Source organism: Pelobates fuscus, chromosome 10 (assembly GCF_036172605.1).
Source record: "Pelobates fuscus isolate aPelFus1 chromosome 10, aPelFus1.pri, whole genome shotgun sequence".
NCBI lineage: Eukaryota > Metazoa > Chordata > Amphibia > Anura > Pelobatidae > Pelobates > Pelobates fuscus.
The window spans coordinates 141,312,680-141,384,768 of record NC_086326.1 but is presented as its reverse complement, the minus strand read 5'-3'; the positions used below and the strand labels follow the sequence as shown (position 1 = coordinate 141,384,768).

Here is a 72,089-nt window from a genome sequence, read left to right as displayed (position 1 = left end):
ATCTTTTAATATATATTTATCCACTTTTTACCTGGCATTTTCTTACTACATCGGACTCCAAGTAATCCTAGGTGGGGATTATACCACCAGCGCTATCAACAAGGAGCAGTTGATCTGCTCCCATCTTGTGAGTACCCATTTTAGTTTATTATTTTATTCAATAGTTTTTTACCCAGTGTACACTATTGGCTGTTTCTCTCTACCCGAGTGTTTATCATATTACGAACGGAGGAAACACACCACAGACGAAGGATATTTACCTCACATCCCATAAGCGGGGATCAAACCGCTGTACGCCTTTCACACCAGAGCGGGTTCTAGCTCTTTTAAATGTGAGTTTGCATTCAAGATTTCTACATTTTTATCTCACCTACTATCAAACATACTACACTATTTGGCTTCCTATGCATTTTTCTTGTCTTTTGCATATGAGCTGATTCATAAGGAAGAACACAATAAGGAAAATTGTTCCGGATTGAATACTGCCGTATTATACGACTCCAACAGACGTCTTTAGATAAGACTTTCTCTTTTTATACATTTATTTTATTTGGACTATTTATTTAGTTTTTATCAGGCGCAGCCCTTACCTTTTATTTCTTCTCAGAGGTGGAGTTAACCCTGCAAGGTAATCATTGCAGTTTATAAAAAACTGCAATAATTACACTTGCAGGATTAAAAGTAGTGGGAGTTGGCACCCAGACCACTCCAATGGGCAGAAGTGGTCTGGGTGCCTGGAGTGTCCCTTTAAGAGATAGTCCAGCTCTTTCCTCAGTTACAAAGAAACAGATACACCCTTTCAGTGCTGCATTGGATGAACTGCTCCAGCACTCAAAGAGTGAATTTACAGTATGATAACAGATTTTGGATTCCTGATGGCCCTTCCAGCCTGTTATACTGTTTAAAATATATGAAATATATAATTTTTGCAAGATTCTAGACTCTGTATCCACTCCTACTTTACCCTGAGCTCAATCATGATTGTAGCTACTAGGCCACAAGGTGGAACGCAATCAGCCCAGTTGGATTGTTACTAAGTAACCTGTAGCCCCGCCCCCTTCTCTGGGCCTTGCACACATGGCCACCACACTCAGAGATACATTACTCTCTAATGCAGGGCAAGCTGTCTCATGGCAAGGTGAGTACACAATTAAGGTAAATTATTTTGAGGGATTGGGGGTATATATTTCTTTGTGTCTGCACATGTAAGTTATGTTTTGTCCTGACGATTCAATTCATCTCAATGAGGAGATGCTGATTGGCCAGGGCTGTGTTTGAATCATGCTGGCTCTGCCCCTGATCTGCCTCTTTGTCAGTCTCAGCCAATCCTATGGAGAAGCATTGTGATTGGATCAGGCTACCACTTCTGATGATGTCAGCAGACTGTTTGTTTTTCTGAGTCTAACAGCATGCAGACTTACAGCTTCAGGCTTGAATACCGTATTTATCGGCGTATAACACGCACCGGCGTATAACACGCACCTCATTTTTAGAAAGAAATTCCAGGAAATTTCCCCCCCTCCCATAGTATTCCACCCTCCTCATCCCATAGTGTTCCCCCCCCTCCCATAGTATTCTCCCCTCCCCTCCCATAGTATTCTCCCCTCCCCTCCCCTCCCATAGTATTCTCCCCTCCCCTCCCCTCGTATTCTCCCCTCCCCTCCCCTCCCCTCGTATTCTCCCCTCCCCTCCCCTCCCATAGTATTCTCCCCTCCCCTCCCCTCCCATAGTATTCTCCCCTCCCCTCCCATAGTATTCTCCCCTCCCATAGTATTCTCCCCTCCCCTCCCCTCCCCTCCCATAGTATTCTCCCCTCCCATAGTATTCTCCCCTCCCCTCCCCTTCCCTCCCCTCCCCTCCCCTCCCATAGTATTCTCCCCTCCCCTCCCATAGTATTCTCCCCTCCCCTCCCCTCCCCTCCCATAGTATTCTCCCCTCCCCTCCCATAGTATTCTCCCCTCCCCTCCCCTCCCATAGTATTCTCCCCTCCCCTCCCCTCCCATAGTATTCTCCCCTCCCCTCCCCTCCCCTCCCCTAGTATTCTCCCCTCCCCTCCCCTCCCCTCCCCTAGTATTCTCCCCTCCCCTCCCCTCCCCTCCCCTAGTATTCTCCCCTCCCCTCCCCTCCCCTAGTATTCTCCCCTCCCCTCCCCTCCCCTCCCCTAGTATTCTCCCCTCCCCTCCCCTCCCCTAGTATTCTCCCCTCCCCTCCCATAGTATTCTCCCCTCCCCTCCCCTCCCATAGTATTCTCCCCTCCCCTCCCCTCGTATTCTCCCCTCCCCTCCCCTCCCATAGTATTCTCCCCTCCCCTCCCATAGTATTCTCCCCTCCCCTCCCCTCCCATAGTATTCTCCCCTCCCCTCCCATAGTATTCTCCCCTCCCATAGTATTCTCCCCTCCCATAGTATTCTCCCCTCCCCTCCCCTCCCCTCCCATAGTATTCTCCCCTCCCATAGTATTCTCCCCTCCCCTCCCCTTCCCTCCCCTCCCCTCCCCTCCCCTCCCATAGTATTCTCCCCTCCCCTCCCATAGTATTCTCCCCTCCCCTCCCATAGTATTCTCCCCTCCCCTCCCATAGTATTCTCCCCTCCCCTCCCCTCCCCTAGTATTCTCCCCTCCCCTCCCCTCCCCTCCCCTCCCCTCCCCTAGTATTCTCCCCTCCCCTCCCCTAGTATTCTCCCCTCCCCTCCCCTCCCCTCCCCTAGTATTCTCCCCTCCCCTCCCCTCCCATAGTATTCTCCCCCCTCCCCTCCCATAGTATTCTCCCCCCTCCCCTCCCATAGTATTCTCCCCCCCTCCCATTCTCCCCCCCCCTCCCCTCCCATAGTATTCTCCCCCCCCCCTCCCCTCCCATAGTATTCTCCCCCCCCTCCCCCTCCCATTCTCCCCCCCCTCCCCCTCCCATTCTCCCCCCCCCTCCCCCTCCCATTCTCCCCCCCCCTCCCCCTCCCATTCTCCCCCCCCTCCCCCTCCCATTCTCCCCCCCCCTCCCATAGTGTACTTCCCCTCCCATAATTACTTACCTGTCCTGAAGCGTGGGCCGGCTTCACAGCTTGCACCGCGGTACAGGAACTTTAATTTCATGTTCCGGTTTCCGGCGGGACTGAAAGGAAGTGTGCACACTATTGTGCACACTTCCTTTCAGTCCCGCCGGAAACCGGAACATGAAATTAAAGTTCCTGTACCGCGGTGCAAGCTGTGAAGCCGGCCCACGCTTCAGGACAGGTAAGTAATTATGGGATATCGGCGTATAACACGCACCCACGATTTTCCCCCTATTTTCAGGGGAAAAAAGTGCGTGTTATACGCCGATAAATACGGTACTTAAAGTAAGATTTTTACTATATTTATGGAGGCATTAGGAGCCCAGGGGGGCGAGTTGGTGGTGTTAACACTATAGGGTCAGGAATATATGTTTGTGTTCCTGACCCTATAGTGATCCTTTACGCTTTTACAAACAATACCAGACACTTTCTCCAACTACAGATAACTGTATCTATTCCACACACTGTTATGGGCAAATGCAAATATTACAAGTTATAGAATGAAATGTTGTATTTCTTAAACTGTGTACTTTGTCTATAAGAGATATTGCAAACTGACAAGGTGTTAGAAATGGAACATATTGTTTTTCATACAATTTTTCCTTAATAAATGACCTCTTACCCATATTCAGTGAATAAGATGTTCAGACTTTAGGAAGCCATCTTGTCCCAAGTTAGTGGAAATTCCCCAAATCCAGGAATTTCCCATGACATGTGCACTTACGTTTTAGTATAGACAATAGATAAGATGTTCAGACTTTAAGACGCCATCTTGTCTTAAGTCAGGGAATTTCCGATGACGTGTGCACTTACGTTTTAGTTATGGCCTTGTATCTTTGCAAGTTAAAGGACCACTATAGGCACCCAGACCACTTCAGCTCAATGAAGTGGTCTGGGTGCCAGGTCCCTCTAGGGTTAACCCTACCTGCTGTAAACATAGCAGTTTCAGAGAAACGGCTATGTTTACTTTAGGGTTAATCCAGCCTCTAGTGGTTGTCTCATTGACAGCCGCTATAGGCGCTTCCGCGCTTCTCACTGTGATTTTCACAGTGAGAAGACGATTGCGTCCATTTGGACTGACTGAATGCACGCGCGGCTCTTGCCGTGCATGCGCATTCTGCCGATGACTGTCAAAGGAGGAGGAGAGTCCCCAGCGCCGAGGGAGCCCGGAGCTGGAGAAAGGTAAGTGTTTAACCCCTTCCTCAAACTTCAGCCTGGCGGGAGGGGGCCATGAGGGTGGGGGCACCCTCAGGGCACTATAGTGGTCCTTTAAGGGAGGTCCTAACATGAACATCCAAGATATAAATATGTGTACCTTTTTAATGTTAAGGAATAGAGGAGAGATTTGGAGACAGATGCTGCTCCATCTTAAAATGACATGAGAGGCTGACATGATGACATGTTCAGGAGGGTATGTTTATCTATTAAGATATTGCAAGTGTAGCAGAGAGCTGATATTCCACAGGTTATCTCCACTCAAGATCCCAGTGAGGCTCAGGAACAAGTATTAAAAATCCATAAGGCAATAATTCCAGCAGGCAAGACAATCCAACAATATCCCAACATCAATCCCAATGACTGGACGACACACAGCATCAGGAGCAGAACTGAACTTTTAATCACACAACCTTCTTTTAAAGCTTTCTCCCATGCAAGGGAAGGATTTACAGTAATTACACAATACACCAATCATACACGAGTTGCCACCCACACATCCCCTCCCCTTAGTATGACACATAATCCCATTATACAGGACACAGTTCCCCTTGTAAAGCTGGATGTACCCCTAAACCTAGGAGTACCCCTTTAGATATTACATCCCGTGGTAGCCCTGATCTGGGTGGAACACATATCCAAAAATCCCCCAGATCGGACCAGGGGTTCGGGAAATTCCTGGAGGTACTAAAAAGACCGACCGCGAGTTAACAGCCAAAAAGGGTTCCATGCATTTTGGCCCTGCGGTCAGTCACAGAAAAGGGAATGAAACACACCAATGGCTTGGGTTATGGGAGGATTCGGGTAAATCCCCTTGTTCGTGGGGGTCTTTCTACCGAACGGGGAACCGTTCGGTAGTTTTTACACGAATTGGCGGCAGTGTGGAGGTCTCAGCGGTGTTTGCCTAAACGAGTGTCCGATTTGGGTTCCAGACACTCGACGGCAAAACACAGCTGTTCGGGAGTTTAAGATGGCCACGTGTTCGTCTCCCGAATGGCGGCCACCCAGAGGACAAAATACATACTGCACGAATTGCCAATTACCCGTCTGGGGTGGTCTGATTGTTCGGTAGTTTCACTCGCATAATAACTGGAGTGATTTTACCGAACAATCAGGCGAATGCTGCATACACTTGACATACACATGGTAAAATTAAACCGAAAACATACGAATAAACATAATTCTGAGGACAGCCCAATGCCATCCACTACACTGCTCCCCCTTGCCCACAAGCCAGCATACACAGTCTGATCCAGCACGGATCGGCTTGGGGATGTCCGGGGTGCTCACGGATCATTTTTCCATGTCTTCTTGTCTAGACAACCCGTCAGCGTTTCCATTTTGTTTGCCCAGGCGGTACTGAATGTTAAAGTCAAAGGGCTGCAGCGCCAAACTCCAGCACAGCAGCCTGGAATTGTCCCCAGCCACCTGGTTCAGCCATACCAACGGGTTGTGATCCGTGAGCAAGGAAAAGGGCTGTCCATACAAATACGTCTGCAACTTCTTTAGGGCCCACACCACAGCCAGGCATTCCTTCTCGATGGCGGCGTAGCTTACTTCTCGGGGTAACAACTTGCGACTGATGTAAGCCACAGGATGTTCTCCGCCATCGGCCCCGACTTGGCTCAGCACTGCCCCCAATCCAAACCTAGAAGTGTCTGTGTGAACAAGAAAACGTTTAGTTGCATTGGGAGCTGCCAAGACAATTGATAAGTGCATTTTTCAGATGTTGGAATGCCTGCTCACACTCTGGGGTCCAGGTTACTTGGCGGGGAAGGTTCTTATGGGTCAGGTCAGTAAAGGGGTTTGGCCAGGGCGCTATAATTGGGGACAAACTTCCTATAGTATCCTGCTGTCCCGAGAAATGCCAACACCTGAGTCCTAGTCCTAGGGGTGGGCCATTGGGCTACGGCCTCTACTTTGGCTGGTTCTGGTTTCTGTTTCCCACAGCCCACTCGATGGCCCAGGTGTTGTACCTCGGCCATCTCTATACTGCATTTGGCTGGTTTCAATGTCAAACCGGCCTCCCTAATCCTGTCTAGAACCGCTCCTATATGGGCCAAGTGCTCCTGCCAGGTATTGCTAAAAATGGCAATATCGTCCAGATATGCGCAGGTGTAGTCCTGGAACCCATCTAGGTCCGCTGGAAGGTAGCCGGAGCATTTTTCATCCCAAACGGCATGACTTTAAAGTGGTACAGGCCGAATAGGGGGACAAATACTGACTTGGGGATGGCGTCCGGAGACAAGGGAATCTGCCAATACCCCTTACACAGATCAATAGTAGTGAGGTATTGGCCTCTGGCCATCCGGTCTAGCAGTTCGTCTATCCTGGGCATAGGATAAGCGTCTGATACGGTCTTTTCGTTCAACCTCTGGTAGTCCACGCAGAAGCGGGTCGTACTGTCCCGCTTTGGTACGAGGACTACTGGAGAAGTCCAGGGGCTGTCCGAGGGTTCAATCAGCCCCAGTTGGAGCATCTCATCGATCTCCTTGCGCATATTCTCCCGCACCACTTTAGGGATGCGGTACGGGGTCTGGCGCATGGGCAGTTGGCCTGGGGTTTCTACCTGGTGAGTGGCTAGAGGAGTGTACCCAGGCACATTAGAGAAGGTATCCTGCTTCTCTCTTAGCAGCTGTTGTACCTCGGTACGTTCCTGTGGGCTCAGCCGGTCTCCCAGCACAACTTCTCCTAAATCCCCAGACAGCTGACCGTCTCCCAGTAGATCTGGGAGGGGAAGGCTGTCAAACTCGTCAGAGTTGGGTGCACAAATAGCGGTCACCTCTTCTGAGCATTCCTGGTAGGGCTTCATCATGTTCACATGGAGCATGCGTCGCCCTCCAGTCCTGGCGCAGGGGCCATTTATATAAGTGGTGTCACATCTTTGTTCCACCACTTTATAAGGGCCTTGTCAGGCTGCCTGTAGCTTATCATGTCGGACAGGTTTTAAAATTAAAACTTTCTGCCCAACCTGGAAGCTACCGTCCCTGGCGCCTCAATCATACCTGGTGCATTGGCGCATCTGAGCCACCTGAAGGTTTTCCTTTACCGTCCTAGTTAGCGCTTCTAGGCGGTCTCGGAGTGCCAACACATGTGGTACAATGGGGGTACCATCCGCGCTCCGGTCTCCCTCCCAATGTTCCCTAATTAGGTCTAGGGGCCCTCTTACTCTCCTCCCGAATAACAGTTCGAATGGGGAAAACCCGGTTGATTCCTGCAGCACCTCCCAGTAAGCGAAGAGGAGGTGGGGCAGGAATCGCTCCCAGTCCCAGTGGGTCTCAGCAAAGGTTCGGAGCATTTGTTTTAATGCGGATAAATTGATTACAGATACAAACTGTGAGCTCAGTGCAAATTAGTAAGGTACTCTAACACCCCGGTGGGGTCTGCTTAACCTTCACCAACAATAGAGCACGCAAACAAGAAAATAAGGTGGAGTATCTTACATGCACTTTTAAGATGATTCTTTACATAGGTACATTCCTATAATAAAGCAAGAGTGGAGCCACTATATACTGGGCTCAAATCTTATGCCTTGTATAGGGTCCCACTCCCTCCTCTGTATTCCAGGATCCTTATGAAGGGTGATCATAGATATGCAGATGAAGTATAGTAAAGTGCTTTATTCTTAAAGTGCACAATAGAAGGTAACACTAATAAAACAATAAAAGACCTTACAGTCTCTGCTGATAAGTCCTTAAAATATAGTCCTTGTAGCAAAACGCGTTTCGCCCCTTCAGGGGGCTTCCTCAGTTGCTGATCTTCTTACTAAACATCTGTTGGTCCTTTTAAATGCGTTCTCTTACCGCTTTTTTCCTTTATTTCCGGTCCCCATTACTTCCGGTTTCCGGTCTATGCGTTCCACCCTTGGAACGCATGAATGCCGTACATTTATTTCCTGTAAAAACTTACGTACTCATCTCTTCCGGTTTCATATCTGTGCGTTCCACCATTGGAACTCATCGATGTCTCGCGTTGATTCCTTCTTCATCTCTCGTTGGGACGTACTTTGTACTTCTCATGTGTAGCAGTTCCAATCTGTGTGCAGTCCCACTTATTTATATTGCGCATACAAGCGCTAATGTTGTCTTTGTTTCTAATTATAATTGCTCACACATCCGAAAAAAAGGGGGAAAAAAGGGGAGAAGGAGGAAAAAACTTATCAATATAAGAAGAGATACAATAAAAAATATTTAAAATATATTCTTAAATAATCTTAATCTCAGTATGAGAAGAGATACAATAAAAAAATATTCTTACATAAAAATATATTTAAAAATATATTAAAAATATATATTCTAATAGAAGACTGAAAAAAAAATATGTATTCTAATATAAGACTGAATTGGAGCTGCCTTTGGAACTCTGCTTGCTACGTTCCGTCTGTTGCATCCCTCTGTTCGTTATTCCAAAAATCACCCAGATGGAGGTACTAAAAAGACCGACCGCGCTGGAGTTAACAGCCGAAAAGGGTTCCATACATTTTGGCCCTGCGGTCGGTCACAGAAAAGGGAATAAAACACACAAATGGCTTAGGTTATGAGAGCTGGGGAGGATCGTGGGGGTTGTTCGTGGGGTTCTTTCTACCGAACGGGGAGCCGTTCTGTAGTTTTTACACGAATTGGCGGCAGTGTGGAGGTCTCAGCGGACCTTGTTGGGCATCGAAACCACAAACTTAACAACTAATCATTTACAGACACACAGTTAAACACTCCCATTCATTACTGTAAGATTCCTCCCCTCAGCTTGGGAGATAATGGAGTTAATTGCCAAGCGAAAAATATACCTTTTTACACAATTTTTATAACTCCAAAATTATACATTCAATCCCAATAAAAGTTAAATTTTGAGAACCAGCATACTTAGAGTGATTTGCGTGATTAGACAAACATATCAGAAAATCACGCAAATTGGTCCAGTGGTTCGGGAAGTCCCATTTTGACCGACTGCACGCACATTTTCATGCCCAAAACAGTTCCAGAGATTTGGGCTGTGCGGCCAGTCCATTCACAGTTCAAATATGGTTAAAATGCACGTATGGGTGCCGTTCGTGCAAATAGCAATGTTAACGTGGCATTCATATTGCCGAACGCCGTTCGACTCCATACGAAGTGTTGAAGTTCCAGTGAAGGTAGAAGTTCAGCGGTGTTCGTATTGTCGTGTATCCAATTTTAGTTCCATGAGCTCGACAACCAAACACCGCTGAACACGTTCCACTTAATTAAAATGGCCACCGCGATGTGTCAGTTTGTCGAATGGCGGCCACTTCGAATACTTCAGCTATATCCGAAGTGCCAGTTCAAAAGTGCAGCTCCTTTCCCATAGGATTTAAAGGGCCAGAAACAGCATCCAATCTGCACAAATGGAGGTTTTAAAAGGCCATAGTCACCGGGCAAACAGCGTCTAGGAGCGTGTACTTGGTTGAAATGAAACGTTAGCACAGAGATCCATAACCACTGTAGAAAGGAACAAAACAACCATAACTACTACAAAACGATGAGGGGTGTTGTTACATATATCACAAGAGGAGTCTGAAGCATTTCATGTGGAAATTCCATCTGTTTAATAATTTTGTTGAATAATCTGTAAAGTAAAGGTGAAATCAGAGGTCCAAGTTTTTATAATACAATGCTGTTTAGCCATCAGGACCTGGAGCTTTCCCAGATTTCACATTTTTAATATTGGGACGGGGCCGGACCGCCGAGATGAGCGGTCGCAGGCAAGCTCAGCTCCTGCAAACCACCCACAACTAACCATAAAAAAATATGGAAACCAACACAAAAGCAGACCGTCAGCGGGTGTTATCGGCGCCAGATCTAGGGTGAGGCTTGCTCATCGAGCCATGTAGGGGCCTAAGCCGGCGGTGAGAGGGGCGGACGGCCGCTGCCCCACTATCCTGCCTGAAGGTGCACGAACGGAGGCTGAGAACCAGGCGGACCCAGCCTTGTCCACCCCCCCCGATGGTCCTCACCCAGAGGCTATACAAAGTGAGCCCAAAGCTACTGTCACCCTGCGTGAGGGACCAAGCGCGACACCCAAGATGGCGGATGCCATGTATGCAGGTATCGGCAAGGGGGACTGCTCTCCCGCAGGGACTACAGCAACCAAGGGGGCACTCAGACGCCCTTCACCCGGCACAGCAGGCTCACAAAGGGTTACTTACCCCCACAGCGGAAAAAAATACTACCACGATGAGACCAGCTACATACTCACCCCAGGTACACCTTGCGGCAAGGCAACCCCCGAAGAAGGTCCGACGCAGCCACACAGCAGATGGCCACACCACGTGGCGCCCCAACACCCAGCCTGACACGATCAGATGCCCGGATGAAGCACGCTTGGCCGGAGGGAATAACAGCCATAACGACAACAACAAAGAGCACACAGACACATCCGGAGAGGAGCTGCCCGAACCTCTGCCTCAGCGGTCATATCTACAAGGCAGATTGGACGCTGCCTACACACGAGCCCGCCATCGCCCGCACATTTTGGGCCCGCAAAAATAACAGCCTTTAGAAGACGGCTCAACACACGGACTCTAGAAAAGGCAGGGAGATATCACACTCTTAGTACACAACTAAACACCAGTGAGATTATATACTAAGCACCTAGTGTAACGGATCACCTGGCACCCCGACTGGGTACCTCCGTTAATGGATGCTCCTAGCGCTTCCTGAGGACTCCAAGCACTCTGTCAGACACCACAATCACCGAACCGATGCAGCATATGAATCTTCTCAAGCATAGGAATGCTGTAGACCGTTGAATAGGAACCATACGAATAGGCTTACACTCCTAGCAGTCAACTGGAACAGCATGCAATAAATCCTTCCCCCCCAATAATGAGACGACACTTCACTTTGAGGGTAAAACAGGAACTCTGGACTGGCTCATCCAGCCTGGCTTTTATTACACTTGTACACTTACAGGCCACACCCAGGGGGAGGCATAAAGTAACCAATCAGATACATGGTACAACCCACACATCCCCTCCCCTCAGATAACCAGTTAACATAATTATACAGCCAGGAAAACTACAGTTTTTATACATGTGCTATAACTTTAAATCCATACATCCAATCTTCCCAAAAACCACATATTTGGAATCAGCACACTTTAAACATAAACCCTTCCAAAAATCAGACAAATCCATCCAGTGGATCAAAAGTTAGCTGGAGGTCCCTTTATGACCGACCGCAAGCACATTTTCCTGCCCAAAACAGTTCCATAGATTTGGGCTGTGCGGCCGGTCAATTTCATGCCGAAAAACGACTAAGTCCCATTTCGAACGGGACTTAGTCTCTGGAGCTGCAAGTTCAGTATGGAAGAAGGTAAGGGTCAGCGGTGTTCGGCAAAATGTGTAGCCGATTTTAGTTCCACAGAATCTTTAGCATATACCGCTGACCGCGTTCGACTGAACAAAGATGGCCGCCGCCACGTGCAATTAACCTGCAGTAACCTCACAGCCTGGGAGGTAAATTGCCTGCACACTTTAACTTCTGGGTGGTCCGCCTGTGTGGTACTTGGTTCAGTAAGCCCTATTTACTGAACCAAGAGGGAGAAAGCCTGGGGCAAGTTATTTTACAGGTCTGGGGACATAGTCTTAAAGGGGCATTGTTACCCGAAGTTACAAGATGTCCCCAGACGGTTCTTAAAGGGCCATACACACCCAATAAAAGTCCATTCCTTTTCAGGGGCCATAGTCTTAAAGGGTATTGTTACCCGAAGTCTCAATATGTCCCCAGACAGTTCTTAAAGGGCCAGCAGCAGTACAATAAAATACCATTCACTGTACTTAAAGGGCCAGCAGTCGCACAATAAAATACAATATGCCCCAAATAATCCAGGGGCCATAGTCAGCAGGTAGGAGGCGGGCAAACAGGCTTCTCCAGGGTCCAGTGGCGAGGTTGGTTTCGCCACACCTAGATAAAGCATATTGTACATTAGCTTGTTAATGTGTTTATATAGGCATACATTTAAACGAATGGCTTGCCTCACACGGTACGCTGCAACCTATTCTAGCTTGACAACCAGCTAATGTAATCACTGTAATGTCTCTGTCTGTGTGGCGAACTACACACAAGCCATATACTTGTACAGCTGAGTGCTGCTAGGTCTGTTCAACGTAAATTTAGCCTAGCATGTTACACCAGGAAAATGATGTTTACTAGCTTGCTATCTTTATATTATTACCATGCTTGCAAGTGTCAAGTTTTCAACCTTTGTCACTCTTCTGAATATTCCACCCTGACATATGCAACTTACTATACAATCGATTGTTTATACCTGTCAATAACATAAAATTGTGCTTGTTCATCTTGTGCCCGCATGTTGCACGTGGGAAATGTTGGAGGACTGCTCGTGGGGCAACTCTTGCCTGTACTACATATGCACAGCAAAGAAAAAGAATTACAATTTTTTTTTTTTTTAATATTCATTGAAATCTCCCTCAACTGTTCCCCTAATCTCTCAACTGTCACGGTTCACTCCTAAATTGATATGCCTTCGTGCAGTACCCATACTCACCGCTATCACTGTTTGGCACTGTTCCTCATTTTTCTTTAATTTTATCACTTCACCTGTCCCTTGTTTAGCACATTTATAGTTTGGCTTCTCCCTTCCCTCCTTGTCAGATCATTGTTTCCTGTGATTCTGACTCTGCACTCCTTGATCCTGTATCCTACGTTCCTTGGTCCTGTTTCCTGCGGTTCTTGGTCTTGTGTTCCCGTGTCCTCCTGGTCCTGCATTCCGGTTCTGTGTTCTTGTCCTCTGATTACCAGTGATCCTGACCCTGCAGCCTTGTTCGTATATCCTTCTTCTGGCCTTGCTTCTTGGTGTCATTGTATTTGTCTTGTGGCTCTGGACCTGCGTCCTACCGATTGCTCGTGGTGGCTGCACGATCCTGCCCAAGTATATGCCTTATACCAAAGGACTGTTTTGTATACTCTATTCGTGCTAATCCTGGTTTATTGTAAATATTGTTCTGTGGCATTTTATATATATATATATATATATATATAGTTAGTTTTTGTTATCCTTTTGTCTTTTGGTTCTCTTTATAATATATATCTTGATTTACTCTATTCATTGTGTCTTGGCATTTATTCTTTGCAAATTGGGTTCCCACATTTAAAGGGATAGTGCTGTCTCAGGGCAGCACATCAACTCCCTTTACTTACTCTTCCTATTTATAGAGAGATACCAAATTTAGAAATAAACAAACTCAGAAGGATGATTTACTGTGATGATTTTACCTCCATAAGAAGTCAGAATTTTGGTAGGGGAATCCCATTTATAGGGGGTGTCCTTGTTCCTTTAAGTAATGGCCAGGTCTCTATATCCTTTTGCGATTTTTCTTTGTGGGCAGCGACAGGACCGGGAAAATAGAGATATCATTATAGTTATCATCCTCAGGTCTATTACAATGTGATTTTCTAACCTGAGTCTTTAACGGCACGGTTTAGAAATTGTACGATCACGTCTCTTGGTTTGGTTGATTTTATATTAGCCGGTTTCCGATTTCTATATTTTGAAAGGAACTGGACCTATTTCTTGTTGATCTAAAAACTGCACCAAATAATCTTTTAAAACTTCATAAAGTTGATCTGATTTGATATCCTATGGGATTCCTTTAAATCTTAAATTGTTTCGCCGGGAACTAATGTCTGTGGTTCTGGATTTCAATAACTTTACTTGATTCTTCAGAAGAGAATTTGGGGTTTGCAAAAATTTTACTTCTTCACGCCTTCCATTACTTTCTGCTTCAATTCAAGTACCTCAGATTTTAACTCCGATATGTGTGTCTTGAAATCAGTTTGAATTTTCTCACACAGGTCATCAACAGCTGCAATCAGGCTTTCCTGAGAAACGGTTTTACTTTTGCTAGAGAAAGATTTTTTTTCAATTGAGAGGATACATTGGATGTTTCGTGTTGATCTGGGGGAGAGATAAATTTGCTTTTTATGAAAAGGTACTGGTGTTACTGGGTTTTGACTTCTCAGATTTTTCAGGTTTGTCCACCTCTTGAGCTTTCTTTTATAGGACCCATTTTCCTTTCTTGACTCTTCACTGACGGTTTCCTTATTTTTAAGACCGCGTTTCACCACCTCACATCTCTTCACCTGAGCAATGTCATACATCCTACATCATGTCAAACAGGAAAATAAACATATTAAAAAAGTGTTGATATGATCAAAAAAGTAAAAGTTTTTTTTTTTTTGTACTATAAAACTTTCAGGCTACCTCCATAATGATTGGTGGTATTGATGATAGTCCACAATGCGGCTGCGAAATTCTGTAACCTTTCCCTTGTGATGCGGTGTCTAAATGCTTTTGAAGAGTGAGAGTACATGGTTGAAATATCAAAATATTGTTTTCTTCCTACAGAGAAGAAGAGGGCACGGAGAGAGATCCATGCAGCCCAAAGACCACAGCATTGACTCTACCTAGGAATGGCAGCTTGAGCAGTTGCTATGGCTACAGCAAAAAATAAAATGTGTGTGGACATTTCAAGTGTGAAGAAAAAAATAAATCAATAAAGACCATTAGTCTCAATTTTTTTTATAGATAGCCTTTAATGTCTGACAAACAAATTGCTGTATTTTTCATGATTGATATACAAATCAAATAATTTGTATACAGAATTGTCCAAAGGATTCAAGGTTCAGCAGACACACATGGATTCCTGATGGATATGAACAGAAAAAAATATATGTATAAACGTACAACTTTATTAGGAAAAGGAGGACTTCCGATTACCAAAACAAAAATTAAGCATTTCTGTTCATATCCATCAGGGATCCTTTTGTGTCCGCTGGACCTCGAGTCCCTAATTTTGTATACAAATTGTGTGAAATGTAAGGGTTACCCCCTTATTGAGGATCCCTCAACACACCATACAGTCTCTCTTAAAGACTTTTTGCTTTTCTACAAATCAAATAAATACATTTATGTAGTGTTGAGTTAAAAATTACTGTTAATTAGGCAATCAAATGATTACAGACCATCTACTATTCTTTTGAAACCTGAGGTTCATTGATATGTATTTTGACAATAGCCATTACAGAGCAGTTAATTAATACAACACAATCAGTATTCTTTATAGTTCTTATTTAGCACCATTGGCCATCTCGTCTTATCTAGATTGCATCTGAGCTGCCCTAATTGCGCTCAGCCAGTGTCCTTCACTACTGCACTTTGCTTCGACAGAGAACTTTTGACTAGAGAAAAGGTTTTAGTAAATGCAGGAAGTGGTATCTGGTAGAAATCCAACTGCTATAAATCTATCCCCTGGCACTATAACCAGTACAGTATACTGTAGTAGTTATGGTGTTTGCAGTGTTACTTTAAGGTATTTGTCTGTTAAAACCCCAAATAAGTGCATTTAACATACTTCCTCTGTTCTATTGCATGTTTTGTAACACTAATTCCTTCCAATGTACAATGTGAACAACATGTAAATTAATGCCTGCATTCTTCATGACTCTAAAAGGGAATGGGCAAAATAATGGAAAACTAAACAAGGTCATAGGCACATTAAAAACTATGGCAATTTTTTGCTTTCAGAAAACACCTTCAGAAAGACTTTGTGAATTGCACAATTTTTCAAAAGAACAAACAGAAGGTATCCAGTTCATTAAGGGATGGTGAAAATGGAAAGAGCCATGTGACTTTTTTTTCTGTTGTTGTCATTATTAGTTACATTCTAAAACTTGTAATATTTGCATTTGCCCATAACTGTGTGTGGAATAGATACGGTTATCTGTAGTTGGAGAAAGTGTCTGGTATTGTTTGTAACAGATTAAAGGATCACTATAGGGTCAGAAACACAAACATGTATTCCTGACCCTATAGGGTTAAAACCATCTAGCCCCCCCTGGGCCCCTCATGCCTCCATAAATTTGGCAAAATCTTACTGTACTCAAGCCTGAAGCTGCTGGCTCTGCCCTATCTGCCTCAGAAAAAACAAACAGTCTGCTGACATCAGCAGAAGTGGTAGCCTGATCCAATCACAGTGCTTCCCCATAGGATTGGCTGAGACTGACAAAGAGGCAGATCGGGGCAGAGCCAGCATGATTCAAACACAGCCCTGGCCAATCAGCATCTCCTCATAGAGATGAAATGAATCAATGAATCTCTATGAGGAAAGTTCAGTGTCTGCATGCAGAGGGAGGAGACACTGAATGTTTGGATGCATTTTAGGCAGCCATGACCCAGGAAGGATCTCTAACAGCCATCTGAGGAGTGGCCAGTGAAGTTATCACTAGGCTGTAATGTAAACACTGCTTTTTCTCTGAAAATACAGTGTTTACAGCAAAAAGCCTGAAGAGAATGATTCTACTCCCCAGAACAAATTCAATAAGCTGTAGTTGTTCTGGTGACTATAGTGTCCCTTTACTGTTTTAAATTAATCTAGTTAAAGTTAGTTTTTTATGTCTGTTTTGTGCTACAGAATGTCAATATTAGCAACTAGCAGTTACTGGCTACTGTTAAATTGTAATGTCTTGCACAGAGTTATAGGGGATGGGAAATACAAATTATTAAGTAAAGTGAGAATTCCCAGGAATTCAAAGTGACCTTGAAATTTAACTCCAAACAAGCTGAACTGGAAGCAAATAGGGTGTAAGAAAACATTAAAGGACCACTCTAGTGCCAGGAAAGCATACTCGTTTTCCTGGCACTAGAGTGCCCTGAGGGTGCCCCCACCCTCAGGGACCCCCTCTCGCCCGGCTCTGGAAAGGGGAAAAGGGGTAAAACTTACCTTTTTCCAGCGCTGGGCGGGGAGCTCTCCTCCTCCTCTCCGCCTCCGTTCCTCCCCGTCGGCTGAATGCGCACGCGCAGCAAGAGCTGCGCGCGCATTCAGCCGGTCACATAGGAAAGCATTCATAATGCTTTCCTATGGACGCTTGCGTGCTCTCACTGTGATTTTCACAGTGAGAATCACGCAAGCGCCTCTAGCGGCTGTCAGTGAGACAGCCACTAGAGGAAATAGGGGAAGGCTTAACTAATTGATAAACATAGCAGTTTCTCTGAAACTGCTATGTTTATAAAACAATTAGTTAACCCTAGCTGGACCTGGCACCCAGACCACTTCATTAAGCTGAAGTGGTCTGGGTGCCTAGAGTGGTCCTTTAAGGGTTTTAATAACTGAATAGAAAATTCTAGTGAACTAAAAGCCAAATTACAAAATTTAGGCAAAAACAACACAGATGTAAGTCATCTTCTGTTTTTTTTAAATCAGTAGAATTTGCGGTTTAGTGATTAAACCCCAAATGGAAACTTGCTCAGTCAATGTGACGTGACAATGAGATGTGACGTGCACATGCACTGAGCAGACTGTGTATTACATCCTTGTGAAGCCGATTGCAGGTCTATTTTTCCTCAACTTTTAAAATGGTAAATGCAGCCTGGCTGTCAGTGTCAGCAAAGACAGATATGAGTTCTGTGCAGACATTAAAAGCAACACTACTTTAGAAATAAATACATTTATTTAGAACGCCGAGTTCTTCCATTGAGAATTTATAATTTAGGGCCTCCACTCCATGTTCATCTTTACTTTAAAAAAATAAAAAAAAAATACTCTCCATGATGTAGCTCAGCTGCACCCCTGGAGATCCTCACTGGCTGCACTAGGCCAACAGAATGCTTCTCATAGAAAAACTTTGAATCCAGTGATGCTCTTTGAGTGGCACTCACTTTCACTTTAAGTGCTCCCTCAAAGCATGTGAAGAAACAAAAAAAATTCCTTGTTGTCGGACAAACGAGAGGGTGTAACTTAGCTCACTTATAAAATGGATGATCTCTGGTGAAAATCAGCTATTTATAAAATAGAGAGACATGCACTTGACCCCTTTTTTTGAAGTGTCCCTATAAAAGAGGTAAGCTATTGAAGCCTGTTTATGTATACAAATTACAGACATCTACTGAGGGTTAGTACTAACAATGCTTAGGAGATCCTATTTACTTATAAGCATGGACGTGTGCCCATAGTGGGTTGAAGACAACCTTCAGTTTTATCCAAATATTAATCTGGTAAAATATGACTTATCAAACGATATTACTTTTTATTACCAAAAAGAAAACCCAAGCTTTGCGGTGGGTAGTGGATTCAAACTATAGCCCTGACATAAATCCCAGCTTTGTAAAGTTTACAAAAGATATTTTTTGTTTTCCAGTGATATTTCTGCTTAAAATATTTCTGAGATGTCCCCCCCCCCCCTCAATTTAAAAAAAAATTAAATATACGCTTCCACTTCCATTCCACTGCAGGGGTAAAGCTCTCCCCGATGCTCCTCAGTTGACGTCACTCCCCCTCTCCAGAAGGGAAGGAAGGTTAGCGAGGACGAACTGAAATTAGGACAGGGGCAGCATGGGGAGTGGGGCCATAGCACGCTATGCCTGCAGGTGTCTCACACCAATTTTGCACAGAATTGACATCAGCGAGCTTGTAACTTGATTCTAGCCTGGGTAATGACAGAGGTGGAGGAATTCACCTCTGTATTTATAGCATTTCAAAAGGTAAACACAGACTTTTCAGATACAATACAATGCTCACTTAAAATCAACTAAGTGGTCATGGTGCTTTGAGTAACCCTTGAAGTGAGGTTCAACACCTTTCTAAGAAATCTTGTCTAGCCTACATTGCAGTTATTGTTGAGACCATTCCCCTTGACACATTAAATAAATTTACTTTATGAGGCACACCGGTAAGTTGCCTTATGTGACTTTGACATTCACATATCAAATGGCTTATTGTCAAACCTGTTTTGTGGTTGACAGACCCCACCAGACACATTAGCAATCAACCCTGTGATTCAACTGTGCAACTGCATTTAGAGCCGTCATTGACTTCAAAGTAAAACTCATTTGCATTGTGTTTCCATAATTTTGTTGTCCCACAGTAGTCTCTCTCCCATATGGGTTTTCTGATGCTTTGTAAGACTTGACTTATGAGTAAAACATACGCCACACTCAGAACATGGGAATGGGTTCTCCCCTGTGTGAATCATCTCATGTTTAACAAGATCTGCTCGATTAGTAAAACATTTCCCGCATTCAGAGCAAGAAAACGGCTTCTCTCCTGTGTGAATACGTTGGTGTAATGTAAGACTTGACTTATGAGTAAAACATTTCCCACATACAGAACATGGGAATGGTTTTCTTTCTGTGTGAATCTTTTTATGTGTAAAAAGAGTTGATTTTTGAGCAAAGCTTTTCCCACATTGTGTACAAGAATACAGTTTCTTTCCTGTGTGGATAATCTGATGTATAACAAGACTTGCCTTGCAAGTAAAACATTTTCCACATTCAGAGCAAGAGTATGGTTTAATTCCTGCATGAATCTTCTCATGCGTTACAAGATTTGATTTAACAGCAAAACATTTCCCACATTCAGAACAAGAAAATGGTTTCTCTCCTGTGTGAGTTCTCTGATGCATAACAAGTTGTGAGGAACGTCTAAAACATTTTCCACATTCAGAGCAAGGAAATGGTTTCTCTCCTGTGTGAATCTTCTGATGTTTAGCAAGATAGGATGAACAAACAAAACTTTTCCCACATTCCAAACAGGAGAACGGTTTGTTTCCCATATGGATCCACTGATGTTTTACAAAGCTTGATTTATCTAGAAAACATTTGCCACATTGAGTGCAAGATAATGGTTTGTCTCCTGTATGAATCCTCTCATGCTTAACAAGATCCGAGGAACGAGTAAAGCATTTCTCACAATCAGAACATGGGAATAGTTTCTTTCCCATATGATGATTCCACTGGTGTTTGACAAAACTTGATTTATTATAGAAACATTGGTCACATTGAGAGCAAGAAAATTGTTTCTCTGTGTGAATCACTTGATGGTTGGTAAATTCCAAGTTGCTAGTAAAACATTTCTGACACACAGAGCAGGTATATAATTCCTTTCCAGAGTTGCTATTTTGTTGACAAACCGATACATCAGATTTTTCATATTGATTGTCCATCACTCTTGTGATGGGTTTAATGTTGGTCTTCATTGCAGCTTCTTCAGTATTAATCAATATATCCAATATTTGGATATGTTGTGTATTTGCATACATTTCAACATCTGTGACATTCCTTTCTTTACATGAAGCCAATTCCTCTTTTAGAATAGATGTATTTTCTGTTCGAGCAGGTTTTGTGGGTGTATAGAGGTCACTTATTACACCATCCCTTTCCTCCCATGAGATTAATTCCTCCTTAATATGAGCAGATGTACATTCAGACCATGAATGCTCTGTTGGTGGTGTACAAATTTCAGTATCCGTGAAATCTTCACTTGAGCTTGGTTCCTCCTTAATACAAGTAGATGTATTTTCTGTCTTTGTATGGTCTGTAGGCATATAAATGTCATTATCTAGAAGTTTTACTTGTTTAGTTGTTGCGGATTCCTCCCTAAGTTGAGTAAATGGACGATCTGTATTTGTATGCCGTGCTGGCGTATAAATGTCTGTGAGATTTTCTTCTTCACTTGATGTTGGTTCGTCCTTGATATAAATAGATGTCTGTATATGTTCTGAAGGTATAGAAATGTCTTTCATTTTTCCTTCGCCAGACAAGGATGAATCCACTTCCTCATTTTGTACAGAGTTGCTCTGTGTCTTCTGGATTTTATTTCTGTTAAGGTCACTTTTATATTCATTTGCATCATCTAATGTAGCAGTAGGGCTTTGAAATCCTTTATGAGTAGGTCTTCCCATTAACCCATCTACTAAAGAAAAAAAATAATTCATAAGACACAAACTAAAATGTCAGTCAACAACATCAATTAGCTTGGACTTAACTTTGATCTATTTAGTCATACAGTTACCTAATCAAAACACTATATTTATGATACATATATTTCTTAGCACAAGATGACATACATAGTTACACAATCATTAAAACCATCAAGTCCATGATTTCACACAACTGTTTGCATTGTTCATACATTTTTTTCTCTCGCAGATGTTTGACAGTATCCTCCTTTTGCTGTGATGTGCCATTGGGTAGAAACGTTGGTCACACTAACTTCTGAGACTATAAAAACTTTTAGCAGAGGATATAGATATAACTAAAGCTACCCTAAAACAAATAGTTTACCTGGCATACCTAAGCTCCCATTTTTTCAGTTATTTGACTCATCAATAATTACTGAATATATTTCCAATATGCTATATATCCACACATTTTGACTCGTATCCAATTTTTCATTCTGCGTTTCGTTTATTTGCTCTATGACACGTCCATTCACTCTACCAGGAAGGTATTTATTTCAGCAGAAATATGCTAAAAGGTTAAGGGAAATCCATTACTTCTCTGTAAATCACAGAATTTAATTATACAGAGAAAACAGAAATCTTTATATACTGTAAATTTCTTTCCTCAATATGTTGGCAGTACACAGTGGGGATGTACTTCGCCATGGGATAAGCGGTTTGCAAAAGATAAATTGAAACAAAAAGACCCCTCCCACTTACTGAATCAAATGAACTTCCCAGGCTATTCCCATTCAGTTCATAACAAAAATACTGCAATTTAAAAATTGCTTAGGAAGTTAGGAAGGGATAATTGTACTGCCACCATATTAAGGAAAAAAATAATTTACGGCCAGTAAAAATTTAAGCTTTTCTTGACATATGGTGGCAGTACATAGTAGGGATATAGCATGATCCCAAATATCAAGGTGGGCATTAAGCAACTACAGCTTGAAGCAACTTACACAGAGGATGAAAATAGGTCTTGTGAAACAGGTAACAGAAGACCACTGGCAGAATAAGTCAACTTTCCACAAGCCATCTGGAAAGCATTTTGTTAGAGGCTTCTTTTCCTCTAAATATTGCATAGAAATTGATGGTCCAAATCTAAAAAAATTTAAGAATTGGCTATGTATATCTGCAAAGCCTTTCTAACATCCAACATATGCCATTTCTTTTCTTGAGGCCAACTCTTTTGGCTGACATGATAGCCACCAGAAATACAGTTCTCAGAGACAGTAGCATTTTAATGAAATGCAGGAGGTTTGTTAAGTGCATTCTGTACTCCCAATCTAGATTAATACATTACTAGGTTTGCACATGCTTTACAATAGACATGTGCACTTAGTTTCATTCCGAATGTAAATTCGGCCGAATTTCTGCAATTTGGATGCTTCCGAATTTCGGAAGTGCCGAAGGGCTTCGGATTTCTGAAAAGTGGCAAAAACAAGAAAGGGAGGGAAAATTCTGTGAAATCTAGACCAATAAGCTAATTTCTGGCACTGGGAGCCCCTATAGATGTGTAAGTGGTTGTGGTTGCAGTCCGGGCACCTAACCCTACCCTAGAGTAGGGTTATGGTTAGGGAGTCCTACAGATGTGTAAGTGGTTGTGGTGGCAAGAGAGGGATGCTTACGTATGTCTGAATTGGCTAAGTGCAGAACCGAAGTCCTGCATTTCGGAAGTACCAAACCGATTTTATTTGCCCCGTACACATCCCTACTTTACAAAAGCAATATTTTTGTAAAAACATCCTCTTACCTAGTGAGCTGAAGGGCTGGTGATTCTCAATCATCACATCCTTGTAATGAACCTTGTGTCCATCTAAATATTCCCACTCCTCCATGGAGAAATAGACTGTGACATCCTCACACCTTATTGGAACCTGGCGCACACACAATGATACAGTCACCATCCAGACACATCCCTTGGTTTTACTGTATAATGTCCCATTCCCAGCAGCCTCACCTCTCCAGTCAGCAGGTGGATGATCTGATTGGTCAGTTCCAGAATCTTCTTATCATTGTTTCTGTCATGTGTCAGTGAGTGAAGTAAAGGCACAGTGCTGGGGTTATGTGTACTGTAAGATTCTTCTGACACAAGAGGACGCCTGCTATGTGGGGCATTACCACCATTCGTTTTCACAACCACATAGTCCTATGTATTAGGAGAAACATGGGCATTTAAGGACAAAGGATATATTATATCTTAAAGAAACAGTTTTAGAAATTTAGCCATTATAAGAAAAATACCCTTACATCAATATGAACTGCAAGAGTTCAGCTGACACTCTCAGCAAGTGTGCTAGCCTTGCACAACAAAGCTAAGCTCAGGAGCACTAATAGAAGCTTTGTGCAGGATGGAGGCTGTGACCACTAAGTGGCAAACCCTAGGAATGTTAAACTGTTCCTTCAAACATAGTCGTCCTTGAAGTACCAAAGTGAACTATTGGATATGAAGTCAAAATGACAGTTTCAGCTATCCAGGAGTTCAGTTAAGCATCTTAACCATTGCAGTACACTGTAGTTTTAAGGGTGCTGGGAAAGTCCTGGTACCCCCACATCGTAAGAACATTTTTTTGGAATGGTTTGACTTCTTACCTGGGATCTGGTAGGTGCGCCACTCCCCATCTCCATTATCATCTCACCAGAGCCAGAAGTTCATCAGCAGGACTTGGCTCATTAGTCAAGAACAATCAACCTATGCTCTCATTGCGGGCCTTGGCTCAGAAACGCTAATGGAAGTTCCTGATTAAGGGCATGTGGCTCCTGGGAGATGGTAACCATGGCAGGGAGTGGGGTTTGACCCCTTACAATGGAGGCAGGTTTGTCAATAACACCACTACAGTGAGCCTTAGTGGTGATGGTGCATTGAGTGTTTTGTTTAACATTATTCACAAAATTGGCTTGCTTTTTCCTGCCCTTCTAAGTACACAGATATTTAGCTTTTGTTAAATTCACTCTAAAAACTAAAATATGTCTAACCACAATAATGATGCAAAAGATACTGTTGCCATTACCAGAATCCCTCACCTCTCCAGTCACCAGGTAAATAATCTCCAGGGTAAGATCCAAAATCTTCTGATTTCTGTTTTTGTTCATGACTCAGTAATGGATTTTCTCTAAAGACTTCTGCAATCAAGGAGATTATTTGTATGTTTAATTTCTAGAAAAATTACAATATTCTTAACACTGTGTGCAACGGGAGGGGGCGTTTACTATAAGATGACTAGGACCTGCTGATAGATCAAAGAGAAGTTTGAGACGGTCACTGTACATATTTCCTACAAGTACAGTTAAGGTAAAAGTATGTATTCTAGGGAATCGAAGCTTCAAATTGATCAGTGATATTACAGCGATCAGTGGAAAAACAACAAAAAAACACAACTTAAATATTCGAAAAAATAAACAGAGTGATTTATGAACATTCATAATGAAAACACCTTTACCTACCAGTTTACTGAAGTTGCAAACAGGCCGAATGAACACCAAGAAGAGATCGGCCTGCTTCTACTTTCGATGATCTCACGGTAAAACCAGCAAAATTTGTCCATTCAAAAACCATCAAGCTGGATACTATGTATTAAAAAGTAAAAAAAAAAAAAAGACAGGAAAACACTAGTAAGATAATCAAATCATCTGAATCAATTGCATGTAACTGATAGATAAAACCAATAATTGGTAAAATTGCCACTGAAGGCACCCAGGCCATGCCATTTAAAATGGTCTGGGGTGCAGTGGTCCTTTAGTTGTAAATGCCATAGAAAATAAATAAAAAAATGCCATTCTACCTGTGTATGATTTGCTGAGAAGATTATAGGCTCAAAAAATAACTTTTAATAAATAAATCTAAAATAAAAATATAGAAAAGAAAAATAATAATATGAACAGCAGGAGTGAGTGGAGACTATACAGCGAGTAAAACTCTGACTACTTATACAAGCTGTAAAAGTGTATACATAATAACACTAATGCTGAAGCAATACTGTTTTACTATAATATAATATCAGGGTGTTCCCAAGTAATAGAAGTGATACTGTATTATATATCACTAATAGCTGTAACAAGAGGGGGGAGATAAGACGACTGCTAAACCAGTGCTGTCAATAGTTAAAAGATTTATGGATAAGTAAATCCCTACATGAAAGTACAACTAGCGACATGGGTTAACTCCACATACAACAATTGATAATGTTCTATGGTGCTTAACCTCAGAAAGATCAAAGATAATGGTTCAGATAAGACAGATTTCTGACAGACGGCGATTAGCCAGTTAAATATCACAAAAGCTGCCTAGATCATAGCAGCGTATGGATAATAAATTAAAGGTTGCTGTCAAGCGGTAAAGTGTAAAATAAGGGGTTGCTGACCTGGCTCCGTTTTAGCAGTATATTCTAGTGTAACAACGGCTGCCTGCACTGAGTTATCTTATGCTTTACCACAGTGGAGCACAAAGTAGTAGCTCACCTGTAAAGGACTGCTGACAGGCAGCAGTTAACCGGTTAAAAGTCACACAAGTAGCCTAAGTGCTAGCTGCAACTAAATAGTAGGTCAAAGTATAAAGAGAGGGTTTGCAAACAGTTTTGAACAGGTTGCCTAGGTAGTAGAAAATATACAGACAGTGACAGAGGAAGGCGTATAGATTAAAGATTCCTGAGTCTTGTGCCTTCGAGGGCACCCCTTAATAAAATGCCTGGTCTTATCAATCTCCCCCCATAAATGTAATAAAGGAAAAAGCCGGTGAAGAGAGGAGAACAGGGTCAGCTACACACACAGATCCACAGCAAGCCAATCAATACACCACGCCGGAGAATCCTTTTACGGCAGCATTACAAACTCAGCCCATGCCGTACAAGGTATGTTGCTCGGCAGGGCATGCCAAGTATAGCAGGGGGACTCCAGAGCCTTGTCCCTGTGGTCGGCTATTATCCGCAGGATAGTGTGGCGGAGAGGAACGATATCCTGCCAGGTGTGGAGCTGGAATATACTTTGCTGCCTGCCTGCAGCGTTGGGTAATCCATGAGGCAATAGAAGTGCAGACTCTGCTTAACATAACACATCGGCCTCTCTTTCCTAAGCAGGGATTCCTGTCCTTTCCTCTACTCACTCCTCATACTGTACTCAGTACCCAGTGGCACTAAAACTAATTTAGGTTGTTACTTAGTACAACACACTTTATCTCTCTTTAAGCCTGTTAGTACTTTAAAGCATGCTGTTAATATAGTTTTATCTTATCTTGACTAACCTATCAGCTTACATCTGCGGATTTAACTGCTACTCATACTCACCTAATTTCAGATATATCTTGCAAGAACAAGTTTACTAATCATAAAAACTTGTGCGACCATACTCCATGTCATGATATGTAAGCTTCATGTTGCCTGAGATTGCTATTGTGGCATGTCAGGCTTGTCTGTAATTTTATTGCACAACAGAATGATCTGCAACACTAGTATAGTTAACCTCTACTCAACTGTACAGTACTCAGATGGGTGCCTGGCTTGCTGACTCTGCGATGGTGTCAGACTGTGCAGAGTTAGCAAAACATCCAAACAACGTTTCACTCTTGAATGCACGCTATACCTTTTTACTAACGTTGGTCCCCTAGCCTGTTATTATTCAAGTGTTATACTATTATCTATAATGAAGCCTGTTTCTTTAACTTAAAAAAGTGCAATTGTCTCTCATGCCATGACACTGTATACAAATGTTTGACCACATTAAGCTTGTAGATGCTGTTGTGGCGCTACCAGCCTGTATGTTATTTCTTTGTTGCACACCAAAATAAAGAATTTAAAAAAATAAATTAATTAATTAAAAAAAGGAAAAAGAGAGAGAAATAAAGTATGTACAGAGTACACAAAATTAGTGTTAAGAGTCTCCAATATGCACTCCTGAGATGCTGGACATGAATGAACTTGATGTCGGTAATTTAGCAATTGATAAGCAGATAGTTAGGTGCCGACACCAATAATGTGTCAGTTTGTGTGCAGAGCCCCTGACGTGCACGTTTTGCCAGTGAAGCTCATCAGAGGAGATTTAGTTTTAAATGCAATCTAAAATATTGAAGTTCAGTACATACAGTAATGCGATCATTGCAGGGTAACAAATTTCTAGTGCCTGCCTGCCAGACAACCTCTAGAAGCTCTTACCTCATGAGCACCGAATCAGGCTCTGTTCTAAATCAAATACTGTTCATAGAGACATAAAGAGCATTTGACTGGCACAGCACATCAATTTGCCGCACATGCACACTAGCCTCACCTATTGGGAAATATTGGATAGGCTGAGATCCTCAATACTGCCTGGCAGAAGTGTGGAAACCGTTGTGTCAAGGGTTGAAAGGTAAGTAAATAGCCTTTATTTATTGGAAGAAAAGAGTGCACGCTCTTGGGAGGAAAAACAGTGGAATAAATCATCTTTTGGCCACTGAAATCTTCACAAGCAAGGCATACACTGCACAGGACATATGCACAGTAAACAGAATAGACACAATGAGAAGACAAGCAGAAATAAGGGCCACCAATGAGATAAAAGAGAAAAAAAATAAAAAAAATTAATGTGACTAATATTCAAAGGAACCTTACACAATAAAAAGAGGGATAACTACAGTGACAGAAAGGGGAAAAGATACAGTAGTGGCACTAGTATATCACAGTGACATGGCTTTTAATTCTTAAAATTTTAAATAAAATTAAGACCACTCAAGCCATTGAATGGATACTTTTGGCAGCTTCCATTTCTTTGTTTTTCAGTGGACCTGTCACCCACATATTGTGTCGATGCCAGGTTCACCTAGTCAAATCCCCATTGAATGGATATATTTAAAGGACCACTATAGGCACCTAGACCACTTCGGCTCAATGCGTGCAGCTGAAAACAGCTTCCGCAATTCACAGTGAGAAAAATCGCACCGAGATGACTCTGAACGTCCTCACGGAGTCCAGCGTCATTTCAGATTCCCATTGGAAAGCATTGAGTAATGCTTTTCTATGGGCGGGATTAAATGCGCCCGTGGCTCTGGCCGCGCATGCGCATTCGGCTCCACTGAAGTCGATAGAGAGAGGAGAGGTCACCAGCTCTGAGGGAGCCCGCCGCTGGATTAAGGTAAGGATTTTAACACCTTTATACCCGCGGGAGGGGGGGCCTGAGGGGAGAGGGACCTATTAACCCTATAGTGCAAGGAAAACGAGTTTGTTTTCCTGGCACTATAGTGTTCCTTTAAAGGTACATTATAGCGTTAAGAATACAAATCTGTATTCCTAAAACTATAGGGGCCCTTGTTCCTAGTTAGATACAGCTGCCCTCAATATTTAAAATAAACAAGACAAATAAACAAAACAAAATAAAGCGTTAAAAAATCACCTTTCCACTTCCTGCGACATCAGGAAGGAGGCATGGCCTCTTAAGGTGTTGGTCCAATCCAATTCTCCTCTTAGATAACCCAAATTTTTTTTATTTTTTTTAAAGCCAAAACCCTCTATTGCCTCCAAAATATTTTTGAAATTAATATTTATTAAATACACACCCAGTGAAACGTGCATGCATTTATTTAGATTTTTTTTTTCATTGTGGAAGGGGTATATCTAAAAACAGATTTCTTGCAAGCCCTCTCCTTTTCCTCAGTCTGTGCTGGGGAATACTGCAATCAGAAGGTTCTGATTGAGCAGGCTCTGTGCTGGAGCTGTAAGTACGTGTGAACAGTTTGCAATGCTTCTCAGTGAGCAGTGGCAAAGGCAGGTACCTGCTAGCACAGAAAACCTGCCAATTTCATTAGCTCCATGGAGCTAGCCAAATAAAAGCTCACTGGCTTTCTGATTTACAGTCAGGCAAATGTTCCCGCCCCTAATTATAAAGTGCTGAATTCTATTGAAATCGGCACTTTTATAAATGGTCACAAATGTGATCGGCTCCAGACACATAAAGCACTTCAGCAAGCGTAAGTTTTTTAGGTGTGTACACTGTTCCTTTAAATACATTTTTCAAATATACCTTTATATGTGATCAAATGCTATGCCCCATAAAGTGATATGAACTTACAACTGTCATAACAAGTGCATCTGAAATAAAGAAATCTCAATCTCAGATAAAATGCACATCAGTGGGTGCCATGCTTTCTGTCTGTGAACAGGAGTGATTTTGGAATGGATAATATCATGTACTGTCCCATAGATTCAGCAAAGAGGCAGAAAATACGAGGAGCTAATGTGCAGATAATTGTTACTTTTTTGTAGAATCTTTGTATATGTCATGATGTCCATTCAGAGGTTATCATTCACCAGCCTTGGTTTGGACTGGTTGAATATCACTCAGATACAGGAGGGTATTGGCAGGGTACATTCCATATAAAGAATGGAGGGTATTGGCAGGGTACATTCCATATAAAGAATGGAGGGTATTGGCAGGGTACATTCCATATAAAGAATGGAGGGTATTGGCAGGGTACATTCCATATAAAGAATGGAGGGTATTGGCAGGGTACATTCCATATAAAGAATGGAGGGTATTGGCAGGGTACATTCCATATAAAGAATGGAGGGTATTGGCAGGGTACATTCCATATAAAGAATGGAGGGTATTGGCAGGGTACATTCCATATAAAGAATGGAGGGTATTGGCAGGGTACATTCCATATAAAGAATGGAGGGTATTGGCAGGGTACATTCCATATAAAGAATGGAGGGTATTGGCAGGGTACATTCCATATAAAGAATGGAGGGTATTGGCAGGGTACATTCCATATAAAGAATGGAGGGTATTGGCAGGGTACATTCCATATAAAGAATGGAGGGTATTGGCAGGGTACATTCCATATAAAGAATGGAGGGTATTGGCAGGGTACATTCCATATAAAGAATGGAGGGTATTGGCAGGGGTACATTCCATATAAAGAATGGAGGGCATTGGCAGGGTACATTCCATATAAAGAATGGAGGGTATTGGCAGGGTACATTCCATATAAAGAATGGGGGGTATTAGCAGGGTACATTCCATATAAAGAATGGAGGGCATTGGCAGGGTACATTCCATATAAAGAATGGGGGGTATTAGCAGGGTACATTCCATATAAAGAATGGAGGGTATTGGCAGGGGTACATTCCATATAAAGAATGGGGGGTATTAGCAGGGTACATTCCATATAAAGAATGGAGGGTATTGGCAGGGTACATTCCATATAAAGAATGGAGGGTATTGGCAGGGTACATTCCATATAAAGAATGGAGGGTATTGGCAGGGTACATTCCATATAAAGAATGGAGGGTATTTTCAGGGTACATTCCATATAAAGAATGGAGGGTATTTTCAGGGTACATTAGGAGTGAGCAGGAGGGGTGATACCCTCTTATTGTAAGGCACTGAGTACACAGACTATTTAAAGAACAAGTACTTTAGTTCATCATAAAAACCGGCTGCCGAGTATTTAAAGCCAGCACCAAATATGATGATATTAATAAATATAATGTTACCCAGTCCCAGGAGAGCAAAGTAATTTCAATATGAACTCAGTAATAATAAACACTCACTGTCCCTGCGTATTGCGGCGGATACTGCATGTTTCTGGCATTAAATAAAATAAAACAGCCCCCAACACACTGCAGGGCCCGGGCTCTCCGCTTCCCTTCCTGAGCCTCACCCCAGATCACTTCCGGTTTGCGTTCCAGTTTGGCTCTGCTCAGGTGTTCTGGGTCAGAGCGCCCCAGGGTGGACAAACAAATATATAAACTTCCGGTTCCATCGGCCTCTGGGGCAATGCTTGACATGCCTCTTACTTCCGTGTTTGCGTTCCACCTGCGTTCCATTCTATTTCAGCAGCATGATGTGTTTACTATATATATACAGTGAGAAACATGCTGGAGATCGGTGCAGGGAGGGGTATTCAGCCAATACTCACTTCCTTACTATCACAGTCTGCTATGGGGTGGACACTGTATAGAGCTGCGAGGGTTAATATGTTTGTCAGAGAGAGATCAGTGTCAGTGGGCATATGTACTAAACACAGATATGCAATAATTAGTTCACAATAACTAAACTGTCACTATAGCTGATTTATTTTTATTTTATTTTTTGGGAGCATTTGCCTTTTACAGAAATAATCAAATGAAAAGTGTCAAACCAGCCCTAAATACATCACTAACAATATATACTTTTGTGTGACAGTGCTGATTCCTATACTTTTATACTTAGAGGCCAAACAAAATAAAAAATACATTTGGAAAAGGGGAAAATGTGTTAAACCACAAAAAAAGTTAAGTTAGATTAAAAATTCTAAGTCGCCATGACTCCTGGGATTTGTTGGGCCCCACCTTGATCCATGTGCCTTTACAAAACTGTATCCTGTATCTTAAGTGAATTCTATGGACCACAAATATGCAGTGATACAGAGTTAAAAAGCACCCACTCTCACCAGCCTCAGCACAGCACTGGCTGTATTACAGCACCTTTTCCCACTTCTGGTGTGTTACAATAAAATTAGAAATATAAAATAATAGTAATATAAAACGAAAAATTATTTTCATTTTAAGATTATATATATATATATATATATCTTAAAGTGAAAATATTTTTTAGTTTTATATTACTATTATTTTATATTTATAAATAATATATATATATGTGTGTGTGTGTGTTAGAAACTCTTCTGTAGTTAATTCAAATAAAGATACTTGTCTTTATAGATCTCCATTCAGGGGAAAAAACTGAATGTGAAGTGGTGTGGTGGAATCTCGGTAAAAATAAATTTAGTAGGCCGAGATTGCCACGTGGTATGTGTACGTGCATATACTGATTGTTGCGGTCACCGGCCCGCCGAGCCTCACGGCCGTGCCCGACCGGCACGACCGCACCGACTACACGAGCTTACCTGCTCGTCGGCGAGCCGGGAACCGCGCACTTAGTTCTTCCGGGCATCACGCCCGAATCCAGTATGGCGCCGACCACGTGGTCGCGTCTATGGATAGCCCCGCCCCCGAGAATTATACTAACGTGTGCGTGACGTCACGACGTCAACGCACACGCACGTTCTGGGGTCAGAGGTCGCCCTCTGACCAATCATAGCTTAGAGAGGGGTATTTAAACCCCTATTTCACCCCAGTACTTTGCCCTGTCGTGGTTTCAGTTTCCTGGTTTCCCGAGAGTGCTATTTCCGTGTTTCTGATTTCCTGGTATCCTGATCCTTGGCGTTTCCCTGGTTATTCTGATCTCTGGTTTCCCTGACTTGGCTTGTTTTATCGGTATTGAGTATTTTCTGGCTTCCTTGACCTCGGCTTTCCCTTTGACCATTCTCTGTCTCTAGCGTATTAGTCCGGCCATTCTAAGGTCCGGTTTACGCTCTATCCTGTTATTTTCCTTTTCTTACTTATGTATATGTTTACATAGTTTCTGCGTGCTGGACCACATTACTAGCCGTGACACTGATGTATCGGTCGGTTGCACGTGGCAACGATACAATCAGTAGTGTACGGAGCATGTGCAGAAATACAGGATATTAATAACTATTAATGTACCTTTTGGCGGAACTATACAATCTATAACACACCCCACACCCCGTCTATAACACACCCCAGTAACATCGTCTTTACAAACAGTAGTTATAGTACGGTTAGCATTGGTTAGAGTACAATTTAAAGTCACAGTTCAATTAGTAGTGGTTATAGTGTTAACATACAACATAAACGACAGTTATTAGTAATTATTTACAGTATCAGTAGTTATTATACATGGTTATGGTACCGTGCGCTATGATACAGTTACACACTATTCACACTCTCGCTAGACGGCAGAGCTCACGCTATCTGGCAAGATATACACTCTACTACAATAATCTTTAACACATTTACAATTTCCCAACTAATCTATTGGCCAGTACCTAGATGGACTACCTAAAACTATTTACATCCGTTTTGGTTAGCCATCTCTGCCAAGCACCACATATAGCGAACTAGAGGGCGGAATTTACAACAAAACCCTTTTAGTCTATGTACTCTATCAATAGTCTAGTGGGTTCCCCTCCTCCATTGTGCTGGGCAAGCCATGTGGTCAAACAGGAAGTTAGTCTTTGTTCGGTTGATTGGGTAAGAGTACGTGTGGGTGGAGCTGATTATGGGAGGAGTTATATGCCTATATAAGGGACCTACACTGTATGTTCGGGGCTCAGACTTTACTGTTTTTTGGTGACATTAGTCCCGGTCGGTGAATCGAATAAAGAATCCCTTCCTTCCTGAAGAAACCTGTGTCCATCTCTCTGTGCTTGGCTTCCGTCAGTTTCTCCGGTATCAGTGGTACAGATGTCCCACCACAGGACACAGATAGCTCTCCTTCTACTAGTGCCCCCCGCACTTTTTTTCCTTCAAACTATTTTATTTATGAATCACATCAAAATTGTCCCAATCGACGTTTCGACCCATACAAGGGTCTTTTTCAAGATCCAAATATACATGTGAAAAGTGCAAATATATACAAAATATCTGATATCAACTTACCAATGTGAAGTGAGAGGCAATCCCACAGCCGTCCGACAATTTTGATGTGATTCATAAATAAAATAGTTTGAAGGAAAAAAGACCTTTTGAGTGCACCTTATCTCTATTTGGTATATATATCTAAACACATCATGCTGCTGAACTAGAATGGAACACAGGTGGAACGCAAACACGGAAGTAAGAGAAATGTCAAGCATTGCCCCAGAGGCCGATGGAACCGGAAGTTTATATATTTGTTTGTCCACACGGGGTGTTCTATCAAATTTCCCTACCCGTGAAAATCCCCTACCCTCATCGCTTCCGGTGAGGGGAATCAGCTCGATCCTGTGCTGCACATGCGTGCTAGCACTTCTGCTACTCCTCCACAGCCAGGTCCTGGAAGGTAACTAACACAGCCAGGCCCTGGAAGGAAAGTAACACAGCAAGGTCCTGGAAGGTAAGTAAAACTAGTTTTACACTTTCATTATAGTTAGTGCATTCACTAAGCTTAGGACTTTAGGGTTAATGTTAGGGTTCAAATTAGGGTTAGGATTTGGGACTTGCTTTGATTTAGTGATATTTCACATTAGGGGAATATCTATAAATAGTGATTTTTCACACTTTATTTTAACCCTTACCCCAAGGATAAAATAACTTGCCTAACCCTAATTTTAACCCTCACTTAACCCTAAATGTCCCGTGTGCCTAAGCTTAGTGAATGCACTAACTATAATTAAAGTGTAAAACTAGCTTTACATTCCTTCCAGGACCTTGCTGTGTTACTTACCTTCCAGGACCTTGCTGTGTTAGTTACCTTCCAGGACCTTGCTGTGTTAGTTACCTTCCAGGACCTGGCTGTGTTAGTAACCTTCCAGGACCTGGCTGTGTTAGATACCTTCCAGGACCTGGCTGTGTTAGATACCTTCCAGGACCTGGCTGTGGAGGAGTAGCAGGAGTGCTAGCAGCATGTGCAGCACAGGATCCATCTGATTCCCCTCACCGGAAGTGACGAGTTAGGGGATTTCCACGAGGTAGGGGGACACAGAACACCTGAGCAGAGCCAAACTGGAACGCAAACCGGAAGTGATCTGGGGTGAGGGTCAGGAAGGGGAGCGGAGAGCCCGGGCCCTGCAGTGTGTTGGGGGCTGTTTTATTTTATTTAATGCCAGAAACATGCAGTATCCGCCGCAATACGCAGGGACAGTGAGTGTTTATTATTACTGAGTTCATATTGGATTTGCTTTGCTCTCCTGGGACTGGGTAACATTATATTTATTAATATCATCATATTTGGTGCTGGCTTTAAATACTCGGCAGCCGGTTTTTATGATGAACTAAAGTACTTGTTCTTTAAATAGTCTGTGTACTCAGTGCCTTACAATAAGAGGGTATCACTCCTCCTGATCACTCCTAATCTACCCTGAAAATACCCCCCATTCTTTATATGGAATGTACCCTGAAAATACCCCCCATTCTTTATATGGAATGTACCCCTGCCAATACCCTCCATTCTTTATATGGAATGTACCCTGCCAATACCCTCCATTCTTTATATGGAATGTACCCTGCCAATACCCTCCATTCTTTATATGGAATGTACCCTGCCAATACCCTCCATTCTTTATATGGAATGTACCCTGCCAATACCCTCCATTCTTTATATGGAATGTACCCTGCCAATACCCTCCTGTATCTGAGTGATATTCAACCAGTCCAAACCAAGGCTGGTGAATGATAACCTCTGAATGGACATCATGACATATACAAAGATTCTACAAAAAAGTAACAATTATCTGCACATTAGCTCCTCGTATTTTCTGCCTCTTTGCTGAATCTATGGGACAGTACATGATATTATCCATTCCAAAATCACTCCTGTTCACAGACAGAAAGCATGGCACCCACTGATGTGCATTTTATCTGAGATTGAGATTTCTTTATTTCAGATGCACTTGTTATGACAGTTGTAAGTTCATATCACTTTATGGGGCATAGCATTTGATCACATATAAAGGTATATTTGAAAAATGTATTTAAAGGAACAGTGTACACTCCTAAAAAACTTACGCTTGCTGAAGTGCTTTATGTGTTTGGAGCCGATCACATTTGTGACCATTTATAAAAGTGCCGATTTCAATAGAATTCAGCACTTTATAATTAGGGGCAGGAAATTAGAGAGCCGCTGCCTCTGGAGGTAAGAGCCTCTAGAGGTTGTCTGGTAGGCACTAGAAATTTGTTAACCCTACAATGATAGCATTACTGTATGTACTGAATTTCAATATTTTAGATTGCATTTAAAACTAAAGGACCACTGCACCCCAGACCATTTAAAATGGCATGGCCTGGGTGCCTTCAGTGGCAATTTTACCAATTATTGGTTTTATCTATCCGTTACATGCAATTGATTCAGATGATTTGATAATTATCTTACTAGTGTTTTCCTGTCTTTTTTTTTATTTTACTTTTTAATACATAGTATCCAGCTTGATGGTTTTTGAATGGGCAAATTTCGCTGGTTTTACCGTGAGATCATCGAGAGTAGAAGCAGGCCGATCTCTTCTTGGTGTCCATTCAGCCTGTTTGCACCTGTTTTTAACTTCAGTAAACTGGTAGGTAAAGATGTTTTCATTACGAATGTTCATAAATCACTCTGTTTATTTTTTCGAATATTTAAGGTTTTTTTTTTTTTTTCACTGATCGCTGTAATATCACTGATGAATTTCAAGCTTCGATTCCCTAGAATACATACTTTTACCTTAACTGTGCTTGCAGGAAATATGTACAGTGACAGTCTCAAACTTCTCTTTGATCTATCAGCAGGTCCTAGTCATCTTATAGTAAACACCCCCTCCCGTTGCACACAGTGTTAACAATATTGTAATTTTTCTAGAAATTAAACATACAAATAATCTCCTTGATTGCAGAAGTCAATTTAGAGATAATCTATTACTCAGTCATGAACAAAAACAGAAATCAGAAGATTTTGGATCTTACCCTGGAGATTATTTACCTGGTGACTGGAGAGGTGAGGGATTCTTGTAATGGCAACAGTATCTTTTGCATCATTATTGTGGTTATACATATTTTAATTTTAACTTGAATGTACCAAAAGCTAAATATCTGTGTACTTGGCAGAAAAGCAAGCCAATTTTGTGAATAATGTTAAAAAAAACATTCAAAGCACCATAACAACGAACGCTCACTGTAGTGGTGTTAGTGACAAACCTGCCCCCATTGTAAGGGGTCAAACCCCACTCCCTGCCATGGCTACCATCTCCCAGGAGCCATAAGCCTCTCATCAGGAACTTCCATTAGCGTTTCTGAGCGAAGGCCCGCAGACCCCAGGCAAGAAGTCAAACCATTCTGAAAAAGTTTGATTGCTTTCAATGTGGGGGTACCAGGACTTTCCCAGCGCCCCAACTACTACAGTGGATTGCAATGGTTAAGGTGCTTGTCACGGCAAGGGTGTATAATGTATTATTACACCCTTGGAATATTATCCTTTAATGTAATTTGTGTAGTAAATGGCACAAATTACAAAGATGTTATTGCTGAGGTCAACAGGGGTTACATCTTTTGAAGCTGGGACCCCCACAGAGGTCAGTTGGCTCCCAGACTGGGTGTCGTCTAGTCCTTGGGGAAGAGGGATTATTATTACGCTGCCTGTGTTTTTACCTGCTTTATCCTGACTACCAGCGGAGATACCGTGATTATACTGCTACTCCGCTACAGTGAGTAATTAGGACTTCTGTATTTTATCCTTTTTTTTTTTTTTTTAATTCTTTATTTTTGTGGGTATGCATAATACAAGGTTGCTTGACAGTGAGTGCAATATGCTTCATAAAATACAATACAATTGGGATATACATCTCATATCGGTTTTTATCACACATATGCTAATTCACCCTTTTGTATGAATAAGGAGGTTTCAACGTTCGCTCCTCTTGCCTAGCACATATAAGCAATGCTGCGTATTATGAGGGTGCAGGTAGTCAGCTGGATAGGCCCTAACTATGGAGGTTGGTGCTGGTGGCTTGCGTGGGCCCTCAAATTAGGGTTTGGGAAAACATTAACACATGACCGGAGGCCGTTTAAACTGCTGAGTGGGGGGGGGAGTCATCTTAGACCAAATCCCATGCTGTCTGCTCTCGGAGCCAGATGTCACAATTTTAAATAGAGAAAAACTGAAACTTGTAACAATTAAACTAAAGACAAAATAAAAACTGCTAAGAAACAGTTGCATATCAAGTACTTGAGTCCCGTACATACGACCCTTTCAGGTCACTGGTGGGTGACAAGTCCGCTGGGCGCTGAGCTCAGGTCAGGGATCTAGTCGCCTTCGGTGTCTGTACTCTGGGTGCAAACAGGGTTATGTCTTCCACATTCCACAGCGGGCGGGTGTCTGTAGGTGCGGCCGGCGTCGAGATTCCCAGCAACTGGAGGAAGTTTGCCGCCTCGGATATATGGGACAAGTACAACGGCTTACCCGCTCGTTCCGTCATAAGGCGATTCAGACCCCATTTATAGGGGATGGAATTTTCCCGGAGCTGTAGGGTAACCTGACGGAGGGATCTGCGCCACGTGAGGGTCTGTCTGGAGAGATCTCTGTACAGCGTTAGGGTATCCCCCTCAAAGGCTACCGTAGGTGAACCCTTAGCAGCGCCCATCAGGGCCCCTCGATCTGAGTCCCGAATAAACTTGATCAAAACGTCCCGCGGTGCTTCCTGGGGTGCCTTAGTCGCTTTAGGAAGACGGAAGCAGGAGTCCATTCCTACTTGCTTGGCCAGCTTTGGGACCAACAGTGTAGCTATAAGCCTCCTGCAGTAGTGTGGCAGTTCCATGACTGTGACCGATTCAGGCACACCCCTGATTCGTAAGTTTCTGGCCTTCGCCTTGTCCTCCATGCCGGCTAATTGGGCCGTCAGTGTTGCACATTGCTTTTGAGGGATTCCTCGGCTGATACCACGCGGCCGGAGAGCGTAGAGACCTCGCTCCGGACTTGCGCCATGTCTGCGTCAAGCAGCAGAGCCTTTATGTCGGCCTTTGTTGCAGGTGCCGCAATTTAGAAATAAACAAAGATGTTTAAATGTCTATCTGTTCCTGTCCAAATTAGAGAAAATTAAATTGCGTATATACGCTGAAGTAATTCAGACTGACACACGGAGTTCAGGTTAAAATAACTTCGAGGAAATTTATTGGCAAGTGAAGCAAGAGCGGGCTCGCAGGCCCTTTTAAGAGGCATTTTGCGTCATCATTGATTATCAAGATATCAGTAAATAAACATCATTAATTGGATTAATTGTTAAGTGTCTGGGTTAGTGTCCACCTATCAATATAATTAATTGGCTCAAAAACTAAGTGGTTAGCTAAGTGTCCACCCACCGATAGGTGGTATTGTTCTGGACACGGGTGGGGACAGAGGGCTCAAGCGCCATCTTCCCTAGCATGAGATTTACTCGGTGGAAAGGGGGGCTTGAGCGTCATTTTACACAGTTAGTGATGTCAGACTCGTGGTCAGGTGCAAGGTTCTCTTATGAATAGAACATTTCATTAGTACAGTGTTCTCATGGCCTTGGCTCTGGCCTTGGTTATACTTTGTTGCATGTTACAGGAGATTCAATAATTCCGGAGTCAGCTATGTCTTTTTAGAAAATACAGTCTCTATTCATTATACTAAATGCTGTTAGGAAATTCTGTCATGTAATGTAGACAAAATGGAGGGTTTGTCATAATGTGAGGTTATGTGAGATTAAAATGGAGTTAGTACAATAATTCAATACAGGTGCAATAAAGATTTTTAAATAATTCTACATCACAGCCGTGGGGCTTTGAGTTGTGCACTGTCTGGAGTATAGACGGATTCAGATGAGCTATCTTCATCAGACGAGTGCGTGGCATAGGCCTCGGTCGACGCCATCTTGGCGGTTTCTTGCCGCTGTGCCGGGCGCAGAAAATTACCAATATCTTGGGGTCCGGGGTGAGGATCGGCTTGGTTTTTTTTAGCCTTTTTCCCCATGGTGTAGAGGGTCCGGGGGCCCGATGGTTCGGTCCCGGAATTTGCTGTTACCGCTGGAATATGGGTTTTAGCGGGTCTCGGTATCGGAGCTGTTGTATCCTGCGACTTGCTCGTTCAGGCGCTGGCTCCGCCCCCCCTATCCTTTTTGTTTTTATCAGTTGTTGGTGTAAATAACTTGTTTATCATATATTGTTGTATGCACTGTGACTATTTTTTGGCTCATAATAAACATTCATTTATTAAGTTCTGCCTTTGTCTGGTTAAGAATCACGTTACCTGAAGAGACAAGTTAGTATTTTTGTAATTCCTTAAATATTGTACCAAGTAATATTTGGTGGGTTTTATTGTTGATTTTCCTGGGGGACCAAGGCACCCCATTTATAAATTGTCTTGGTGGTGGCAGCGTTAAAATAGTAATAGTTATATTATTATGTTTAAGTGTGGGTGGTGTTAAAAAGGGGGATTTTGTCATTATTTCCGGTCTAGTGAAGACAAATAGTGTACTTTAACCCTTTCACCACCACAACTACGTCACGCACACTCTTGGAGTAGGGTGCGTTCGTGACAGTGCTTACCTGAACTCCTGGATATTTGAAACTGTCATCTTGACTTCACATCCAACAGTTCACTTTGGAACTTCAAGGATGGCTTTGCTTAACCTCTTCCTGACCTCGGACGTACTGGGTACGTCCGACAAAAAACAGCTGTTAACGACCGCTGACCTACCCAGTAGGCTCGCGCCAAATCGGACACCTGGACTTGCCTAGACCTGCGATCCACAGCGATCTCTGTCGGAGAGGACTGCCCGAGACCCCAGCAGTCCCCCTGCAGCAGCTCCGTCCACCGCGGCCCTACAGGGTCATGTGGTCACCGTTATACATATATAATGCATATATATGATTACATTATAAGTGTACTTTGAGATATATACACATATCTCAAAATATACGTATAATGTAATCATATATATATATATATGCATTATACATGTATAATATATTCTCAAATGCTCTAATTATTTTATAATATTATACATATATACAAGGAGCTTTCATCAGGACAAACAATATACTGTGCAAACATAAGAGAATATATACCTGTAACGGATCCCCTATACTCCGCCTGAGTATATCCGCTGTAGTTCTCCCAAATCCCAAGTGAAGCACTGATTAAAGCTCTGAGCTACCCAAACATCAGCCTAGACTTGATGAAGGGTACAACAGGAATTTTTTATTCTGGCCAGATAGCCTGCTTTTATACACATCATGGATACAGTCAAACACGCCCATAACACTCCCACAACATGCCCATGGATTTCTTAGTCAGCATGACTAAAAATACATAACACATATAAGACATAGAGGAACCCCCACAAATATTATATTGTTAGATAGCCCTGATCTGAGCACCCAAGTTCTCCAAATAGCACTCAGATCCATATAGTGTTGGGGAAATGCCACGGTGTTAAAATTCTCACCGGCCGCACACATGGTCCTATGCACAAAACAGTTCCAGGGCTTTTGGTGCTTTCGCCGGTCAACTTTCGGGAGCTCCTGTGGCTGCAATACGGGGTGCTCCGCCTGGCTCTTGGGTAGCGTTTGTTCCCCTTAGTCTCTGGCACCTTCCCTCCAAAAAGTGCTTCAAAACCGCGAGCCAAGATGTCCGTGAACCGCACGGTCATCTATGCCGAAAACCGTTCCATAACATTCGGGTCTAAGTCCCACTGAGGTGATGGGGAACCCACGAAGTCCTCATGTCAAAAGTATTTCCCTAGCGGTTGCGGCTAAGTACTGCTGGGGCTATTCGTAGATTTGGTTCAAGTGAACAGCAGCCAGAGAGCCAGCTTTTGGTTTCATTCGCATGAAGGGAAAGTGCCGAACCAGGGGCACCCAGGGCAAGCTACTAATGGCGGTTGGGGAGATTTAACTTCCAAACAGGGTCTTTGTATATGGCCCATAGTTGTTGGACAGGAGGCCATGTTCTACACTCCTTCATGAATTTGTGGCAGACGTCCAGGGCAAGGAGTGTTTGCCACAATTCCCACATAACATCCCCAAAGAGAAACCCACATTCCAAACTCATCCAGCTGTTATCCAAACCCAGAGCAACTGGTCGTGGTGTGCCCCTGCTTGTTTACTGATGACATGGTGAAGGCCCAAAGGGGAGGGGGGAGCCGGGTGTTTGTGTGTCTCTCCGTTGAAAATCAACATCTGGAATGTACTGTGAAGAGAGGCAGAGCAGACAGGGAAAACATATTGCATCGTCCTCGGCTGGCTTGTTCGGTGGGATAACAGCAAAAAGGGAGTAAATACAGAATGGGAAAAAAAATCGTGCAAGATAAAAGTAATAGTAATATACAAGTAATAAAAGCAAAATTGTTCCTAGCTAGTGGACAGCAAAAAAAACCAGTGTGGGTTAGTATATGATATCGGTACAGAAATACAAAGTAATTATAAGCCTAAATAAATGCAGCCAATCTGAAACAAACTAGTTAGCTATCATAAATTAATCTTGCGATCTGTACATAAGGATCTTCGAGGTGGTGATAGACCACACAGGAAATTCCTGCGTTACTCGCAAAATTGTATGCATGGGGCTGTACATCAAGCTATATAATAAAGATGCCAAGAAGAACAAGAGGGAGATATATACAAAGAGATGGGGCTTGAGCTCACACTAACCCCAGAGGCGATAATCACAATAGTAGGAATATATCACAACATACTCCAAACTAGGGGGATAGGTTAAATGCTGGCAAATGTGAACTGAGACGTACCATACTGGGATAAAGGTGTAATCACTGGATAATACGATGTATATCATTGTTTTTACTCCCCCCTTCGGGCACCATCTTCTGCACTGTTTGCTTGTTTTTTTTTTTTTTTTTTTTTTCTCTCTCTCTCCCCTCTCTCTCTCCCCTCACTCGATCTTCACACAAGATATTTACGACTTTCATCAGGACATAATATCACATACATTAACAAGATCGAGATAGAGAGATATATATGAGAAAACACACTTTGGTATGTGTTTTCTCTTGTATATAATGATCTTGTTAATGTATGTGATATTATGTTCTAATGTGAACTGAAACGTTGACCTTCTGTGGGATCTTCAATAAAGAAAATATTTTTTTCCACAAGACCTAGAGTGCTGGCTACCTTTTTATCTTTTTGGTGTGTATGTGTATATATATATATATATATATATTTATTATTAACTACAGTAATACTCCAAAATTTGCAGGGGTATATGTTCCAAGACCCCTTGCGAATTTTGAAAATGCGCAAATTTTGGATGGACAATAATATTACTGTCCGGAGGAGAAAATAACTTTAATAGGGGGGTGAAATCTTTATGATGGAATCACTAGTAGTAAGTCCATGATAAATATTTCACCCCCCCTCCCTAATTTCATGCACTTACCTGGTCCTGGGAGCTCCTCTCTTTCTTCCCGCGCGGCCGTCTGCAAAGAGCGCCGGGAGGAAGCGACGTCATCGCGTGTGAACTCAAAATATACGCCTTAAATATCAGGTTAAAACACTTGAAACCAGGACTGCAAAATTGAAGATAGATCAAGAAGTAACAACCTGAGATTTAAAGGTATATCAGAAGACATTAAGACAGATACATTGGAGGAATACCTAAAGGAGTATATAGCACATTTTATTGATCAGCAAGAATCCGGTTTAACTCCTTTTTGAAAGAGTTCACAGTATTCGGAAATCTCCTAATATAAAAACATCTGAACCAAGAGATGTGATAGTATGTTTCCTTAACTGTGCAGTAAAGGACTCTGATGAGGAAGGCCCGGTACAATAAGCCACAGAATTCCAAATGTACTGAAATTTCTACGTTTCCAGATCTTTCATTAGCCACAAGAAATAGTCGTAAACGATTTAACCCCTTAAGGACCAAACTTCTGGAATAAAAGGGAATCATGACATGTCACACATGTCATGTGTCCTTAAGGGGTTAAAGATCTGACTATTACATTAAGAAATACTAACATCTCATATAGATGGGGTTTTCCCACTAAGCTTTTGATACATTTATGGTGACAAAATCATCACGATAAATGATCCTACAGAAGATCTAGCTAAACTGGGGAAAGTACTTGGAAACTAAACCGTTCTAGTGAAAGTCACGAACATATACAGATAATAATGTAAGTAAAATCTTTAGAATAACTAAACAATAATACAGAGAAAATAATTGTTGGTATAGGTAAAAAGTTCCTGAAGTAATCTGGGATAGTAATTTCACTTTAAAGAAAATAAAATATAGTACTTGTAACGGAGCTTCCTGTACCCCGGTTGGGTACCTCCGCTGCCAGATGCTCCTAGTGCTCACTGAGGAATCTGAGCACTCCTCCAGACACCATAAGAACTGCAGACCCCACAACCGCCGCAGCTTGGTTGGGGTCTCGCCGTCTCCTATCCACCCTGGACCTACGACAAGGCTCCAGGTTCCAGTGGGTGAATCTCTCTTCCTCCAGAGAGTCAAGCAGGAATGGCTCTTACAGGAGCTCAGAGAATCCAAGGGAGTATAATGATTATAGCAATTCCCCCCCCAATAAAAGACCAGACTCTATAGATTAAGGGTGAAGTAGAACAGAAGGTTTAATGGTACAGGTTGACTTTATATACAATTCCTCAGGTCAGAGGCACACCCCCTGGACCTGATGGAGCACCGCATTACAAACTATACAGACCAATAAGAACAATATAAGTGTCCGACACTCCTACATACAGCATACAATCCCTCCCCTCTGCCTGTGATATCATTAAGGTAGATAATGTACTAACTTAATTATCCCCAGGCAGAATAACCACACATTTTATAAAAAGTCCAATAAGTACCCCAAAACTTAACACATCCCCTGCTAGCACTGATCTGGGTGAACTACATATCCAAAAATCACCCAGATCAGAGCAGGGGTTCAGGAAATTCCTGGAAGTCTCTTTTGACTGACCGCACGCATGGTTTCATGCCCAAAACAGTTCCAGAGAATCAGAGCTTGCGGCTGGTCTAGATCGGTAGTTTGCAAACGAACAAACTACCTTACGGAGTCAATAGTCTTACTTGGAGCTTGTTCCCTTCATCCAGATGAATGATTTCACCGAACAGTGCCCTTCTAAGCTGAATAGAAACGAACGCAGGCGATGATGGAAGTCCAGCGGTGTTCGGGAATTTCTTTATCCGATTTCAGTTCCATGCCCAAACACCGCTGCCTGCGTTCATGCGTTGTTCATAGGAATCGCGGCCACCCAGACGAACAATTAGAGCACTGCGGTGAGAAACGTTCCAAGTTGTTAATAGGTGTTAACAAGCTCCGGGGTGGTCTCTGCTCGTGCGAACAGAGCCTGTTTGAAGTATATTAGCCAGTTCTATTGCAGGGGCCATAGTCACAGGGTAAAAAGCTGGCAAGTAGTCCCCTCCAAAAACCAGTGGCGAGGTCACTTTCGCCACAGATATCATCTCAGATTGTGTGAAAAATGCAAAAAAACAAATGTAAATGCTAATTTTGGCCAGAGTTTGTGACTAAGTGGCTACTAAGAAAGACTGGACATACCCCATTTTGAATACCGTGGGTTGTCTACTTTTACAAATGGTATAGAAACATAGAATGTGACGGCAGATAAGAACCATTCGGCCCATCTAGTCTGCCCAGTACATTTGCTTTACACTGTGTTTTATTATTATCTAATTCATTATTTTAATATTACATTGTCCAAGTGAATCTACAATCATTTTTACCTGACTTAAAATGTATAGATATACAACACCTGGTGAATTCACATGGTTTTCCTTGAATGAATGCTCCTTTAAACAATGACAATTTTGTTATGACATCACCACTGGGTTCTGGCAGTATCGCAGAGTGTTTTATGATATCACAATGAATATTCAATGCATTTATTTTACTTCAAATAGTCTTGCTGCATTGCAGTCAGTTCTTGGAAACTAGTTTAACACAGCAGGAACATTCTAAATTTGTTTAGCACACAGTTTGAGTCCAGCATTAGATCTTTAGCTCTGCTGCCATCTAGTGTGTTCAATGATGGGGTTAATTTTCATTCCTGGGCTGCCATATGGTCTCAAAGGCAACATAGGCCCAGCAGACCAATCTGTCAAATCTTAATGTGCAAACATGGAAAAGGGAAAAGCCCTACATTTGATCCCTGTAATTTTGCAAAAACCCATAAAACCTGTACATTGGGAGTACTGTTGTACTCAGGAGATGTTGCTGAAAACACATTGGGGTGTTTTTTTTGTCAGTAACACATAACAGGAACTGAGAATCTATGTGTTTTGGTTGCCGATTTGCGGCTGTAGTGGCCGATTATCGCCGGTTTTCGGGTGTTTTGCCCCGGAGCTCGTCGCTCGTGTGGCCGTTCAGCTCAGTAGCTTGGCTCCGCCCCTCTATTTGTCTTTACTTTTGACAGTTGAAATATAACCTCTTCCTCTGTAAACTGACATGTAACAAATGATTCATTTGTCCTTTTTCCTAACTGAGGTCCCTTTCCTTCATTTTCATCTGTAAATACTGAACAAAAATATTCATTGAGGCAGTCAGCTAGACCTTTATCCTCTTTTACATACATTTCTTCTTTTGTTTCTAATCTAACTAATCCTTGTTTTACTTTCCTTTTCTCATTTATGTATCTAAAAAATGTTTTGTCCCCCCCCTTTTTTTTTTTTTTTTTTTTTTTTTTTACTGACTGTGCTATATTCTCTTATGTGTGTGATTTGGAAGCTCTTATAACTTGCTTAGCCTCTTTCTGCCTAATCTTATAGATCTGTCTTCCTCACTCTGGGTTTATTTATGATTACTAAATGCTAACTTTTTGTTTTTTACGATTTTGGCCACATGCGGAGTACCACATCATATTTTATAACATATATTTTTTTTATATGGTATATGATATGATGAAACTAATGGTCTCTTTAGAAAGACTAATGGCAAAACTGTATATAATATGTGTGGGTACAGTAAATGAATAAGAGGAAAATTACAGCTAAACACAAACACCACAGAAATGTAAAAACCGCCCTGGTCCTTAACTGTAAGAATATTAAAAAACGGCCTTGTCACCCAGGGGTTAAAGGAACAGCTTGACATACCTGGGGTTTGCCACTTGGTGGTCACAGCCTCCATCCTGCACAAAGTTTCTATTTGTGCTCCTGATCTTAGCTTTGTTGTGCAAGGCTAGCTCACTCGCTGAGAGTGTCAGCTGAACTCTTGCAGTAAATGTGCTTACCTTAAGTTGTCAAACCGTTTGTAAATAAATATTGATGTAAGGGTATTTTTCTTATGGCTACATTTCTAAAACTGTTTCTTTAAGATATTTGTCCTTAACTGCCCATGTTTCTTCTAATACATAGGACTATGTGGTTGTGAAGATGACTGGTGGGAATGCCCCACATAGCAGGCGTCCTCTTGTGTCCGAAGAATCCTACAGTACACATAACCCCAGCACTGTGCCTTTACTTCACTCACTGACACGTGTCAGAAACAATGATAAGAAGATTCTGGAACTGACCAATCAGATCATCCAGCTGCTGACTGAAGAGGTGAGGCTGCTGGGAATGGGACATTATACAGTAAAACCAAGGGATGTGTTTGGATGGTGACTGTATCATTGTGTGTGCCAGGTTCCAATTAGGTGTGAGGATGTCACTGTCTATTTCTCCATGGAGGAGTGGGAGTATTTAGAAGGACACAAGGATCTCTACAAGGATGTGATGATTGAGAATCCCCAGCCCTTCAGCTCGCTAGGTAAGAGGATGTAGCGCTTTACAATTTTATGAAAGGGGGGATTTAACTATAAATAGGACAAGAAAACGTACAGCAATGATAGTTTGAAGAGGACCATGCTCAAACAAGCTTACAGTCTATAGGATACTACAGTATACCACAGAAGGCAAAATCAACCAATCATAGACATTTAGTGCAAACAGTATTCCTATAACATTACGTATTGCTGTAAATCTACTGCGCATGTCTAGCACGTCTTCTCTTAACTGATGTAGAGGAGTCTTTGATTTAGTAACCCAATTAAAATGTGCAGGTGCTCGGAAAGAATGTTATGTTTTCCAACGGCAGGATGTTTATATAAGATAGTGGAAACTAGTGTCGGGCTCTCAAACAGAAAAATAAGGTATGTTTAAAGAATGCGCGTTTAACCATTTCAAAGCATGAACATCTTCTATTATATTCCGGCCTACTGACCATTCAGTCTTTCAAGCCATGTATAAAGTATATACTTTTATCTAGTAATAAAAAATACAGAAGTAGAAAGCAGGACATTTAAAAAAAACGCCCTGTAACAAAATATATAAATATATATATATATATAATGTATGTATGTATGTCTGGAGGAATATTCACGAAGCATTGCATAGGTAAAAATATTTATTATACTTTAGATACTTAAATATTCTTTTAAATACACAAACTGTGTCTCTCTCTGTCAATCATTATTATAAGCTCTGGCCTTTTCTATCCTAAAAAAAAAAAATACCCAAACAAAACAGCATTTGCAGCAGTAATCCAACTTAGAGCCCTCCCCACAATTAACATTAAATATCTTCATAGAGGCAGAGATAATCGTTAATATCCTCTTTCAGGTAAGTGAAATAAGTAGAAACAGCAACAGCATTTGTCCTCCTTTCCTTCAGTGCAATGTATGCCCTGGCGGTGCTAGGACTGTGCTGGATTGTTATGTCAATTGCTGAAGATTTAAAGGAACACTATAGTCACCTAAATTACTTTAGCTAAATAAAGCAGTTTTAGTGTATAGATCATTCCCCTGCAATTTCACTGCTCAATTCACTGTCATTAAGGAGTTAAATCACTTTGTTTCTGGGAGCCACACCTCCCCTGGCTATGATTGACAGAGCCTGCATGAAAAGAAAAACTGGTTTCCCTTTCAAACAGATGTAATTTACCTTAAATAATTGTATCTCAATCTCTAAATTGAACTTTAATCACATACAGGAGGCTCTTGCACAGTCTAGCAAGCTATTAACATAGCAGGGGATAAGAAAATCTTAATTAAACAGAACTTGCAATAAAGAAAGCCTAAAAAGGTCTCTCTTTACAGGAAGTGTTTATGGAATTCTGTGCAAGTCACATGCAGGGAGGTGTGACTAGGGTTCATAAACAAAGGGATTTAACTCCTAAATGGCAGAGGATTGAGCAGTGAGGCTGCAGGGGCATGTTCTATACACCAAAACTGCTTCATTAAGCTAAAGTTGTTCAGGTGATTATAGTGTCCCTTTAATAAACATTTGAAAAAACTAGAGCATCATGCAAGGAAACAAGTTGTATAACAAGTTGTAGATACTTTTTTCCTGGCATATAGTGACAATATACAGTAACCATGTACTTTCCCATGGGAAAAGCGTTTTGCAAGAGATAAATTAAACAAAAAATCCCCTCCCACTTACTATATAAAGGAACTCCCCAGGCAATTCCCCTTCAGTTCTTCCTTGTCCCTGCACGAGACGGTACAAGGAAGAAGGGGATTTGACTCGATAGCTCCAGGTGGAGAGCTGAGTGGCCTGGCTCCAAATTATTAAGCTAATGAAGTAAATTCAGAAGAAACCTTTAAAGCTGAGTGTTGGTACAGACAAGCAGGAAGACTCAGTCCCGAGTGGCGCAACTATCAGACTTTGAGTCTGTGCTTAGGGGTGGAATGAATGCCCAGGAATGCCATGCGTTGCGCCGAAGTTCTGATCGTGCCACTGCACGTGCGCGAATCAGAACTTGAAAATGTTGGCTTAAATTTCAAATTATGAAGGTATTTAAAGCTATGCAGATCCTCCTGACAGCATGGATGCTAATCAATGTGCATCTCCCGTATCATCAGTCCTCCACACGGGTCAGAGTTTTTTAAAGTGAGAGTAATAGTTAACATCTAATTTAAAAAAATGCATCTCTGTTTTTAACAAAAAGCAGACTTTATGGCCACCCTAGATCTCAGACGCTTATCTACACTTTCCAATAGTGGTGACATCAAGAACATTTTGACGTTTGCATAAAAAAAGAGGCATGAAGACCTATTATTTTCAATTCAAGGTCCTCCCCATTGGGCTGTCTTCGACTCCAAGGATATTCACAAAAGTCCTTACTTCTATCACAGCTGCTTTGAGAGAACAAAGCTGTTACGGAACTCCCCGTACTCCGACCGAGTACCTTCCGTTGATGGATGGACGCTTCCTAGCCTGCGCCGAGGACCACAAGCACCACACTGGACACCACAACCACCGCAGACTTCACAACCGCCGTAGCTTAACTGGAGTCTCGCCGTCTTCTGTCCACCCTGGATCGGCTTCTGTCCTCCAGGACCGTGTGGGGAAGACCTCTCCTCCAGGAGAGCGCATCAGGAACAGCTCTTAAAAGAGCTAAGTGATTCAAGCTCAAGGGAGTATGCAGAGCATAGCAATCCCCAGTGTTATTATAGCAGTTCCCTCCAATAACGAGACAAGGCTGCGTTTTGAAGGGTAAAGAAGAACTGTGTTTATTTAGCACCAAAGGGCCTTCTTTTATGGAGGTCTTACACATACAGGACCGCCCACAGGGTTTTTCAGAAGAACCAATAGAAACATTACCACATGTACAATAAAGTAAACCACTCCCAGCAGAAATCCTCCCCTCTGCCTGTGATACAATTATCTCAACACAATAGACTAACTTAATTATCACAGGCAGGAAAATACAGTATTATAAAACATATCACAGGGACCCCAAAACACGCAATAACCCCACATATATCATCGGAACCGGGGGATCTGGGTGAACCACATATCCAAAATTCACCCAGATCCGTTCAGTAGTTTGGAAGATACGGTTTAATGCAGATTCCGCAGAACATATACAGGCTATATGAAAAATAATTACTGTTAAATGTGTCCCCTGTTCTGTAGTTTAAGACTACTGAACGATGTCTTTGTGCACCAAACACCGGCGAGATATCACCGTGTAGAAAAGTCAAAACAGTGTCTGTGAGTTAAAATGGCCACCATCCATTGTTCTCACCATGTGCTTTATCCATTGTTCTCACCATGTGCCTCTGATACATGAAATGGTGGCCACCCAGTAACTCCACAGTTTGTCTGGTAGTCTAACCAGCCGAACCAACAGATGAAACACATGGGGAACAGTGCAACAAACAAAGGGAATCATAAAAAATATGGACAATAGTCATATTTGTGCACAATCTCCAGTTTTGTCACAGGGCACAAATAGTGTTTTCAAATGTCATATATCCCAGGGCCATATTCAGAAGGTAGGAGGCGGGCAATCAGCCCCCTCCAAGAACACGTGGCAAGGTCTGTTCTGCCACAAAAGCATAGCCATACTTCCATACCTGAACGATTGGTTTATAAAAGCAAATTCAAAGCATTTCCTGCTAGAAGATGTACAGGAAGAGGCGGTACCGAGTGGCGCGCCTATCCGAGTTTTAGAAGATCACGGTTGGATTATAAATCCAGAAAAGTCTCAGCTGCAGCCTTCAACCGTTATTCAGTTCCTGAATCTTCTGATCTATTCAGACACCCTATCACTGCATCTGACTATTAAATAGAACGGAGAAGTCTCATATCTCCAACTAGAATCCAACTAATCTATAAGAAAATGAGTGTACTGGGTTCTGACTTTCTCTATGCCGGCAGTCAAATGGACAAGGTCATCCATAAGACCTCTTCAGTGGGAGATCTTGACAAACTGGTTCAAGAGGGACAAGTCCTCCATAAAGTCCATTCCATAAATTGGATTACGATGGGGAGCACTTCTTCAGACACATACACCAAGGAGTTTGGTCCACAAAGGAAGCAAATCAATCCTAATATTACAAGGAGCTAAAAGCTGTTGTATATGCCCTCAAACAGTTCAAGCCATGGATTTTGGGGAGATCCATCAGGATTCAATCGAACAACATCATGACAATTTCTTATCTAAACAAAGAGGCACAGGAATACTTCGATTTGTCAGCTATGCATGTAAGGGGCATTAACAATATCATTGCAAACAACCTCAGCACAGCGAAATGCTCTCAGATAGAATGGTCCCTGCGTCAAGAGATTTTCTCAATTCTCATAGCAATATTTGGGACTCCAGTATAGGAGCTGATGGCCAGAAGAGAAACCAAAAGGTTTTTGTCTTTGCATCACTCTACAGAAGAGCTTATCCTCACTTCCTAGATGGAATGTCCGTAAGAGGAGATTTTGAACTGGCATATGTGTTCTTTCCAGGAAGTCTAATTCCTAGAGTGATTCAGAAGATCAGAACAGACAAAGACGTAGTTATTATATATTATTTTATTATTTATATAGCGCTGTACAATGGTTCTAGCCATCGTTCCATAATGGTAGAACTGAAGCGGATTCTCGGAATTTACGATGATGGTTTAAACTTATTGGGCGCTTCCAGTTTCAACTCAGCTGGTAGAGAACAGGGATCTACCTCTGGAATTTCTTTCAAGATAGTTTTGCCTCTGGTCTGAGTGTCTACTCTTCAAGTTTGTCTGATTTGAGTCACTTCCTTGTTAAGGATTTAGCTAAAAAATATCCTGATTCGTACATTATTCAATGCTATCAGACTTCTGAGACTCCTTCGCAAGTCATTCTTCTCTACCTGGGATTTGTCTGTAGTACTGAATGCACTTTACGAACCTCCTGTAAGACATTTCATTAAATGAAATGGTCTGGGTGCCAAGCCCATCTAGGATTAACCCTTTCTGCTGTAAACATAGCAGTTTCAGAGAAAACGAGTGTTTTCATGGCACTATAGTGGTCCTTTAAAGCTACTGTCTCTGACAACCGTATTTCTAGTGGCTTTCATGTCGGCCAAAATATTTGGCCTCTTCTGCTCAAGAAAAGAAATGGCATATGTTAGAAGGGCCTTGCAGATTTACATTGCCAATTCTTAAAATTTTAGAGATTTGGATCATCAATTTTTATGCAATATTTAGGAGAAAAGAAGCCTCTAACAAAACACTTTCCAGATGGCTTGTGGAAAGTTGACTTATTCTGCCAGTGGTCTACCGTTACCTGTTTCACTAGACATATTTTCATACTCTCTGTAAGTTTCTTAAATCTGTGGTTGCTTAATACCCTCCTTGATATTTGGGATCATGCTGTGTACTGCCACCAGGAAAAGCTTAAAGTTTTCTGACCGTAAATTCTTTTCTTCCTTTATATGGTGGCAGTACAATTATCCCTTCCTAACTTGATAATACAATTTTTAAAATGCAGTATTTTTCTCGTTATGAACTGAATGAGAATTACCTAGGGTGTTTGTGGCGAAACCAACCTCGCCACTGGGCATTGGAGAAGCCTGTTTGCCCACCTCCTGCCTGCTGACTATGGCCCCTGTGAGATTTGGCCCTTTAAATACAGTATTTGGGCATATTGTATTTTATTATGCTGCTGCTGGGCCTTTAAGAACCATTGTGGCAAAACTAGCCACTTAAGAATGTATTTTTATTAATGATATTCTGTAGCTTTAAGACTGTTAGAACCAAGTGAATACTGTCATGAACGCACCCTACTCCAAGAGTGTGCGTGACGTAGTTGTGGTGGTGAAAGGGTTAAAGTACACTATTTGTCTTCACTAGACCAGAAATAATAACAAAATCCCCCTTTTTAACACCACCCACACTTAAACATAATAATATAACTATTACTATTTTAATGCTGCCACCACCAAGACAATTTATAAATGGGGTGCCTTGGTCCCCCAGGTAAATCAACAATAAAACCCACCAAATATTACTTGGTACAATATTTAAGGAATTACAAAAATACTAACTTGTCTCTTCAGGTAACATGATTCTTAACCAAAGGCAGAACTTAATAAATGAATATTATGAACAAAGAATAGTCACAGTGCATATAACAATATATGATAAACAAGTTATTTACACAAACAACAGATAAAATACAGAAGGCCTAATTACTCACTGTAGTGGAGTAGCAGTATAATCACGGTATCTCCGCTTGTAGTCAGGATAAAGCAGGTAAAACACAGGCAGCGTAATAATAATCCCTCTTCCCCCAAGGACTAGACGACACACAGTCTGGGAGCCAACTGACCTCTGTGGGGGTCCCAGCTTCAAAAGATGTAACCCCTGTTGACCTCAGCAATAACATATCTGTAATTTGTGCCATTTACTACACAAATTACATTAAAGGATAATATTCCAAGGGTGTAATAATAAATTATACACCCTTGCTGTAACAAATACCTGTACCTGGATATTGTGCGAACAAGAGCATTCGTATGCTGGCGGCAGGAAAGCCAACAGCATTCATACAGTAGTTTCACGAACAATGAATTTCAACTACCGAATGGGAGACCACACACAGGAGGTCGTGTGGCTCCCATTAAGTATTGCAACAATGTATCCTTCTGTAGTTATTGAGATTTAGGGTGGCCGCAACACGCGGCAGTTGGCCATCTTGGATACTTTGTTAGCCCAGCGGTATTTGGTCGTCGGGTGCTGTAACGGATCGCCTGGCACCCCGACTGGGTACCTCCGTCGAAGGATGCTCCTAGCGTTTCCTGAGGACTCCAAGCACTCTGGCAGACACCACAATCACCGTATCGGAGAAGCATATAAATCCTCTCAAGCATATGAATGCTGTAGACAGTTGAATCGGAAACCATACAAATAGGTTTACACTCCTAGCAGTCAAACTGGAACAGCATTCAATAAATCCTCCCCCAAGAATGAGACGACACTTCACTTTGAGGGTTAAAACAGGAACTCAAGATTTATTCACACACTGTCTTATAAAGGATTCTCCCATGCAAGGGAGGGATTTACAATACACCAATCACACAATGGTTACATCCCACAGATTTCCTCCCCTTAGCCTGAGAGGTAATCCAATTATACATACAGTTAAAACATACTTTTTACCCAACTTTCATAACTCTAAAACCATACATCCAATTCCCATAAAAATTACATATTCACAATCAATACATTCAGGGGAACAACATATCAAAATGAATGAATGAATCAGACCAGGGGTTCAGAAGTTAGTAAAATATCTTTTGGGCCCTGGCTGGCACATGGCTTTAGCTTGGCTAATAGAGCTTGGTTGCTTCATCTAAGTGTTGCTTCTAAGTGTGTGTGTGGTTGGAGATATTCTGGAGATAACCTGGAGGTAATCTGAGGTATTCAGGAGGATAAATAAAAAAAAAAGGTAAAATTTGTTTGATTTAAATTATTCGCCTCATTGGAATGGCAGACTTAGTTCAGTGTAATAGTTGCTTTGCATTTGTTTCACGTTCCACTTTTTGGAGGTTTGGTTGTTGTCTAATCTGTAGACAGTTCTCTATCTTGCGGCAGGAGATTGTATTTTTGAAGTCTGAGATTTGTAAATTATCTGGTAAACAAATTCAGGCTAGAACTGCTGCAAAGCCATTGCCGCAGAGACATACTAGGAATGGCAGATGGATTACTGTAGGATCTGGTAGACTTGGAGTTGTGGATAAAAGGCATATTGCACAGTCTGTTGTTCTACATAATTCATTTCCTGCACTTTCAGAGTGTAGTGGTGTCCTGGAGATAGGCACTGAGGCTAGTGGTGTTGTGCAGAGAGGCACTGAGGCTAGTGGTGTTGTGCAGAGAGGCACTGAGGCTAGTGGTGTTGTGCAGAGAGGCACTGAGGCTAGTGGTGTTGTGCAGAGAGGCACTGAGGCTAGTGGTGTTGTGCAGAGAGGCACTGAGGCTAGTGGTGTTGTGCAGAGAGGCACTGAGGCTAGTGGTGTTGTGCAGAGAGGCACTGAGGCTAGTGGTGTTGTGCAGAGAGGCACTGAGGCTAGTGGTGTTGTGCAGAGAGGCACTGAGGCTAGTGGTGTTGTGCAGAGAGGCACTGAGGCTAGTGGTGTTGTGCAGAGAGGCACTGAGGCTAGTGGTGTTGTGCAGAGAGGCACTGAGGCTAGTGGTGTTGTGCAGAGAGGCACTGAGGCTAGTGGTGTTGTGCAGAGAGGCACTGAGGCTAGTGGTGTTGTGCAGAGAGGCACTGAGGCTAGTGGTGTTGTGCAGAGAGGCACTGAGGCTAGTGGTGTTGTGCAGAGAGGCACTGAGGTTAGTGGTGTTGTGCAGAGAGGCACTGAGGCTAGGGGTGTTGTGCAGAGAGGCACTGAGGCTAGGGGTGTTGTGCAGAGAGGCACTGAGGCTAGGGGTGTTGTGCAGAGAGGCACTGAGGCTAGGGGTGTTGTGCAGAGAGGCACTGAGGCTAGGGGTGTTGTGCAGAGAGGCACTGAGGCTAGGGGTGTTGTGCAGAGAGGCTTGAAGACTATGGTGAGGCCTAATAGAAAGCAGTTGTTGTTGGGGGATTCCATCATAAGAGGTGTGGAGATGGACAATGGTGGTCTTGTGAGGTGTCTTCCCGGAGCTACTGCTCACAGAGACAGGAGACGTATCTGTAACATTGTTAAGCAGGCAAAGCAGGAAGGGGAATTGGATGTACTTGTCCATTTAGGGACAAATGACTTGGCTTGCAATGAGGTTTCAGAGGTTAAGGAAGTTTTTAGTGTTTTTGCCAATGATATACGGCAGGTTGCTTCCACACTGTCATTCTCTGAAGTTCTGCCTGTGCATAACACTCAGAACGACAGGCGGATGCGTATTAGGGACTTTAACTTGTGGCTTGGTGAATGGTGTCGGGAGCAAGGATTTGGCTTTATTGCTCATGGTAGCTCTGTTTGGAATGGAAATAAACTGTACAAAAAAGATGGTTTGCATCTTTCTCAAAAGGGAACAAATGTTCTCAGTGAGCAGTTCAGAGGTTTTGCTAGGATGTTTTTAAACTAGGAGGGGGGGGCAAAAGGGTGATAAAACATCAATCCAATTGTCCCCCAAAACAAGGACAGAAGGTGCCTGTAGCAAGTGTGTTAAAAAATGATAAGCTTAGAGTCATGTCTACAAATGCTCGCAGTTTAGGGAATAAGATCCATGAACTTGTGGCAATAATGGCAACTGATAGTGTAGATTTAGTCGCTGTTACTGAGACATGGTATAATGAGAAAAATGACTGGGACATAGCAATACCAGGGTACTCTTTATATAGAAAAGACAGGGAAGGCAAGAAAGGGGGAGGGGTGGCCCTGTATGTGAAGGATAGCATAAAATCTAGCCTAATAAAGGTTAGTGAGACGAACATAGAGTCCGTTTGGGTTACGTTAGAATTTGGTAATCACACAGTAACTCGTGTAGGTGTGATTTATAGGCCCCCAGGACAAATTGAAGAGTTAGATAATCTACTAGTTGAAGAAATAGCTAAAATGACAATGAAGGGGGAAGTTATCATCATGGGTGACTTTAATCTTCCTGATGTGAATTGGAAAACAAAAATAGCTACTTGTGCCAGGAGCACACATATTCTAAACTCCCTACTGGGATTGTCTCTAAAACAAGTCGTTGAGGAGCCAACTCGTAAAGAGGCCATACTAGATTTAGTGTTAACAAATGGAGATTTGCTATCAGATATTACTGTAGGTGAAAGTTTAGGATCCAGTGATCATCAGTCAGTGTGGTTTAATATAAGAACAGTGACTGAGTCACACCACACAAAAACAAAAGTTTTAGACTTTAGAAAAACAGACTTTTCTAAAATTAGAATATGTGTAAAGGAGTCATTATCAGACTGGAGCAATTTATATGGAGTCCAAAAGAAATGGGATTATTTAAAAGTTACACTACTGAAGGCAACAGAAAATTGCATTAGGCTTGTCAGTAAAAGCAAAAAATTCAAGAAACCACTGTGGTACTCCGCAGATGTGGCCAAAATAGTAAAAAACAAAAAGTTAGCATTTAGTAATTATAAAAAAAAACCAGAGTGAGGAAGACAGAATGACCTATAAGATTAGGCAGAAAGAGGCTAAGCAAGTTATAAGAGCTTCCAAATCCCACACAGAAGAGAAAATAGCACAGTCAGTAAAAAAGGGGGACAAAACTTTTTTTAGATACATAAATGAGAAAAGAAAAGTAAAACAAGGATTAGTTAGATTAAAAACAAAAGAAGGAAGGTATGTAGATGAGGATAAACGTCTAGCTGACTGCCTCAATGAATATTTTTGTTCGGTATTTACAGATGAAAATGAAGGAAAGGGACCTCAGTTAAGAAAAAGGATAAATGAGTCATTTATTACACGTGAGTTTACAGAGGAAGAGGTTCTATTTCAACTGTCAAAAGTAAAGACAAATAAGTCAATGGGACCTGATGGAATACACCCAAAGCTATTAAAAGAGCTTAGTGGTGTACTAGCAAAACCATTAACAGATTTATTTAACCAATCATTGATAACAGGAGTAGTCCCAGAAGATTGGAAGTTAGCGAATGTTGTGCCCATTCACAAGAAAGGTAATAGGGAGGAGTCGGGCAACTATAGGCCAGTAAGCCTTACTTCAGTAGTGGGGAAAGTGATGGAAACCATGTTAAAGGATAGGATTGTTGAACATCTAAAAACACATGGATTTCAAGACCAGAGACAACATGGGTTTACTTCAGGGAGATCATGCCAAACTAATCTTATTGATTTTTTTGATTGGGTAACTAAAATTATAGATCAGGGTGGTGCAGTAGACATTGCTTACCTAGATTTCAGTAAGGCTTTTGACACTGTTGCACATAGAAGGCTTATCAATAAACTACAATCTTTGAGTTTGGATTCCAATATTGTTGAATGGGTAAGGCAGTGGCTGAGTGACAGGCAACAGAGGGTTGTAGTCAATGGAGTATATTCGAAGCTTGGGCTTGTCACCAGTGGGGTACCTCAGGGATCTGTACTTGGACCCATTCTCTTTAATATTTTTATTAGTGATATTGCAGAAGGTCTTGATGGTAAGGTGTGTCTTTTTGCGGATGATACTAAGATATGTAACAGGGTTGATGTTCCAGGAGGGATAAGCCAAATGGAAAATGATTTAGGTAAACTAGAAAAATGGTCAGAGTTGTGGCAACTGACATTTAATGTGGATAAGTGCAAGATAATGCACCTTGGAAATAAAAACCTAAGGGCAGAGAATAGGATATATGATACCCTACTAACCTCAACATCTGAGGAAAGGGATTTAGGGGTGATTATTTCTGATGACTTAAAGGTAGGCAGACAATGTAATAGAGCAGCAGGAAATGCTAGCAGAATGCTTGGTTGTATAGGGAGAGGTATTAGCAGTAGAAAGAGGGAAGTGCTCATGCCATTGTACAGAACACTGGTGAGACCTCACTTGGAGTACTGTACACAGTACTGGAGACCCTATCTTCAGAAGGATATTGATACCTTAGAGAGAGTTCAAAGAAGGGCTACTAAACTGGTTCATGGATTGCAGGATAAAACTTACCAGGAAATGTTAAAGGATCTTAACATGTATAGCTTGGAGGAAAGACGAGACAGGGGGGATATGATAGAAACATTTAAATACATAAAGGGAATCAACACAGTAAAGGAGGAGACTATATTTAAAAGAAGAAAAACTACCACAACAAGAGGACACAGTCTTAAATTAGAGGGACAAAGGTTTAAAAATAATATCAGGAAGTATTACTTTACTGAGAGGGTAGTGAATGCATGGAATAGCCTTCCAGCTGAAGTGGTAGAGGTTAACACAGTAAAGGAGTTTAAGCATGCGTGGGATAGGCATAAGGCTATCCTAACTATAAGATAAGACCAGGGACTAATGAAAGTATTTAGAAAACTGGGCAGACTAGATGGGCCGAATGGTTCTTATCTGCCGTCACATTCTATGTTTCTATGTTTCTATGGCTATTTGGCCCAGACCGGTTTTAGAGTCTTCTATCCTGGAGATAATTGAGAAGTAATTCAATTATCTCCCAGGACAGAGACAAGACTCCATTATGCACATGGTGAGCACAAAGCATTAAAATACTATAAAATACACAGTCACATTTTATACGTAAAACAGACATGTCACATATCCCCAGATAGCTGGGATGTGAGCGCACAAAACTACCAAATAGCGTTCAGATCCTATTCACACAGTTCAATTGCCACGGAGCTGAAGTCTTTTACTACACGAATGGGCTCCATGGCATAGCTATCTGGGTTAACACATTCACATAAAGTCGGGTCCATAGTCCAAAGGCAAGAGGCGGGCAAGCAGCCCCCTCCAAGGACACGTGGCGAGGTCGGTTTTGCCACAGATGCCTGGAATTAAAATCGGCTACTCGACGGCACGAATACCACTGGACTTCCAGGCCGTTCGGGAGTACCGGTCTTTCGGTATTTTATCCCTGCAGGTGCATTCGTGCCTTTTATGTAAAATGTATGTTGACGTGTTCTTGGGAGGGAAGGATTTATACAACGCTACCGAGATTATTGTATGCTGTACTTATTTTGCCTGGATTATTTTATGCTGCTCCTGTCTACCAGCGGAGATATTGTGGATTATACTACCTCTCCGCTACAACCATCTGGGGACATACTGTGACTTTTGGGAACAATTCCCCTTTTAAGACAGTGTCCCCAGACTGTTAATATACTGTGTTCCTGGCTTTCTCCCACTTGGTTCAGTAAATGGGGCTTACTGAACCAAGTACCACACAGGCGGACCACCCAGAAGTGGAAGTGTGCAGGCAATTTGGGAGCCTGCTGTTGGTAAATTGCAGACCGCTGGGGGGCAGCCATTCATACAAATGAACACGTGGCGGCGGCCATCTTTAATTCAGCTGAAGTTCTACCTTCTCCAGACTTCAATGCATTCAACAGTTCATTCAACAGTTTGACCATTCGATTGGTTGTCGTTCGTCTGTTTGAACTGACTTTAACATGGGACACCGTGCATGCGGTCGGTCAAACTTGACTTATATCTATCTCTCGAACGGCTGAACGGATTCGAATATTTTTTGGGTATGTTTGTATTTGAAATATGCTGATTAATAATATGTGACTTTTATTAATATTGAATGTATAGTTTTAGAGTTATGAAAGTTGGGTAAAAAAGTGTTTTAAACTGTACGGCTAATTGTGTTACCGCTAAGGGGAGGAGATGTGTGGGATGTAACCAGTGTGTGATTGGTAATTCATAATTGTCTGTGGGCGTCTTCCTTGCACGGGAGAATTGCATAAAAGCAGAGTGTGTGTGTCATTAAAAACCTGAGTTCTACTTCACCCTCAATTTAGAGTGCCGTCTCTTATTGGGGGAATCTGCTACAAGGGATTGCTATGCTCTGTATATTCCCTTGCTATAATCACTCCTAAGCTCTTTTAAGAGCTTGTTCCTGCTCCTCTCTGAAGGAAGAGAGGTTCGGCCTGCGGTGGTTGCGGTGTCGGCTAGAGTGCTTGGAGTCCTCAGGAAGCGCTAGGAGCATCCAGCAACTGAGGTACCCAGTCGGGGTGCCAGGTGATCCGTTACAATGTCTCTTTGCTTCAGTAAGTGGGAAGGTCCTTTTTGTTTTAATTTATCTTTTGCAGCTTGTCCTTTGGGGAAGTACATCTCCACTGTGTACTGCCAACATATTAAGGAAAATTGAAGTTACAGTATGTAAAAATGTATTTTCTCTGTATAATTCAATTCTGTAATTTACAGAGAAGTAATGGTTTTCCCTTAACTTTGTAGCATATTTCTGCTGAAATAAATACCTTCCTGGTAGAGTGAATGGACGTGTCATAGAGCAAATAAACGAAACGAAACGCAGAATGAACAATTGGATACGAGTCAAAATGTGTGGATATATAGCATATTGGAAATATATTCAGTAATTATTAATGAGTCAAATAACTGAGAAATGGGAGCTTAGGTATGCCAGGTAAACTATTTGTCTTAGTGTAGCTTTAGTTATATCTATAGCCACTGCTAAAAGTTTTTATAGTCCCAGAAGTTAGTGTGACCAACGTTTCTCCCCAATGGCACATCACAGCAAAAGGAGGATACTGTCAAACATCTGCGAGAAAAACTGACATTTTAGTTTGTGTTTGTTAATTTGCCTTTTTATTGTTTTTTTTTCTTTCTTTAGCAGATGGGTCAATGGAAAGACCTACTTATAAAGGATTTCACAGCCCTGCTGCTACATTAGATGATGTAAATAAATATAAAATCCAGAAGACACAGAGCAACTTTGTACAAAATGAGGAAGTGGATTCATCCTTGTCTGGCGAAGGAAAAATGAAAGACATTTCTATACCTTCAGAACATATACAGGCATCTATTTATATCAAGGAAGAACCAACATCAAGTGAAGAAGAAAATCTCACAGACATTTATACGCCAGCACGGCATACAAATACAGATCGTCCATTTACTCAACTTAGGGAGGAATCCGCAACAACTAAACAAGTAAGACTTCTAGATAATGACATTTATATGCCTACAGACCATACAAAGACCGAAAATACATCTACTTGTATTAAGGAGGAACCAAGCTCAAGTGAAGATCTCACGGATACTGAAATTTGTACACCACCAACAGAGCATTCATGGTCTGAATGTACATCTGCTCATATTAAGGAGGAAATAATCTCATGGGAGGAAAGGGATGGTGTAATAAGTGACCTCTATACACCCACAAAACCTGCTCGAACAGAAAATACATCTATTCTAAAAGAGGAATTGGCTTCATGTAAAGAAAGGAATGTCACAGATGTTGAAATGTATGCAAATACACAACATATCCAAATATTGGATATATTGATTAATACTGAAGAAGCTGCAATGAAGACCAACAGTAAACCCATCACAATAGTGATGGACAATCAATATGTTAAATCCGATATATCGGTTTGTCAACAAAATAGCATTACTGCAAAGGCATTATATACCTGCTCTGTGTGTCAGAAATGTTTTACTAGCAACTTGGAATTTACCAACCATCAAGTGATTCACACAGAGAAACAATTTTCTTGCTCTGAATGTGACCAATGTTTCTATAATAAATCAAGTTTTGTCAAACACCAGTGGAATCATCATATGGGAAAGAAACGATTCCCATGTTCTGATTGTAAAAAATGCTTTACTTGTTCCTCGGATCTTGTTAAGCACCAGAGAATTCATAAAGGAGACAAACCATTATCTTGCACTCTATGTGGCAAATGTTTTCGAACTAAATCGAGCTTTGTAAAACATCAGTGGATCCATACGAGAAACAAACCGTTCTCCTGTTCGGAATGTGGGAAAAGTTTTGTTTGTTCATCCTATCTTGCTCAACATCAGATGATTCACACAGGAGAGAAACCATTTCCTTGCTCTGAATGTGGGAAATGTTTTGCTTTTAAAAGAAATCTTGTAACGCATCAGAGAACACACACAGGAGAGAAACAATTTTCTTGTTCTGAATGTGGGAAATGTTTTACTTTTAAAACAAGTCTTGTAACGCATCAGAAGATTCATGCAGGAATAAAACCATTTCCTTGCTCTGAATGTGGGAAATATTTTAGACGTTCTTCACATCTTGTTATGCATCAGAGAACTCACACAGGAGAGAAACCATTTTCTTGCTCTGAATGTGGGAAATGTTTTAGTTGTTCCTCACAACTTGTTACGCATCAGAGAACTCACACAGGAGAGAAACCATTTTCTTGCTCTGAATGTGGGAAATGTTTAACTAGCCGAGCAAATTTAGTTAAACATGAGATGATTCACACAGGGGAGAACCCATTTCCATGTTCTGAGTGTGGCGTACGTTTTACTCATAAGTCAAGTCTTACTAAACATCAGAAAACCCATATAGGAGAGGGGCTACAGGGGGACAACAAAATTATGGAGACACAATACAAATAAGTCTAACTCTAAACTTAAAGGACCACTCTAGTGCCAGGAAAGCATACTCGTTTTCCTGGCACTAGAGTGCCTGAGGGTGCACCCACCCTCAGGGACCCCCTCCCGCCCGGCTCTGGAAAGGGGAAAAGGGTTAAAACTTACCTTTTTCCAGCGCTGGGCGGGGAGCTCTCCGCCTCCGTTCCGCCCCGTCGGCTGAATGCGCACGCGCGGCGAGCTGCGCGCGCATTCAGCCGGTCACATAGGAAAGCATTCATAATGCTTTCCTATGGACGCTTGCGTGCTCTCACTGTGATTTGCACAGTGAGAATCACGCAAGCGCCTCTAGCGGCTGTCAGTGAGACAGCCACTAGAGGAAATAGGGGAAGGCTTAACTAATTGATAAACATAGCAGTTTCTCTGAAACTGCTATGTTTATAAAAAAAATAGTTAACCCTAGCTGGACCTGGCACCCATACCACTTCATTAAGCTGAAGTGGTCTGGGTGCCTAGAGTGGTCCTTTAATGACAACTCTAAATGCAGTTGCACAGTTGAATCATAGGGTTGATTGCTAATGTGTCTGGTGGGGGTCTGTCAACCACAAAACAGGTTTGACTAAGTAATTTGATATGTGAATTTCAAAGTCACATAAGGCAACTTACAGATGTGCCTCATAAAGTAAATGTAGGGGCGGAGCCTGGCAGCCTTGCTGAGCAGTCGACCACTACATTAGCTCCGCTGCAAAAATCCAACTGCAATAATCGTGGAATAACCCTTACACATCCCTGATCAACAGCCCCAACACAAGGGGTCACCCAAAGCAGCAGGGGAGACCAGGAGATCCGACTGCCAGCGACAACCTCACACCGGGAACCGACCCGAGGCCTACGGAGGGCCTGATTAAGCGGCGCGAGGGAGGTGGCCGATCCCTCTGCTGCAACAGCCTTCTCGACTGGAGGTCTCCCCGGGAAACTCTACCTGCCCTTCCCCAGCCGGCGGGGGTCGTCCCGGCTACCACAAGAGACGAACCAGCACTAAGGAGCCGACACGGCCCTACCTGCAGGACAGACCAAGCGGAGAAAATGATGGCGGACGATGTGTGCGGCCTTGCATCCAGCACCACACTGCCCCCACTAGCGGAGAGGATTGACCGGCTACTGAATGCGTTCTGGGCCAAACTCGCCCTCTGCTGGGATACTCTCGAAGGGGTGCCACCTGTAAAGATCCAACAAGAGTTAGCACGGCAAACAGTAACCACTGGACAGGACCACGGATCAGCCCGAATCCCGGGGTGGAAAGCGCGGGGGTTCCGGCGGAAACCTAAACCTAGCAGCCACAAACCAAAGACAACGAAAAACCGCCGTACTCTCAAGCCCTGGTCCTCCCAGAAGGTAACCCCTCCATGCTCCCAGACGGGCCGTGTGTCCACCAAACCACCTAAGAGACCAAGTCATACGGGGGGACCACAGGATCCCGCAACACCCCACCACAGAGTCAACACACCTGGCCCACGAGGACTCATCATTAGAAAGGTCTGGCAAGGAGACACCGCCTGAGACCCGCAAAAAGACCACCACGCCATCCACGCAGCGGGCGTAGGGTGAACAAACCTGGACTCTCTACCAACAACCGTGAGCCCCATGCTGCGCAGTGAATGGAGCCACGTGTTGCAATGAACTGCATACCTAAGCACACTTTCATCCTCGCTGTACTTGCCCCTACTGTCACCAATCTCCCAATACCAGCCTAAACCCAGTGGGGACCATGAGTAACCTTATGTGGCCATAAGCCAGCAGAACACCAGCCTGAACCCCCATAGCTGGGCAAAAACAGCACCGAAAGTAATGTAGATAGGATGTTTCACTACTTGGTTACTCTTAACGTTATAATGCTGATATGTGAAAGTCTTCAAGACAGGCTCATAAAATACAGCACGCAGGGGATAAGAAAATCTTAATTAAACAGAACTTGCAATAAAGAAAGCCTAAATAGGGCTCTCTTTACAGGAAGTGTTTATGGAAGGCTGTGCAAGTCACATGCAGGGAGGTGTGACTAGGGTTCATAAACAAAGGGATTTAACTCTTAAATGGCAGAGGATTGAGCAGTGAGGCTGCGGGGGCATGTTCTATACACCAAAACTGCTTCATTAAGCTAAAGTTGTTCAGGTGACTATAGTGTCCCTTTAATCTTGTGCCCCGCATGTTACACGTGGGAAAAACTTGAGGACTGCCTTTGGGGCACCTCTCGTCTACTTGTGTTATATCTCTGCACTGCAAAAAAAATAAAAAAATAAAGTAAATGTATTTGTGTCAAGGGGAATAGTCCCAACAATAACTGCAATGTAGGCTAGACAAGATTTATTGGAAATCTTACTTCAATCTTACTTCAAGCACCATGACTAGTTGATTTGAAGTGAAAATTGAATTGTATTTGAAGAGTCTGTATTTGCAGTGGTTACCTTTGAAATGCTATAAACATAGAGATGAATTCCTCCGCCTCTGGCTAATGTCAATTATGTGCAAAGTTGGTGTCCGACACCTGCAGGCATAGCGTGCCAAAAAGCAAATAGTGCTATGGCCCCACTCTCCATGCTGCTCCTGTCTTCATTTCAGTTCGTCCTCCCTGACCTTCCCCTCTGGTGAGGGAGAGTGATGTCAACTGAGGAGCATCGGGGAGAACTTTACCTCTGCAGTGGAATGGAGGTAAGTTTTTGGCAAATATTTAAAAAAAAAAATTAAATTGGAGGGGAGGGCATCTGAGAGATATTTTAGGCAGAAATTTCACTGGAAAACAAAAATTATCTTTTGTAAACTTTACAAAGCTGGGGTTTATGTCAGGGCTATAGTTTGAATCCACTGTCCACCTCAAAGCTTGGGTTTTCTTTTTGGTGATCAAAAGTAATATAGCTTGATAATCTTTTACCAGATTAATATTTGGATAAAATTGAAGGATGTCTTCAACCCACTATGGACACATGTCCATGCTTATTAGTTAGGGATCGTCCGATTATCGGTTTTACCGATATAATCGTCCGATATTCGGTATTTTCAGCAATATCGGTATCGGCCAATTCAGATACCGATATTGCCGATAATACCTCCTAGGACCGCCAGGCTCATTACAAGCCCGGCGGTCCTGGGGGGGGCGGGCAGCAAGCGTTTACTCACCTCCCAGCAGCTCCTCCAGCTCCCCAGTGTAAGACTCACGAGACCCGCGATGCACGCTGGCCGTGACACTTACACTGTGGAGCTGGAGGAGCTGCTGGGAGGTGAGTCCGCCCCCACACAGCTCAGCCAATGCCAATGGACCACCAGGGAATGCTATATCCCCCCTCCCTGGCCAGGCAACAAGCAGGGAGGGGGGACAACAAAAATAAATAATAATTAAATATAAAAAAATAATAATTAAATAAAAAATGCCCCCTCACACACACACTCCATTATATACACATACACCACACAAACACACTATGTATATAATGCAGTGTGTTTGTATAGTGTGTGTATATAATGCAGTGTGTTTGTATAGTGTGTGTATATAATGCAGTGTGTTTGTATAGTGTGTGTATATAATGCAGTGTTTGTATAGTGTGTGTATATAATGCAGTGTGTGTATAGTGTGTGTGTGTGTGTGTGTGTGTGTGTGTATGATGCAGTGTGTTTGTATAGTGTGTGTATATGATGCAGTGTGTTTGTATAGTGTGTGTGTATATAATGCGCGCACACACACACACTCTGCATTCATTATATACACACACTACACAAACACACACACTTTGCATTTAGTATATACAGCATTCACTTTACGCACACTACCCACACACTACACACTCTGCTTTCACTATATACACATGACACTAATACACACTGCATCCACCACACACACTAGCCAAATACACACTGCATCCACTACACAAACACACATTGCATCCACAACACACACTACGCAAACACACACTCCATCCACAACACACAGCATCCACTACACAAACACACAGCTCCCCTGTCTAAACACACTGCATCCACTACATGTGGAATGTATATTTTGTGCATTTACCTTTAGAAATAGTTTTTATTTTCCAAAATGGTAAATGTACAGAATATCGGCAAATTATATCGGCTATCGGCCTGAAAGTTCACAGAATATCGGTATCGGCTCTCAAAAATCAATATCGGTCGATCCCTATTATTAGTAAATAGGATCTCCTAAGCATTGTTGGTACTAACCCTCAATAGATGTTTATGTATACAAATTACAGACAGGCTTCAAAAGCCTACCTCTGCTTTTATAGGGACACTTCAAAAAAAAGTGCATGTCTTTTTATTTTATAAATCGCTGATTTTCACCAGAGATCATCCATTTTATAAGTGAGCCAAGTTGCCCGCTCTGTTATGTCAGACAAGGAAGCTTTTTTTTTTTTTTTTTCTTCACATGCTTTGAGGGAGCACTTAAAGTGAAAGTGAGTGCCACTCAAAGAGCATCACTGGATTCAAATATGAGAAGCATTCTGTTGGCCTAGGGCAGCCAGTGAGGATCTACAGGGGTGCAGCTGAGCTACATCATGGAGAGTTTCTTGCCGCTAGCTTAAAAGTAAGTTTTTATTTTTTATAATTATTAAAGTAAAGATGAACATGGAGTGGAGGCCCTAAATTATAAATTCTCAATGGAAGAACTCAGCGTTCTAAATAAATGTATTTATTTCTAAAGTAGTGTTCCTTTTAATGTCTGCACAGAACTCATATCTGTCTTTGCTGACACTGACAGCCAGACTGCATTTACCATTTTGAAAGCTGAGGGAAAAATAGACATGCAATCGGCTTCACAAGGATGTAATACACCGTCTGCTCAGTGCATGTGCACGTCACATCTCATTGTCACGAAAGAAGGTCCAGGCACTTTAAAATATCAACAAAAGACAATTTATTTAAAGCCAAATCGCAACGTTTCGACCTACTTAGTCTTAACCCTTTCAGGACCGCTGACGGTTCAGGACCGTCAGCGGTAAAACGTGCGTTTGGACCGCTGACGGTCCTGAACCGTCATAACGGTCTGGGGCTACTTACCTGATCGCCGTCGGTCCCACGGCGGCGATCAGTGCTCCACCCGGTCCAGGGGGGTTGCCTGTCTGCCCGGGCAGTCCCCCCTCGGCAGATCAGGACCCCACGGCCATGTGATCACTCGATCACATGACCGCAATAGGTGTCTGTGTATCTGCCTGCAGGGGGACTGTCTGTGCTGACAGGCAGTCTCCCTGCAAGTGAAAAATCAAAAAAATAAAGTAAAAAAAAACAGTGTAAAATCAGTATAAAAAAAAAAATGTGTATATATATATATGATATATATATACATGTATTATATCTATATATAATATATGTATATGTATCATATATATATAATGTCATTAAGTGTATTTTTATATTTATATATACGTATATTAATATAAAAATACACTTATATTTAAATTACACACGAATATATATAATTGCTTTATATATGGTGTATATATATATTATAAAATACAAATAATATGTTAATAAAAATAAATAACAAAAAATAAAAATAATTTTTAATAATTATAAAAAAATATTTATATATGCAATTTTATTCTAACAGTATTTTGATAGATATATATATATATATATTTATATCAAAATATACTTAGAATGTAATGATATATACCGTATATACTCGAGTATAAGCCGACCCGAATATAAGCCGAGGCCCCTAATTTTATCCCAAAAAACTGGGAAAACTTATTGACTCGAGTATAAGACTAGGGTGGGAAATGCAGCAGCTACTGGTAAATTTCTAAATAAAATTAGATCCTAAAAAAAATATATTAATTGAATATTTATTTACAGTGTGTGTATAATGAATGCAGTGTGTGCGTATGTGTGTGTGTATGAGTGCAGCGTGTGTGTATGAGTGCAGTGTGTGTGTGCATGAATGCAGTGTGTGTGTGCATGAATGCAGTGTGTGTGTGCATGAATGCAGTGTGTGTGTGCATGAATGCAGTGTGTGAATGCAGTGTGTGCAGGGCCGGTGCAAGGATATTTGCCGCCGTAGGCAAAACATTTTTTGCCGCCCCTCCCCCCCCCCATATGTCCTGACTTCCCCTCCTCCTCCCTCAGTGGTCCTTACCTCCCCACCCCCGTATTCCTTCACTCCCCCCCCAGTGGTCCTGACTCACCCCTCCCCTAGTGGTCCTTACCCTCCCCTCCCCTAGTGGTCCTTACCCTCCCCTCCCCTAGTGGTCCTTACTTCACCCTCCCCTCCCCTAGTGGTCCTTACTTCCCCCTCCCCTCCCATAGTGGTCCTTATCCCACCCCCTCCCTCTCATAGTGGTCCTTATCCCCCCCATCCCTCCCATAGTGGTCCATATACCCCCCCCTCCCTCCCATAATGGTCCTTATCCCACCCCCTCCCATAGTGGTCCTTATACCCCCCCTCCCTCCCATAGTGGTCCTTATCCCCCCCTCCCTCCCATAGTGGTCCTTATCCCCCCCTCCCTCCCATAGTGGTCCTTATCCCCCCCTCCCTCCCATAGTGGTCCTTACCCCCCCCCCCTCCCATAGTGGTCCTTACCCCCCCTCCCTCCCATAGTGGTCCTTACCCCCCCCTCCCTCCCATAGTGGTCCTTATACCCCCCCTCCCTCCCATAGTGGTCCTTATACCCCCCCTCCCTCCCATAGCGGTCCTTATACCCCCCTCCCTCCCATAGTGGTCCTTAACCCACCCCCTCCCTCCCATAGTGGTCATTATACCCCCCCCCCCTCCCATAGTGGTCCTTATACCCCTTTTTTTTTATTATTATTATTTTTTTTTTATTATTTTATTTATATTTTTTTTTTTCGTCCCCCCTCCCTGCTTGATATATGGCAGGGAGGGGGGCTCTCCTTCCCTGGTGGTCCAGCATTGGTAGTTCAGTGGGGGGGAGAGGGGGGCTGGCAGAGCTGTACTTACCTTTCCTGCAGCTCCTGTCAGCTCTCTCCTCCTCCGCGCGGTCTGTGCAGCTCCCTCTGTCAGCTCCCAGTGTAAGTCTCGCGAGAGCCGCGGCTCTCGCGAGACTTACACTGGGAGCTGACCGAGGTGCTGAACGGACGGCGCGGAGGAGGAGAGAGCTGACAGGAGCTGCAGGAAAGGTAAGTACAGCTCTGCCAGCCCCCCTCTCCCCCCAGTCTGTATTATGGCAATGCAAATTGCCATAATACAGACTCTGACTCGAGTATAAGCCGAGTTGGGGTTTTTCAGCCCAAAAAATGGGCTGAAAAACTCGGCTTATACTCGAGTATATACGGTATATCTATGTATAAATAAATAAATAAAAACAATTCGAAATATACATATGTCCATATACATAATTACATAAATAATTTCATAAATATACACGTAGACGTCAAATATATAAATATGTATATATATTAAAATTCTACATGTGTATTTATGTAATATTTTTACCTAATTAAGTAATTTTAATGATTGCAATTTGAGGGACCTGCCTGCCAACCCAGGCCGAAAGTCCAGATAATTTAATTTGCTAGCACTGTGTTTAACCCTGTAACTTTCTATGACACCCTAAAACCTGTACATGGGGGTACTGTTTTACTCGGGAGACTTTGCTGAACACAAATATTAGTGATTCAAAACAGTAAAACATATCACAGAGATGATATTGTCAGTGAAAGTGAAGTTTTTTGCATTTTTCACACACAAAAGCACTTTCACTGAGGATATTATTGCTGTGATACATTTTACTGTTCTGATACACTAATATTTGTGTTCAGCGAAGTCTCCTGAGTATAACAGTACCCCACATGTAGAGGTTTTATAGTGTTTGTGAAAGTTACAGGGTCAAATATAAGGCTTGATTTTACATTTTTTTTTTTTATTGAAATTTGTCGGATTGGTTAGGTTGCCTTTGAGAGCGTATGGTAGCCAAGGAATGAGAATTAGCCCCATGATGGCATACCATTTGCAAAAGAAGACAACCCAAGGTATTGCAAATGGGGTATGTTCAGCCTTTTTTAGTAGCCACTTAGTCACAAACACCGGCCAAAGTTAGCGTTTCTTGCATTTTTAACACACAAACAAATATAAATGCTAACTTTGGCCAGTGTTTGTGACTAAGTGGCTACTAAAAAAAACTGGACATACCCAATTTTGAATACCCTGGGTTGTCTACTTTAAAAAAATATGTACATGTGAGGTGTGATTCGGGGATTTATGACAGAGAACGGTGTTACAATGTCACTATTGATACATTTAATATATATATATATATATATATATTGAAACAGCAATTTCCTACTTGTATTTATAGGCCTATAACTTGCAAAAAAAGCAATAAAGCATGTAAACACTGGGTGTTTTTAAACTCGGGACAAAATTTTGAATCTATTTAGCAGTTTTTTTCCATTAGCTTTTGTAGATAAGTAAAAGATTTTTCAAGTAAAAGTCCAAAAACATGTTTTTTTTTTTTTTGTTTGTTTTTTTTTGATTTTTCACCATATTTTATTATTTTTTTTAAATACAATATTGGACATAATACAAATAATGGTATGTAAAGAAAGCCCCTTTTGTCCTGAAAAAAACAATATATAACTTGTATGGGAACCGTAAATGAGAGAGCGGAAAATTACAGCTAAACACAAACACCACAAAACTGTTAAAACTGCTCTGGTCCTTAACGTACAAACATCGCAAAAACAGGCCGGTCCTGAAGGGGTTAAGCTATCAAATACACACACACAGTATACAATTTAGAAGTGTCCAAATCATTCAATCAATATCACCTGCCCTAATCATGAGGGGTGTCACCTGTGTTGGAGAATATCTATCCAATGGAGGCTACAAGTACTGAGCTAGTAATTATAGA

The 72,089-nt window shown here is 42.2% G+C and overlaps 2 protein-coding genes across 3 annotated transcripts; one reads left to right on the top strand and one right to left on the bottom strand.

The window, feature by feature from the left end:
* Positions 1-18,172: 18,172 nt before the first annotated feature.
* LOC134574535 (gastrula zinc finger protein XlCGF26.1-like) lies at positions 18,173-24,560 on the bottom strand. Of its 2 annotated transcripts, XM_063433647.1 has the most exons (5): positions 24,446-24,560; positions 24,038-24,126; positions 22,974-23,162; positions 22,767-22,890; positions 18,173-20,982 (listed from the first exon to the last, which is right to left on the bottom strand). In XM_063433647.1, exons 2-5 carry the CDS (start codon positions 24,104-24,106, stop codon positions 19,118-19,120), a joined length of 2,247 nt encoding a protein of 748 aa, XP_063289717.1. In that variant the 5' UTR covers positions 24,107-24,126; positions 24,446-24,560; the 3' UTR covers positions 18,173-19,117. The 2 variants fall into 2 exon arrangements, with proteins under 2 accessions (XP_063289717.1, XP_063289718.1); XM_063433648.1 differs by lacking the exons at positions 22,767-22,890; positions 22,974-23,162; positions 24,038-24,126; positions 24,446-24,560 and adding an exon at positions 21,973-22,164.
* Positions 24,561-34,538: 9,978 nt separating this feature from the next.
* Positions 34,539-63,803, top strand: LOC134574593 (oocyte zinc finger protein XlCOF22-like). The gene is made up of 6 exons (XM_063433725.1): positions 34,539-34,665; positions 35,939-36,071; positions 46,868-47,056; positions 47,138-47,261; positions 61,478-63,262; positions 63,747-63,803. Exons 2-5 carry the CDS (start codon positions 35,961-35,963, stop codon positions 63,235-63,237), a joined length of 2,184 nt encoding a protein of 727 aa, XP_063289795.1. The 5' UTR covers positions 34,539-34,665; positions 35,939-35,960; the 3' UTR covers positions 63,238-63,262; positions 63,747-63,803.
* Positions 63,804-72,089: the final 8,286 nt, after the last annotated feature.

What these genes read in the sequence shown, in the direction of transcription:
- LOC134574535 (XM_063433647.1), bottom strand. Translation starts at nt 24,106, where the DNA reads ATGAACAAAAACAGAAATCAGAAGATTTTGGATCTTACCCTGGAGATT. An exon ending in TTTACCTGGTGACTGGAGAG is followed by an intron (nt 23,163 to 24,037) that starts GTGAGGGATTCT and finishes CCTAATACATAG; the next exon opens with GACTATGTGGTTGTGAAAAC. An exon ending in TCCACCTGCTGACTGGAGAG is followed by an intron (nt 22,891 to 22,973) that starts GTGAGGCTGCTG and finishes TGTGTGCGCCAG; the next exon opens with GTTCCAATAAGGTGTGAGGA.
- LOC134574593 (XM_063433725.1), top strand. Translation starts at nt 35,961, where the DNA reads ATGGGCAAATTTCGCTGGTTTTACCGTGAGATCATCGAGAGTAGAAGC. An exon ending in TTTTTAACTTCAGTAAACTG is followed by an intron (nt 36,072 to 46,867) that starts GTAGGTAAAGAT and finishes TCTAATACATAG; the next exon opens with GACTATGTGGTTGTGAAGAT. An exon ending in TCCAGCTGCTGACTGAAGAG is followed by an intron (nt 47,057 to 47,137) that starts GTGAGGCTGCTG and finishes TGTGTGTGCCAG; the next exon opens with GTTCCAATTAGGTGTGAGGA.